A 72,089-nucleotide genomic window follows, 5' to 3' on the forward strand; every position below is an offset into this window, starting at 1 on the left:
CAGGCATACAGCTATTTGAAAGGATCATTATCCTACATGTTCTAATCTAGTCGAGGAAGAAAATGATTGCTTCTCCTATCGGACTTATCTATCATGACTAGCGTTTGAATGAGTTATGAGGAGATTATCAGATGGAGTCAATTGACTCCGGTATCCTTTTCTGATCTTAAAGATAGTAAAAAGGGTGATGATTAAGTAGGTTTTGCTACAATATGGTAATGAATCAAGCAATATCACTATAGATACTACCATTAAAATCAAGACTGTAAAAGCTGTAGTGTCACAAGGATAAATCTTTTAAAGTAAAATATGAAAAGGCAGTTGTTCAAGGCCAAACAATCTTAGGATGGATTGCTCGCTATAAAGTTCAGACAGAAATTGTTTGATCAAGAAATGCAATCTGATCCAAGTTCTGATCATTGATAAATTTTCAATGTTCAATTTTGTGATTCTTTCAATCAATGATTTTATCAAAAAATAGACTCTATTAATCTTATTTCTTAAAACCGAAACTGTCTATATTTAATTTGATACCATTAATAGAATTAGAAAAAATTCATTCAAATCAACGAATATTATTTCCTTTTATTGAAATATAATGTTATTCCAAGAAATATTATCATAGAAAGGAGGTGTTTGATAAGAAATGATTAGATTCTCAAAAACAAGATATTTTTAACTAACACTTATATATATATATATATATATATATATATATATATATATATATATATATATATATATATATATATATATATCAAAAAGCAGTAAACAACATGATTAGTCACACTTAATAATTCATATGTGGTGTGTGCAACATTCCAATCCATTGTCCTTTTCCAAAATTCTAAGAAAACCTTTGTCTCGAGTGTGTTATCGCTCTTCAACCTGCCTAACTCTGTTTATGGAAACATCAAATTTCATTAGTAACATTCATATCAAAACATTATAATTGGTAAAAAAAATTCTTGCATTTCTAGTTAAGATCAATAAGCATTATTTAAATTTTCTTGCAAAATAAATTTGACAATAATTAAAAATCACTATTTAATTTTTCCTTTCATTTTGATAATCAATAATTGAATCACAAAGAAATAATCACTTGCTTAATTCAAAATCGCTTTCCATTTTTCTCACAACTTAAAATTTTATTATTTTTTCATAGTTTATTCAAGCCAAAAATTTGGGATGTTACAATGTAGATCCTCCTCCTCTTCATCTATCTCCTCCTCATGCATTGTTCTAGCCCAAGGCATTAGATTTCTAGTAGGATGGTCCTTAAGAAATATTGGGGTAGGATAGAAAGTGCTCCACCATTTCATGAAAGCTCATTGAACTTTGACCATATCAACATCAAAGACTAGGTGTAGATGTCATTCCTCATCCCCCAAATCGCTAAGTTCAACATCCAATGGTGTCAATCTAGGTTGAGCTCCAAGTCTCATAGCACTACGAGTTGGTCACATGTAAGTCAATACTCCTGAGGGAACACCCTATATCTGACCAAATTGATGCATCACTCAATTATAATAGAATGGCACGATGATGGACTCATGGTGACTCTAGAAATTTTGGTTTTGTTGCATTTGTGTTGACTACCTATTCAGCCTTGGTCACTACATAATAGTCCTATATGATCTCCATGTGACGTCTTTGGGCTTTAGTCGGTCAAATATCGCTCTCCAATACAACAAGTCTCCTCTTTTCCACAGTCTATGGTATGGATAATCATGTGCTCATGCAAGATTAGGCATAATATCAATAGGAAATCCCATTGGCCTAGTACATGTGATGTGCTAAAAAAGCCTATAAGTGGAGAAGTGTGCTACTCATCAAGATCTATTCCTGATAATGTACATGCCAACCAAGGTCATGGTAGATATTCACTAACATGGTCCATCACCATGCATAGATGGTATGGCCCTCCTTCATCTGATATAATAGTATGGACTAGGCCCCACGAAAGGTGTGTATCTTGCATGTCAAGTGCTACAACTACAGCAATCATAAAAATGAATATCCTTCGAAGAAGAGGGATGTCTTTGGTTATATGTAGCAGCCACTATATGATATTACATCCCCTCATTTATCTAGGTGTTGCCCAACATGTGCAATATATTTGGTCCTTAGCTAAAATGGTAGGAATCTATGGTCCCACATATGTCATAGTGACACCTTGTACTAGAAGATACAAAATGTGATACACATCCTCTAATGTGATTGTCGCCTCTCCCATTGGAAGTTGGAAGGTAGACATGTCCACGCCCCATCGCTCCATCAAATCCATCAACATCACATCATTGTATCTCATAGTAGCTATGTGATATACCCAATTTAGGCCTACATCTCAAACGATTATATATGTGTCATATGAAAGATCTCTCGCCTCACCCCAAAGATATGTGTAAATATGGCCATCTATATTCTCTCACATCTCAAGAAAATCCGATGAACAGAAAGACAATATTTTATCAATACCTCTTGCATTAAATTTTATCTTTCTTTCATCAATTCTATGTTATATCCTGTGTGAGCCTCATGGTGCCCACCTAGGATCATGGTGCCCATATGGGACCAAGGCACATAAATGGGATCATGGCGCCTAATCTAGAGGGCCCACAGGTTAACCTAAGAATGCATTCAAAAATTAAGTCAAAATCAAAAACTTGAGTGCAAAGAAAAGTTCGGATGTCCTATCTCGTGAGTTTGGCTACCCTCCTCGACAAATTGCCTTAAGGCCTCCATCCTCATCAACTGAAGTTCTCATCTATGTGGGATCTTGACTCTAGTAGTAGTGGATACCCCTTTGCACAAGAGACAAAAACTGAATAAGACAAGTAAATAGTGGACTTTTCACTAGGTATGTTTCTCTAAAACCCTAATTTAGTATAGTTCATTCATCCTTCCATAACTTGATCTAGAGAACTCTCATTCGTATGTTATTTGTTGTTTTGGAATCATGATTCAGTTCTCTTTCTTACCAAATACTCTTTAGGTATTTTTTACTTCATTTAGGACCTCATTGAAATAATTTTTCATCGTTTATATTTCACAATTTGACATAGCAAACATGATAACCTATTTCTACATCCTAATAAGCAAGCAGGAATAGGATGGCAAATAGCTACCCTCAAATTTTATCAATCTTAGTAAGCATTCTAGGTGATTTTTGATTTGTACTAACAAAGTGATTTTGAATAATGAAGTTCCTAACATTGCATTGCAGGTATTGCTACACTAGGGGCTTGATTCAACACCTTTGAGAATATCCTTTTTACATGAATGTTTAGTTTTATGTACTTTATCTTGCATATGCACGTAGTGTCATACAACCACTAAAGTGGGCTAAATTTAGTGTCAAATTATACTCCCTTGATTATGCAGCTCAATTGCATACTCTCCAAGCTCTTATTTAGTGTTTCTCACTCCTATATGCATTATAGGACCTTATCTAATGTTAAATTAATTTTTAACTCAAAAATGTGACTCCTTTCCTATTTTGAATCTTATCACACTCTTATTTGGGACCTTATTTTAAGGTGTTACATTTATCCTTATTATTTTAATTCATTATGAGTCTTGCCCATTTTAAATTTCAACACACTTTTATACCCACTTAAATAACATAAATTTTAATATAAAATATAGATCCAATATCAAAGATTATTATCTCGCAACCCTAAAAATTTGGGCCTATTTTGTTGGGACACTAGCAATTAGCAAACAATGTCCAATGTTTTTTGGCTAAAATTTTAGGAAGATAATATGTCAATCTTGTCACTTCCAAATCTATATTTGATGCAGAAAATGGTTATTTTAAGTTGGCCTTTTATCATTGTTTAAAATTAGAATCACATATATAAGCAAGTTACCTTCCTCATTTGTGATATCAATGAAGAGTGCAACCTTATGATATCCTTATGATGTGAAATCTTTGTCTTATGTGAAGTTTTAGATCTGCAAATTCAAGGAATAAACAGAATATTCAAGTCTTCATCAACATTCATTCATCCTAATGGGAGCTTCAATAGATGTTGGAGGATGATAGGAAGTCACAAACTAATGATTGGAAGGGGTTTGGTATGATTTCATTTTATTCTCACATTTCTACAATCAAGCTTTGGATCTGAGTTTTATCAATAAGTTGTATGATTCATGCATTCTTGAGTTAATTCATGTTTCACATTTGATCATTTCATGTAGGGCTTACTCTAACACACTTGAGTGGGACTCTAGTTTACATTTATGCATCTTATCTTGTTACAATCTTAAACACACTTAAAATTCAAAGAACACACACTATTTTCATATGGCTATTTGTGGATGTGGAAATCACCAAAATGGTGGCTTAACTAAGGAAAAAACCCTATAGAGCTACAACCCCACCTTTTTATATTTTGTAGGTTCAACTATAAATATTTGATAGTCTAAAGACAGAAAATTGCTCAAAATTTAGAGATATAAAACCACTATAGATTTGATCAAAAAACATGTGGACCAGGGTGCCTAAAACCTCTATCCACTAGGACTAAGGCATCTAGCACCAAATTCCTAATCCTCCCAGTCTAGCCTAAAATTTTACAGGAAGAAAGTACATAGTCCAAGAGTTCCAGATCCAGTCTCAATGCTTAGTGATTCATTAATCAGGACTATGGTGTCTAGCTACAACGTCCACCTAGTTTCAGATCTATTTTCAGGCACAAGTGTATTTCTGAGTCTCTATTTTACTTTTGTATCTATTCTATAGTTTCATTTTCTATATGAGATAGTTTAATCAATTTGTATGCTCATTTATTCATGCTTAGCACCTATTTAGTTGTATGTTTTAATCAAACAAACAATCTTTCAAAGTGAAAAAGGAATTAGAGCCTAGAGGGATTGCTTGACTCTCTTTGACAAGAGTTAGTCAAGCATATAACCCTTTAGTGGCTTGTATTTCAATGTTTAGTTGAAAGAGGGTTTGGTCCTAATTAATTTGACAACTAGTTTACCCCATCCCTTTTTCACCCCTAAATAGTTTGCTAATCTTTGTGTGTGATTTTTATAGATTATTGAGCAAACAAGAACTTTTTCTTTGCAATATTTCTCAAGATGAGTTAACTAGCATAACACACCTTCCTAGCCTAATTTCACTCTCCTTTCTTTAAGACAAAACACGCAATATAACACACTTTCTGGTCTAGTGAATTTGTGCTTCTCTCTCTTTTTTCCATGGATCACCTAGCATAACACAACTTGTAAGCTAGTGGAATTGATGTTTCTTTCAATCTTTCCTATGAACTCATAGCATAACATGCCTTGCTAGTTGTTGGATCATGATTTATTGTCTCGTCAATTTTATGTATGCTCTTTCTCTTTTTATAAGATTACTTGTGCTCTTGTAATAGCATTCCAATAATTTGTTAGGATGAGGTCATGCCCCTCACGACTACTATTGCCCGCGTGGCTCCTTCTATGGCCTCATTTCCTGAGGTCCCCACTACAGCTTCTCCTATTTCGCAACCATCTTCTACTTCTAAAACTGCTTCCGGTGTTTTCTCGTCTCAACCTATTGTTTCTCTTCAGCAACCTCCTGTTGCTCTATTGCAACACCCTATTGACTCTTCTGATTGTAACCGTGCAGGGTCCCTTCTGATTGATCTCTCATTTTATGGTCCCAATGACAACATCACTTGGACTATGGTTGCTCGCATGCAGAAGGGGAATTCTTCTCCCCTACCCCCCCCCCTCCTTTCGGGGTTTGGGTGGCTCTTCCCCCCCTTGATTGGGGGTTTTAGTTGTTTCTGGTTGGAATGGTTTTCCTTTGCCTATCTGGCTGGGTTTGGTTCTTACTGCCACTTGGTTATTATTTTTTTCCAACATCATTTTTGGTGTTGTTGTTTTCAATTGCTAGTTTTTTACTATGTTAAGGGTCAGCGCCCTAGTTAACATTGCTTTACTAATCAAAAACATTCTAATAATGATATTAATGATTGAGATATTTTGATTATCGAAGTCTCTTCAACTAGTTGAAATGGAGCCTTTGTTTTTAGTACTAACCCCTTTTGTATGTATTTTTGTTTTCATTTGTAATTTTTCCCTTTTTTTCTATCCTCCTTGTATGTGATTGTGTGAGTTAAGATCCTAATCTTGGGGGTTTATTCTCTCCAAATTAGTGATGTCTTACCTCTTGTAATATTGCTCTTGATTTCTCTCTCTCTCTCTCTCTCTCTCTCTCTCTCTCTCTCTCTCTCCTCTCTCTCTCTCTCTCTCTCTCTCTCTCTCTCTCTCTCTCTCTCTCTCTCTCTCTCTCTCTCTCTCTCTCTCTCTCCACCTTTATCGTATGAGCGTATTCCATACTATCACTAAAGTGGGGGCTAAATCTAGTGTCATAAATTATAATCCCTTATAACATCACACTCATTTTTTGTTCCATTTTCTTAGTGTGTCTAGCTCTTTTCCAATCATATTTTTTGTTTTGCATTGCAAAAATGATCTCATATGATGATATGGTGATTTGAATCCCTATCATGTTCCTTTGTACACTAGCACCACCTTTTTTTCACCCCTTTCAAAGTGGAGTAGGACACTAGGCACCATAATCCTCCCAGATTGGGCCCAATTTTGAATATATCAATGTACCAATTCACACATGTTGATTTTTTATCCCAATATTTTAATATGACCATTGGAGGTAACCTAAGTATTATGGATCAACAAGTTGTAGCAATATTCATGCAACGGTGTTTTCGTGATTGAGTCTTTTGAGCCTTGTCATTTCATGTTATTGCATCAACATTTTTAGATCTTATTCAAAGAGAATTGCATCATCAACAACAACAACAACATCAAGCTTGAGGCATAATATTGTGGATCTAGAGTTTGGTATTTGGATAGTGGTTTCAACAACCACGTGAGTGGTAATGAAATTTTATTTTATTTTATTAATAAAAATTTTAAGTATAAAATCAAAATGAGAAAAAATGGAATAGTTCCACTTGTGGGAAAAGGGTCTGTTATGATCTACACCAAGCAAGATGAAAAGAAAGAGATACATAATCTCTATTTTGGCCCTAGTATTAAGCACAATCTCTGGAGTGTTGAACAATAGATCCAAATAGGTTACAAAGTGTTCAAAACAAGGGTGATGTTTCATTTTTACAAGAATGGGAGCAAGAATATTGTTGGATCAATACAAATGAGAAAGAAATAGATGATTTCTTTGAGGATAGAAACATGTTTTTAATCTCAATCCATAGGTGTACATCCCAAGCATGGAATTGTACATTCTAATTGATTTGAGCAGGAATATACAACAAATCATACTCTTCATTAGGGGGAAATTTGTTTGATGTGAATGATATGTCATGTGAATCTCGCTTATGACTTGCAGGATAAATAGGAGTTATGACCTAACCATATTGACATACTCAAAACTACTGGATGTAGCAGAAGAAAAGGTATAGTTATAAAATTAGAATAATGGATAGGAAAGGGATCTTTGCATATCTACAATTGACTATTAGGCTTGGCACTAGATTTATTTGAGCCCTACTTATTACCATCAAGTGGGATGGTATAGTTGTTAATGTGGTCTTGTATAATATGATCAAGACACACACAACACTCGGTGTCATAATTAGGCACTTAGTGGTATTGGTAAAACTTTTGAGCACCATACCAAATAGGGTATGGTTTCTTATCTAGGAGTAGTCTTACCTCAGGAAGAGTGATTAGATTATCTTTAAAAGTATTTTATAACACATTAAGATAGGAATGAAATAATTTTGTGAAAAATTTATTGTGTTACAATCCTAGTGTGTTCTTCTCAATTTCTTGAGGTATATATATAACATTAGCCACGACTTTATTTTTCTTAGACCCTCTAGAGGAAGATGCAACTCCATGACTATCAAGATGAGAGGATGAGGAGGAACCCCTATATTGTCATAGTCTACTAATAGTCATGTAGTATAGTACACAAATGCAAGAATGAAGGATATTTCATCAAAAGAACTTTTTCCCTCAATGTCAATTGCAGATTACCCACCTCTGGATGTCAAAACCTAACAAGACATAATAAATTTGTGAATACAGAGACTGATGTTGAAAGATGAAATCAATAACCTTCTCATGAAGTCCCTACTTACAATGGACCAGATCAATGAAGGCGATCTTAGTTCTAATATTAGCTTGGAAAAGATAAAGGAACTAGTTCATCAATTGCTCAAATGAGAAGATATAATGATTAAGTAACGAGAAAAATAATTCCAAAATGATATCCTTAAGAGACCATGGGAATAACCTTGCTAGTAGATGGTCCTAATACAGGAAGTCACTAAAAAGTGTAGTGAAGAAAGAAACATGTTCCTGCTATTCTCCTTTCCCATTATAGTTATCAAACTCGGGTATCTTGATTCCTTAGGGCATAGGTGTGTTCAAGATGTTTAAGGCTAGAGGGATTCAGTGGTAGTATGGTTGGAAGAGTTGGTTAGATTAGCTAGTGAGAACTATATCTAATCCATGCTCTATGATAGGGTATTAAGGATAGGATTAGATGGAGGCAAAGGCAGAGGTAAATTGGTAGAGGCTTGAACTATGGAAACGGGAATAGTGGAAACAAATAGAATTATGGAAACAATTGGAGGGATTTTGTGCCCTAAGGGAGGTTGGGAGACATAAATGCCTAGAATGTTAGGAGGTATAGACACATTATTGGTATTATCATTTGAATATGTATGATTCGTTGTAGGGTTAGTATTGACCATGTGCACAATTTCCTTAGGCATCAATACATTCAACTATAGACCAATGACATCTGATTAAGAATCAAGAGGTTGAGACAAGATTGATGTGTACGAGGGTACCTAAGTCTCAACTATGAAATTCAATAAACACAGAATCTCAAGGCCATTATGATCTAAGATGACTAAATCTCTCAAATTTCTAATGGCAAGGGTCACCTAAGTATACAAAGAGTCTAAATTGAGAAAGTATTGAAAATCCCTTAGATTCTCCTCCAAAGATAGAAGCTTCTCAAATGGGACCTTGAAAGTGGTGTCATGATCTATGGGAGGAGGACATCCAAGTGGATAATTTGGTTGAGAGTTTGAATTAGTAAATTTAGAGTTCAGAGAGTTGAGGTTGCCTAAAAATGTTGATCCTAATCTAGGAGGACTATGGACATGTCTTGGTTCGAATAAGTTTCAATTCCACAAACTTTTTCAGACTACATTCCTAAAAGTATTAGAGTAGGTTATGAAGCTCATAGAAAACCATCACAAATCAAAGTCCAGCAAGCTCCAAGGAAGAAGAGAAGAGAATTTGTGGAAAAATGTTTCCTAAAAGACACATCCATGTTAAGTTCACCAATATATAGAGTGGGAAAAATGAACTACTACAAAGGATAATCAATCCTCTGAGAGCTCATATTCCTACCCTCCACTCAAATAAATCTAGAGGCAACTATGACCTTTAGGTTTATCTAATTAATTAAAAAAATGACAATTTTACTAAGCACATATTGAAACTAAATTCTTGGGAATTGAAGAACTGACAATGTAGACTACAAAGATTTCTCAGACAATCTGGTTAATTTTCTATCAAGGATGTTTGTGTGGTGCATAGGTAATAACATGACACATAGACATCCCATAGAGATAGAAAATAAAGACTGTTGACAAGAAAACAATAGAAGAGCTTGCACAGGGTCTGAAGTCTAAAGAATACATAAGTGTGATGAAATAAAAAACTATGATGAATGAAGTAAAGATTTGTTGATTAAACTAAACTATGAAATGATAAAGAAAGGAAAGGAATCATCGAAAATGTTGGATAGTTTTGAGAAGCTTCATCAAATAGATTTTCTCCAACACCTACACATAGAAGACCAAAGAAAATTGTTGGGGTGATTGTATAGGAGCTTGTTGAAGTCAAAATGCCCGTTTTGGTGTTTCTACATTCATGGACAACTAAGACAAATAAATGGATAATAGTAATGTAATGAAATAAAAATAACATGCTATTGAATATTAAAAAGATAATATGCTAAGATTACCACTTCCTTGGCAAGAGAGAGAGAGAGAGAGAGAGAGAGAGAGAGAGAGAGAGAGAGAGAGAGAGAGAGAGAGAGAGAGAGAGAGAGAGAGAGAGAGAGAGAGAGAGAGAGAGAGAGAGAGAGAGAGAGAGAGAGAGAGAGAACAACCTACAAAATGAAATTGCCCTCATGCAAATATTATGATGAAGTAGCATCACTCTTCAAAGCCTGCACTAAATGATCTTCAATGTAGTAACAATGGAATCTTTTGAGAACTATGAGAGAGAGAGAGAGAGAGAGAGAGAGAGAGAGAGAGAGAGAGAGAGAGAGAGCAAAAAGTTGTAGGAAGCCAAGTGAGTATTAAAGAATGCTTTTTAGAATGAGAGAATGTTAGAATGGAGTTTGAAAATTTGAATGTTAGAAGCAAAAGGAAGGTTTTGAGCTAAGATAACAAGGACAGAAGGATTCTTGATAATGTAGGTTGGCAGAGGCATTACACTGTCGAAAACAGTAAGTGTAATCTCTCAATGGTTAGTACAACCGTGAAATTTTGCAGGACACTAATGCATCATTGGTCTACACATGGTGCATTCATCCATAGAAAAATTAGACCCAACAGGTAAGCTTAGCAAATTAAAGATGTTTTGGATTAAGATCAAGGTGCTAAACATAAGCGTCTTAAATTAAACTAAAGGGAACACATATATGATGTAAAATTGCATAGGATGCAACTTACCACATTACACTTAACCATAAGTTCGAGCTTCTTTGATTTAAAAGACCTTTTCAACAATAATTACAAACAAATATATAAATTAATGAAGAAAATATGAGATAAAATGATAACTCTTTTGTATTTTTTTAGCATACACTTTAAACTCCAAGTACTACTATTTAATATGTTGGCAATGTCAAATAGAACATCAAATAAAGATGTTGAGGTAGTTGATGAGTATAAAAGAAATATTTAAGATGCTTATAGATACTAGAATTGCAACAAAGATTTGAGATGAGTTTAAAATGTTTGCATCCTTTACTTGAATTTACACAAATATTGATGCAATGAAAAAACAATGGAACATATGAAGTGAAATGGTGTCGCAACTAAACATTTGCAAAAGATAACTATCATTTGTCACTATAAAATACATTCTCATTTTAATTATTTTTCATTATATTTAAATGTGATTTTATCCTTTTATAATTATAATATATTTTTTACAAAGTGACAAGAAATTCTTCATTTGAAGAAAGTTGGACTACATATGACTTATAAACTTATAGCTAATAAAGCAAAAAAAAAATTGTATATATCCATTTCAATCTTTATCTCATGTCACACTCCTCCACATACTACATAAAAAATCCTAAACTTTTGAATGTGCAACTTAAAATGAGTGATATTGATATATTTATAAAAGCTTTGACACATCTCAATCCAATTGTTAGAAAATTGTGACAATGAAACAATCATTTAATGCATATTCATTTGATTATAAGAATACAATTACTCAATTTCAACTGTCATAATTACAAAAAAATCAACATATTAATGACATTTTTTACATGTGATCCTATCAACGTATTGTTTTAATAATGAAATTATATTTAAATATAAGTAGTTTGGAATATGTAGCAAATAATATGTATATATTACTTTTAAAATAATGTGAAAAATCTTTTTTAATACTCATTGAATGTGTTATGTATGTGTATAGTTTTTTTTAATAAATGTGAAATCTAATCATATTCATATTAAAAATATTGAAAATGAACATATACATTTCTATTATCTCCATACATTTTTTTATTTTATTGTATTTTCTTCTTTTTCTTATATGGAGGTCTAGACTTGTGAGCATGGCAACCTAGCAGTTGAGCAAGGGCACAAAGCTCGTGAGCACACGAGTCTAGCGAGAGCCTTCACAAAGTAGTTTTTGCCATCCGATATAGGGGCACGAGCCTATAGATTGAAACCTCTTCGACTAAGAGCTCAAGACTAAAGGATATCCATTAATTGGATTTACACAAATATTAATAAAATGAAAAAACAATGGAACATATGAAGTGAAATGATGTCACAACGAAAAAAAACTATCATTTGTCACTATGAAATACATTCTAATTTTAATTATTTTTCATTATATTTTTATTTGATTTTATCCTTTTATAGTTATAATATATTTTTTTCTTAGTTACAAGAAATTCTTCATTTGAAAAAGATTGGACTACATGACTTATAAACTTATAGTTAATAAAGAAAAAAAATCATATATGTCCATTTCAAATGTACAACTTAAAATGAGTGATATTGATATATTTATAAAAGCTTTGACACGTCTCAATTCAGTTGTTGAAAATTATGACAATGAAACAATCAGTTAATACAATTTCCTAATAAGAGTACAATTGATAATTGTATTCAGTTCAGCTATCATAACTACAAAAAATCAAAACAATAATGACATTTTTTTATAACAAAAAATCAACATATACATTTCTATTACATCCATACAATTTTAAGGATATGCCTTTGTTAAATTCACCTGGAGCAAGACTTAATCCATGTGAGCTCATTGAGAGCCATTCAACTTCGTCAATAGACCAAGAGCCTATTGACATACAATGTTGTTTTAAAAGATTATCATCTTATAACAATCGCTTCTTACCTTTTTTTAAAAATTTATCCATCCAAATGATGTAGTGTATGACTCACAAATAAAAGGAAAATAAATGTGCAAAATGAGATAAAACTCTAATATTGGGAACAATAGATACACAAGAAAGACCTAGTCAAAAAACATTTAGACCTCGATAGCATATGCTTGAAATCAGACGGATAAATTTTCTGATATCCTATTAATGTAATTTAAACTCTACAAAACAAGAGTCTAAAACTTTCACAACAAATAATGATGTAAACAACTGTCAGCATAATGACCACAAAGATCTTATATAGACATATTGTGGACAATGTTTTACAACAAATAATGATGTAAACAACTGTCAGCATAATGACCACAAAGATCTTATATAGACATATTGTGGACAATGTTTTACAACAAATAATGATGTAAACAACTGTCAGCATATTGACCACAATGATTTATACAAGATAGTAAAAAATAATTATTTAGAACACCTCTGTGCACCGTTCCGAAGAACATGCTACTGAGGTGTAAATGTTTTAGTTTGTCTGACACATTTGAACACTTTACGATACGCGTATAAAACTTTTTGACTATAATTCAAAACCTGGCAAATGTGGGATGATACCATGTGATATAATCATGGCATTTTACAATACAAGTTTTTAAACCTTTAGACGGAAAAAGAGAAACTAACTAAATAAAACAAGGCACAAACGAGAATCGATTCTTTATTTTATCCTTTTGCCATTCATGGACACCTCGTTTTTATTATAAAACATTATAAATTTGGTATCATTTGCAGTTTCATATTAAGTACCAAGGAAACACTTATAGCAGCACTAGACAATAGTTTGTGCTACATTTTCCGAGAGTAGTATTATCCTTTTATAGACTAATTTGATGTTGGTTGCTTCGTTCAGGTGAAGGAACCAGTTTGTGCTACATTTTCCGAGAGTAGTATTATCCTTTTATAGACTAATTTTATGGTGGTTGCTTCGTTCAGGTGGAAGAAACAGTCATAAAGAAGCTTTTACTTATTATTTATTATCTCTTAATAGCAATTTCAGTGGGATTGCCTAGGTCCATTTTCTCTAGCATAATTAATGGGGGTTTATATGACTCCGTTTGGATAGAGTATGCATTCAAGATGTATTATTGTTTCATATTTCAATTATTAAATTCTCATTGAAAATATGAATGATGTATAGAATTTAATAAGTCGAATCACCCTCACAAACTGAAAAAACAATCCGCCAAAATTTCCATTCTGAACCCAATAGTTGGTGTCATCTTGCAAGTTTAAAAGGTTAGAATAACGAACTGATGTATTTGAAACAAGTCTATATCTTGAAGAATTTTGTAAAATAAAGCTCAGTACAACCACAAACTAGCAATGTTAATTTGATGGCTGCATTTTAGAAAGACAGATTCCAAAAACACAAATTAAATAATGATCACATGTTTTGGGCATATTGCTTGGGAGATCAATAGTGTTGGAGGTTTGATCCTGCTGTATTTGTAGCCATCATGATCAATACCTACCAATCCAGTGATACAGAATACCAAACACAGATTAAATAATAAATCAAATGTTTTGGGCATATTGCCTTGGAGATCAATAACGTTCGAGGCTTGATCGTGCTATTTTTGTAGCTCACATGATCAATACCAATCGAACCAATGATACAGGATACCAAAATACCTCTAATGTATCTGCACAATGAGCCAATGGCAATACAAATCACAAATAACAACCGCCAATTGGCAGCTTGACTTTTGGTAGGTATAATATATCGTAAGATTATAACTGACAATAATTATGGAAGCTGCCTACCTGTTCTCTAAAATGACCCAAAGGGCATACAATTCACGATGAACAATTGCCAATTGGCAGTTACAATTTGAATATAGAAAAAATAGCATATTATTAACTACATTTATAGACCTACCATGACTCCAGACTGATGATTACATAGGCTTATTACAGTATTCTGGAACCTTAAACATCCTAATATCATCAAACCAGCTTAGGATATAACTAGAATCTGATAAACTCTTTTGTTGACATGTGAACTCCTGGGAAACAACTTAGTATACAAAATAGAGATTAACAATGAACTCTCTGTACTCATGGTAACCAAAAATGAAATTGTGTCCAGACCACACAAGTTTCATTGTAAGGCCTTCAAAACTGTTTAGGCACTAGAAACCTTAACTGCCTTGATATTAGGATTCTGACTGTAAGATTACTCCTCACAATGGCAGTGGAATGTGCAATGACAATGCCAAATGTCCACAGCTTGAAAGAAATTCTTTAACAGAACTGTGAACTAAGAATCTTCATCTAAGATACTCTGCAACATTCGGTGACCAGAAATCACAGTGATCACCTAGACTTTGAATCGCTTCCTTTGCTTCTGAATGATGACAGTGAGAAGAAAGACCGGGGTGCTGTGCAAACACAGTAGTGTTACACCATTGTTATGTAATTGGCAAATAAAACAGGAAAATATTACAAAGAACTCTTATTAGCTTCCTCAACAAACTCCTAGAATACTCTGATATTAGATTCACCTTTAATGGAGCTACCTCCTGATAGGTGGTCCTCTCTTAATTTGAAATTTGCTGGGGGAGCTGGAATTGAACTTCGAAGAGATTGAACTGCAAAAAAACATAAACCTGCCTTCAGTAAAGGTTTTGATTGTGAACATTTGGATTAGCAGAATTTATCCATCAATTCCAATATTAAGCATTTATGGCTATTATTTAGGAACAAATACATACTTGAACCTTGGTCATGGAAACTATCACTTTCTACAGGCCCGCTTACACTTCCAAAATCATAATTCCTGTCATATGTGGGTTGTGTTGGTGCAAATCCCATCCTTGATTTTCGCATAAGATCATCTGCAGATCTGATAGCAAGATCCCTTGTATCTTCTGTGTCATCATCCCCTTCAGATGTAGTCGATGCAGAAACCCAATCTGTTGGGACCGTTTCCGAACCACGGCTTTTCCTGCCAAATTTCAAGAGCCTCTTAAATCCCTTGGGAACATCTTTGTGGGATTGCTGAGAAGCAAGCAAAACAGGCTTCTGAGCACTGCCCCATTTTTTGCGTGTTCTGGCTGCATCAGTGTCAGAGGTCTCCATCATCTGGGAAAGGGAATGTGAATTCCACGATGCAGGGCTTCCAATAGGCGAATCTGCAGATGCATCAACATCAGAAGCTTCCAGCATTTGAGAGAGAGAATGATGCATATGAGAGTTCCATGAGGCTGGGCTTTCCATTGGAGAGTCCAGTCCCATTGTTGCAGGGCTGAAATGGGTTGCAGAACTGGCCATGTGCATAGATGGAGACCCTGTGATATGCTTCTGCTGGAGCAATGCAGCACGACCCAACCTCATCCCAGAACTTTCAACCATTTCTTCATTGTGCACTAAATTTCTTGTAGCCGGTAAAGATGTCATATGAAAATCCAAAATACTTGTGCCATTCACTTGTGAAGGAGTTCTGGATAATGCTTCATTATCAGATATTGCATCATCTGATCTATCAGATGTTTGATTCAGACCTTCTTTTCCTTGTACCTCATTCTGAGATGTATCTGAATCAGCTTGAGCATCAGAGTTATCCGCCAAATCAACTTTATGTTTATCATTTTCATCTGCAATGCCTTCAGGACTTTCAAATGATTGCCCATTTCCAAATTCATCTATGATTTCCTCGCCATTTTGAATCTCAGCTTGACCTTCATCCTCTGTACCTTTCATATTTTCAGCAGCCAGAGTGGCTTTCATTTTGGCAACGCCTGGCCCAGCACCTGGGCCTATTCCATTTCCCTTACGCAGAAAAGGTTTAGCCTCTAAAGAAGCACCATTGTTTCTCCTTGTGCTTTTACCATAGAAGACTGGTTCAGATGCTTCTTTACTAACTTTCAGTGGAGCCAATACAACTCCCTCACAGGTTGGGTCAGATAAATCCTTTATCTCACTCATACTTGTGCAGCTTTTCCTCATTGCCTGGTTTCGACGTTGCTTCTCTTCCTTATTGTTAGTTGACCGCGAAGGAGGCAAAGACCCATTCATCTCATAAGAGAAGTCTTCATTGCCACTTTTACGGCTACCACTCTTGGGCTGCCCACGAGATGCACCACCCAAGTTTGAGCTCAAACCTGCCCGCCCAGTAGAAGGTTTTGTATTCTCTTTTCTCAGATCAGCAAAGTTAGGAACAGACTGAGCCAGAGGATTTTCATGGCCCCTGCGACGGGCTGAAGAGGCACTTCCAACACTTGGAACTTTAACAGGTATGGAAGACCTGGGTGAGGGAGATGTCAAGGAACCACGTTGTGTTGTATAAGGCGTAGCTTTATTTGAGGAAAGCTTCTTGGCAGAGCTAGATTTTGGCAATTCTTTTGATGAAAATGGAGAAAGCATATCAGAAGGACTAGGAGTGTTAAATGTAATACTTTTTTCCTGTTTGTAAAATGCCTGCTCATTCACATCATTAGAATACTCTTCATCATCACTTTGTTCTGCTTCAAACTGTTCATATAACACACAAATACATGAGAAAAACATCAGTACCCAACAAGTAAACAAATAATGGCTGATATACCACAAGATAAGAAGCTTAAACTTACTTGTTGTTTCTTGTTCTTCAATGATCGGGCATTGAAAGACCTCAATTTTTCAGCTCTTGCTCTAGCCTGGATGATGGAATCTTGCTTTTCCAAGGATTTTGCACTCCTGGCAATCATTTCAGCTTTTGTACGTTCAAGAGCTTCTTGCATAGCTTTGAGTTTGGCTTCCTTCTCAGCTCGTTTGGTGATTGACTCTTCCCGAAGCTTTGCATCTCGCTTCTCCATATATCTTTCATAAAATTTCCCTCTGAATTCCTCGGACCAGCCTCCATCACTTAAGCCTGGTTTTTTATCTGAACTGTTTAAGTAACTGTGGTCAGCTGAGTTCATCAATGTATTGTCAAAGTCTACTGCACTGCTCCATGAGCTGCCAAGTGATTCTCTTCCGATATTGTGAAGAGTTGTTGAGAAAGTTCTCTCTGACACTCCACTGGTAATTTTTGCACTTTCTAGTTTTGATTCCCTTGGTGATGTACACATCTGCTGTTGGGTAGTCGGTTTTTCAAATTTGACAGCTAGGGAGGAACTTTTCTTTCTAGTGATCTCTGTATCTTCTGGATGCTCCAAAGCAGCTTGACTCCTTAGCTTGTGAGCAGCAAAAATTGCTTCCAATTGATTAGCTTTCTCCCTTAATTCTTCATTCAGTTCCTGGTTTCCTTTAGACTGCTTGACTCTAGGTAATGGTTCCTCACCCCTAGATCTTCTCATGCTCGTTGAACCATTACTAAGTTCTAATCCTTCTCTATCAACATCAATACCAAACTTGTTTGTATTCAGGGAACTATCAGCTCTGTCTGATCCTTGTCTGCCAGACCCGGGCTGGTTTGTGTCTGTGGAGCCATATATTTTATCTGATCTTTGCCTAGAAGCCCCATGGGGTTTTGAGTCAAAAAAACCATTGTCCAAATCTGATCCTTGCCTAGTAGCCCCAATCTGACTTGCATCTGCACTACTTTCATATATTTTTGATCCATAGGGAGCAGTAGTCTGTATCATGTTCATGGAACCATGAGTTATATCTGATCCCTGCCCAGCAATTTTAGAAGGTTGTGAGTTCAAGGCTAACTGCACTTTAAATTGTGTGGCTGGTGCAGGTTGTTTAGCAATATTAGCCACCCGTTCCTCAGTAGTAATACTACCAAATTTGGTTGTTTGATTGTCACTAAAGCATTCTGAATAATCTGAAGCAGAGCTCCATGCTCTCTGGTGTCCTCTTGCTCTGGGAGGAGATGATAATTTGAACTTGGTATTTTTTCTTCCTTCTAACGTGCCTTGCTCATTAGCTGAAGACCCCAAATCACTCTCAGGAGGTAACTCCTGTATTTGCCCTTGATCCTTTTCAGAAGATAATGCATGCACACTATTTTCAGATGCAGTAACATACACTTCTGAATGACTCCTAGTCATTGATTCCTTAACCTCATTATTATTTCCACTCTTAGTTTGCTGAGCGGTAGGTGCTTCAACACTCATATCACTAGCTCCACTCCATCTCCTGAGAACAGCCTTCTCTGTTAGAGAAATAGAATTGCCACTTTCAGACGACAGCCTCCGATTTTCCACCTTTACAACTTTTTTAATAGCTTCACCTGATTCTCTTTGTTGTTCCTTCTGTTTACTTTCAAACAGATTGATGCGGTCTTGAACACTCAGCCTTCTGGCTGGCTGAGTTTTCTGAATAGACTCTGATTCTTGCTTGTCACAACCATTACTCTCAGTATCACTATCACTACTTTCCCTGTTCAAAGATCTGCCTCTACTAGACTGGTCATCCACATTGCTACTACTTCTTGTCATCCCTGGTCCAACTCTCCCTGTTTGAACTCTTTGTGGTGGGGAAGAGGATCTCCTGCCTGGGGAACAAGACCTCAGTCTGTTTGTGTCAACTTCAGCTTGTTTACGTTTATCTGGGACCATTCTAGAAGACTCGGGACTTTTCTCGGTAATGGATTTATTCAAGGCATCAGATTCTGTAGATAAATTCCTTGTGGTGTTTGGCAAGCTTCCCCGGCAGTTTGTGAGATTGACCCCACCAGCAGAACAGATGTTTTCAAAACGGTCTACTGATTGCACTCGTAAATGCAATGGCTCATTGCCTTGCTGAGTGGTAGAAGCTAAAGTTTGACTTTTATCTACAAAGTTCCCACCTGCAGCTCGGGTATCAGACCACTGGCCATAGGGTGTATCAGCTTTCTTCACTAAAAAATGTGATGAAGAATCAAGCATATGCTCACCCTCTGTACCGTTTTCAATGGACATATCAGAATCTGATGAGTGGGCATCTCCATCATCTCGCCATTGGCACACATCATGTCGTTTTTGACAGAGCATCATAAATTTGGCACAGGCATCTCTGCAAAACTGCCTTATTAAGATGCAGGGTGTAGCACATATATCACATAGCGAAAATTATAGTTTGAATACATCAAGGAGGGAAAAGATTTAAACTTACTTTAGACGATTTGCTCCAAAGCGATCTGCAAATACAATGAGATCAGCCATATGCTCTATTGCAAAACCAGCAGCAAAAGCTCGAGCAAAACCCATGCTTAATTCTTGTTGCAAAGCAATAAGCCGCACATCTATGGCTCTCAACAATTCTCTCCTAACAAAGCAAGATGTAGTTACAGATAAAATTAGCTTGAACGGAAGAGAAATGTGGAGAAGGAACAGAAAGAAATTCATTTTTCACAACACAGTGACACCTCTTGCACAGGAAAAATACTCACTTTGATGTATCAGCTGCATCTGTTTCACTTGACTGTAAGACAGACACAAAATTTATATTAAGATATCACTTCTGAAATTAGAGTAATCATTGATCTCTTCCATAGTACATCAACAGAGATCTAAACTAATATTATCTTAAGTTCTGGTAGAATAAATTGAAAACAGAATTCATTTTAGTTGGTAGCATACTGAATTGCTAACTACCTTGGGGACAGCTCCAAGTGAACTGGCATCTATTCCAATAGCACACAAAATTCCAAGTCAGTAAGGCAACCACATGATTATGAAATACCTCTAAAATAAAATTATATTTGACGGTCCATGTTAACAAACAAAAAAGAGTATAGTCAACATCAAAATCTTTGGTGCATGATGCAATAATGTTTTGGCATGTGTAATTACAGAATCCTGTATGCATATCTTGTATATTTCCAGAATCCTGTATACATATCTTGTATATTCTCTGCATAACTCACTAGCATGTCCACCACCCTTATCAAAATGAAATATTTAAATGCCACTAAGACCAGTTCAACAATTAGAGAACTTGAACCCAAAAAGAAATGCCAATTGATCGTGGCTAGGTTACCAGAAGTGCATATAGATTACTGCAGGTCTGACCAAGTCTCAAGATTTAAATTTTGGAAATCAAGCAGATTTCAATTTTTCAAGACTAAACTCAGATGTCAAGTGCAAAGGATACACTAGCTAAAACATATAAAAACCCAAGTCAAAAATGGTGGAGGTCTAATCTGAACTCAAAAGATAAACAACTTGCTAGTCAAAGATTAAAAGACCAAGACCAGCAGTTAGAAAAGAGTACATTCGTGATGTATAGCCATGCAAGTGAGACATTTTTTTAAATCTTTCATCATGAAACAAAATTCCTCCCCACTTAGTTTGCAATCAAAAAGATGTTAATAGAGGCAGGTCCTGATCCTGACTCTTGAGACTTTGTTGGAATCATCCAGGTATCTTTGTTCCAGACATCAAATGTGCTGAAAGATTTCCCAGTTCCTCAAATCTGAGAGAAAACAGGCGTAATTTGACATGTTTTCTGCCAAATCCACTAACATTGAAAGATTTTCTGTTCTTGAAAACTTTAGCATGCACACCACCACAACTACTTCTTAATGGGACTTGACCAGTAAACATAAGAACTCAGTGTTTGAGCTGATATGCTGAGTTTCAGTTAACTATATAATGTCTACAAAGATCTGTGTTCTAACTGACGACTTAAATTTGCCAAGATTTTAATTTGTGGAGCAAGGCAGTTTGGGACTCATTTGATACATTTCTGGCTGGTTAGGATCAAGAGAAAAAGCAGAAGCCATTGACAAAATAAAGTTAAAAAGTATCAAGTTTCAATATGTCCTCCATTTTCATCAAAAGTTTAAAGAGTAATATATTACTAGGGTATCTGCCAAAATCTAAGATTACACTTTTACAATAGTTTAAAATAGCTAAATTTTCCATTATAAACCTAAATTGCTTATTTACAAGAGGAGAAATTGGAGCAACTTAGCTACTTGTTCTACATAAAATATGGTTGGCTTACAGTTCCACTATCTATTCAAGTTAATCTGGGATAAACAACTAGCATACATAATGAATACAAAAGGTCCTACCTAAACTGCTGCCAATTTTATCAAGGTTGACACAAAGATTCTTTACCGATTAGATAGATGTTCCTCAATGTTTATGACTCTAGCCTGCTGGCATGATACCACCTTCCATGTTTTTGTGGTCACTTGCTAGGAACAGGCATATTCAAGAAAGTTTTCTGTTAAATTTCAGAATAGCTCAAAGTAGACCCTTGACCATGCATGTAAAGTCACACAATACACTCCACTTATAACTAAGAATTTATGAGCTTTACGAAAGCATGTCAGAAAGACTTCAAAATAAACAAATTTGAACAGATTGTCATGCAAAGAAAGTAGGGTTGTAGAATGATGGCGTTTAGACACACATGCGCATATACTGAAAAGGTTTCAAAAGAAAAGCCTTAATTTCAAGGATTCAACCATTTAAAATTATATTACGAAAAAGTGACGTATATTTCAGTATGTACATGTGATGATGATCCAAGAGAGTTAAAGATGCACAGGACAGACCACAATGTTTTTTTATTCTCCAAAAATTCTTGAGTGATGGCCTGCAGAAGCTCAAGTGTGTGCCTGAGTGTTTATCCAAACATACATACTTAAAGTTCAGTATGTACATGCGATGATGATCCAAGAGAGTTAAAGATGCACAGGACAGACCACAATGTTTTTTTGTTCTCCAAAAATTCTTGAGTGATGGCCTGCAGAAGCTCAAGTGTATGCCTGAGTGTTTATCCAAACATACATACTTAAAGTTAAGACTGACATGGTCTATCATCAACACAATATTCTTTCAAGCATGTTATCACCACAATTTCAAAGCATGCATTATTGCAACAGACTTCAAACCATGGATGGGGTAAGTTTGCTTAAGGCCTCAATGCTAATAAACTGAAAAAAGATGACATTTCTATTTGAGGTTTGACATTCTTATACCTTCAAGACTAGCAGTGATGCACACCACAAAACATTCCTCAATTTTGATGAAAAACTAGCGGATAAATTAACTAACACTTAATCATTTACAGACTTCTTTACAGTGGTTTATCCAAGAAAAACTTCTTGTCTTCCAGTATAATATGGTGGTTGAAGGTGTGACAAGAGAAAAGACTTCTACAAGCCTCAAACAGTAACTGACAGTAAATCCTTTAAATTCTACACCACCTTTTCATTCACTCTGACCTCCTATGGGTCCATTGACATTCCATCGTCCACAACAATATGCCCCAGATACCAAATATCCTTGAAGAGCTTGCACTTGCTTGACTGTGTAAATTCAATAATAGCTCAAAATATACAATGTCTTTCTTATTGATTATCCATGCTTCCTATTAGACTCGCAATATAGAAACACACTGTCCAAGAAAATGGGCACAATTTTATCGGAGTACTTTTTAAATACCGTAATCAATTTTCATCAAAGACATTGCAGTATGATAAAATGACGTCCAAGAAAGCTAACACAACCTTATCCAAGTAATTTCGGGATAAAATACTCATCAAAGACATAAATATTGTAGGGAAATGGTCAATCCAAAGAGCATAATACAAACTTGTCCTGTTCATTATATGTGTCTTTGTCTTTGATTGGGCATTTGATAATGCCCGGAACTCAAAACAATTTTGATGAATAAGTTGGGCCTGTGAATTGCTCAAACAAACAAATTTTTTTCTCTTAAAAAGCGCTCATTATTCAGTTCAGTAAAACATAGGTCCCCAAAATCTGATGTTGTAGGATCAAACCTGTTAATGTTAGTAGCTAGTTCGGATTCCTTCTAGGACCGACCTAGCATGTGGGTGACTAATTGGCTTATCAGCCTTGGTCACTTCAATATGCAAAGCAATAGCCTTGGCAGACTGAGAATCCAACTCCCAAACTTCTAGCACATACTATATTACTTGCAATGCAATAGCCGCATCAGATACAGTACAGACCTTCTACTTTTGCTGTGTTCTTCAAGCAATACCCTTCAAAGTTATAACATCCTCCTCCAGGCTTCTTTCTCTATCCTTGACTTGGAGCCCAAGCTTTCTACTACAGCAGTGTGTTGCTGATTCTTAGACATATCATGTTCTCTGGAAAACATCTTACCTTTATAGTCCCTTTATTTTCTAAATTTTTCTGTTAGCCACTTTTTTAAGATCTCATTGAAGCTTGTCCTTCCAGATGGCATCATCAAGTGCCCAGAGCTTGTGGAGTGGAATCTAATCACCATGGTTCCAATGCAACCCACAAAGAAGATAACCAAATTTCACTGTACAATCACTAGTATAATAGAACATACTTTACCATATAATCACTCCAATTATCTAATATAATTAGCATGCCAAAGGAGCTCCATATATACTAATTGTACTCTTCCATGGTCATATTTCCTCCACTAATGCATATATGCACATGCGTGCACCTAGCGTGTGGGTACAAATTCCAATTACAACTATTCCCATCTAAGATGTGGTTGGAATGCACACTGATTTTAGGGTAATTCTCACCCAAAATGACACTGACATCACATTAAAATTAAAAATAATGAATGCGTTCAAAAAAACCCATCCGCACATAATATAGAAGCATACCATCCTGCCTAAAAGAAGCTATCACAAACTCATTCCAAAGAGACTTTCCTGCATAGCAGAGACCATTTTTGCACAGTATAGATTAATTTTCATTACTGAAGAATCATTCCCAAATATATTTATTTCTTCCAACACGTGGGAATATATACCTATGGCCTATATGTATCCGCGGTACACAATTTCCCTATGCCAGTTTACCCAAGTCATGGCACTCTACATTTAGTAACTTGTATCCAAACCCTACATAGCCCTACAATGTAAGCACGTGCTAGGTTTTTTTCCTTGCTTCCACTTTTTAGTATTAACTCATAATACTTCAACAAGTATGGCCATGGAAATACCTTGTAAAGCATTCCAAGCTTAATTTGTTTTCCTGAATATGATTCATGATTAGGAAAAACTTCTCAGTTAATGGCAAATTTGATCCAAAGCTCAACGAGAATTAACATCTCACTCACTTAAAACAGCAAATTGAGTAAGTCACAAATTTGACCAAATTTTAGTCAGTTTTGCCTGTCAATGACAAGTATGTTTAAGAGAATGCAATTGCCAATTAAATTTATTAGAAACTTGAACCTTTTGATATATTACAACCCATTGAATAGCATGCAAAAAAGTACTGTGAAACCTTTCTTCTGGAGATATCCATTGAGTCGAATATTAGTTTCATTTCACTGTCTCTATAGCATTCAGATTAAAAGAAGTAATAAATATTATGATTTTTTTCTCCCACATGAGAAGAAAGTGACAATAGAAGTCCTTGATGCCTACAAAAGCCACTGTACTGTCACTAGGTAAATGAGATGAATATTAGTCCATAATGTTCATGACATCATAGCTCTTCACTAGGAATCCCACCCAGCAGAAAACACTGATAATTGCCAGTAAATGATACATGAAATGATTATGCTCTCATGGACATGGGATTTGATTGTCCCTATTCTAGGCCACTGAATGGCTTGTCAGGCCCCTCTTATTGGAGCATCCCTGTCCTAACAAATTTATAACAAAGTAGCCAGATACTCCTCTGTCCCTCTTTGGGCACACATATCCCTATGTCCGAAACAGATACCTATCCGATACAGCCCGAATACAAGTCGGATACTGTACCCACACATGCCCAAAGAAACTTGATTTTCCAAACATGCCAAATACTATGTGATTTGATTTTTTTTTAAATTTGACATAAATCTTCCTAAATTTCATTTAAAAATCTCCATTCATGCAATTTTAAAAAAAAAAATTGGTATAAACAAAACCTACACCAAATGTGAAAGACAAATGAAATGCTTTTGTATTTCAGCAACCCATTTTTTTTGTTCCAATGCAACTCTACTATTTTTGCATATTGTAAATTGATAAATCAACTTATAATTATTTACATAGCAATTATGTGACTATTGCTTTTGAAGTAATGAAAATCTCCTCTAATAGCTTAGAAAATTGTGTTAAATATATGTGTATTTGTTTTTAATGAATGTCATATCTAGCCGTATCCATATTGGAGGTCTTAAAAAATGGCCATATCCATATCCAATACCATATCTGTATTTGCATCTGTATCCATGTCCATGCAACTTTGACTTATAAGCACCATCTCACCAACTATTAGATTTTCTTATTACCAAAAAGATTTTCTTATTACCAAAATTGCCTCTAAGAAGATTTGAAGGAAAATGAAAGTCACAAAAAATTTTAAAATGGCAAGGTATCCACTAAACAATGGCTCTAAAACCTTTCATATCTGCTTAGGAAGATTCTTTCATTAAATCAGTCCCTTCATCTATGTGAAATACCATGCAGAAAACTATCCTGGTCATTTCAGAAATAAACCTGGATAGGAAAGAATGAAAACACTAAGATAAAAAACAAACAAGCCTAACATGACAACTAATAGATTTATATGCTTCATGATGTTTAGTTTCATATAATACCTGGAAGGAAAAGGATGGAGATCAAAATAAATGAACAAAATTCAGTTGACGCTAATGACTTAATGTTCTATGAATTCAGGAGCCAAAGTTGCAGGTTCAGTGTTGGTCCAAAACGCCCTACTCTTTTCTCTTGGTGAATGCTGGTATTGAAGGCCATCTGAATGGAATGGCACATGGTGCATAGTCTTCTTTCTTATACCTAAAAGTTTGATTCCATCTAGAGAAAAATTAACAGTAAACTCATAGGTTGATTTCTAAGAGGAGAATAATGAATTTTATATATAAGCAAGAAAACAAATTATTGTTCCTCTATGAAGCACAAGCATCAGCACCTTGATAATGTGTTGCACTACAAAACATGTAGAAATTAGTAATTACTCGAGATGCATTTGATTTCCTTCTGAAGCAGTTCAGATTTTTCAAGCAATGAGAGAACCATCTGAGAGATTTTAGGCTGGTAGGTCACGTATAACAAGTTAGCCAGCAGTGATACATGGGACTGTAATAAGATTTTCTCTTTGCCTAAGAGATGGCATTGGTAGAATGTTACAATTCAGGTAGCCGTTCCATTTAGTCTGTGATTGCAAGAGCAAATTAAGGAGTCACTAAGATATTGTCAAAATACTTGGGTAAAACTAGAACTTTTATCAAAAAATATGGACAATGATTTCCGAATAGATTCAAATACTATCAAGCAACAATTAAGCATGAAATGCAATTTTTCAAATCCATATACATGCAAACGATAAAATTCAGATTGTGAAAATTTTCTAAATATATAGAAGACTAACACATAGAGGATGCAACACTAAGGGCAGAACTGATTAAGAAATGTTATTGTTTTCTCATTTATAAAACTGAAAGATGTGGCGTCTTCATAAGCATGGCCAGTTACAAATATTTCATAGGCTGTAATGTGACTGCAATAACTAATAAGCCCACGTGCATCAGGGGAATAAAATAAAAAAAGAAAGAAATTATGATTACATTCTTGGATAGAAATAGATAGTTTTAGAAAGAAATTACTCAGCAAAATTTTACAGGTCTAGTTAGAGACTTACTTAAATTGGCAAATAGTTAAATATGCAGGTAGAATTTTAATTATGCATACTAACAAAAGGTGACTGGAAAATTAGTAAAGACTACTGGGAGCTGACCTCCTCTTCTCCCTTTAACTCCCTTTCTTTATAAAGTGTTGAGAATAATCATTTCGAGAGTTGGAAACCAGACATTCAGAATGTTGTAGCAGTTTGTCCTAAAGATTGATTGTCTTCACCAGTTGGGAGTGGCTCACCTCAGAGCTTGGGCTGTTCCAGTAAGTCTAGGACAGATATATACCATTCAAAATTTTCCTTTTGTACTTTTGCAAAGTGACAATGATCCAGTAAAATGGCAATCTTCTTGAAATGCATGTACTGTAAATATCTTTGTCTATTTTAGTTTAGAGTGTCAAAAGGATCATTACAGCATAGCTAAGCATACAATTCATTTATCAAATCAATCCGGAGAGTCCAATCTCTCTGCATGAATTTTCAGGAATCAAGTTACAACTTACAAGAAACTGGAATCCATGCAGAGTATATTAAGAAGGGTCATGTGTCTTCACAGTACACAAATATGTATATCAGTAAATGTATTCCAGTACTATCAAGCTGGCATATCTTGATACTTGAGAGATATGTACAGGCACATACTGCATGTGACTTGAAGAATCTAGTTAGACAGAGATGAACAGGAATTATCAGCACAACGGTATTTGTAAAGTACTTCAAACTCACTGTTGCAAGTGTTTCCCAGTAGAGAAGAGTGTCTGCGATATAATGTAAGATGTCATGATATATGTTTGTTTATGAAATGTTCTAGGCGAGTTCAACTATGAGTGTGTCAACTATAAGCCTTAAAGATACTGTATTGAGACACAAAAGGGAAAGTGAATATTTTCTTTCTTGGAATGTTCCATCCTTTGACCCTTCACACAGACTTTTCACTATATGTACATAGAAATGATCAGGCTTCAAGAGATTGATGATTTTCTTTCTCACAACCATTTTGGTATTTTTCTATTAGTTTGCTAGAGTTTTACAGACAATACGCATGTCACATATGCATGTGTTACCATTTTTTTTATTTTACCCAACTTCTAAAGACTTGTCCACCATGCATGTTAGGAGAGAGGTTTTGCGGGTAGTATCCTGCTTCCTCCTAGAATAGTTCAGCCAAGCTCTTTTAGCCCAAGCCATTCTCGTATGAACATAAGCCAAAACTGGATTGCCTCATTTTCCTTGGACATCGCTAATGCTGTTGTTCCCTCTTCAGCCCTTGACTTTGATTTAAACTACACCCATCTCGTGGTTTCAACTGGGAACCTTCCTTTCACATAGTTTCTTGGATTTGAAATTGGATCCTATGGAATGTATCATTTCCAGACTGTCTGTGACCCTCTCTCATTATGCTTTTTCCTTCATGGTAGTTGCTCTATTAGGTAGTGGAGCTATTTTGAACATAACTACTAGATACCGGAACTTATTGTACTTTCCAATCCCATTTATTTTCTTCAATCGTAGATAGGCATCAATATAATGTTCTTCTTTATTTCAAAATATGAAACATGTATAAACAACAATCTCAGATGCCGTGAATTATTTTCTCTTGGACAGGAAGTTAAAAATGAATTGCAAGGTGAGCACCAGGTAAAGCAGTGGTTTCTAAGTCAATGACACTGTCAAGGTGGAGAGATCGGAAATGTGCAGATGAGCTTCGTAAAAATTTGACAAACTTACATAATTGTGACTGCAAACTGTAAAGCAATCAAGATAAAGCATACAGGAAAATGATTCAATTACTGGAATAATAGCATATTGCACAACAATGATTTGTGAATAGCGCTGTAATCTGGTTCAATATACACATTGATTGAGATACTAAAACATTTGTGCCAAAAATCTTAGTGACCGCTGGATAGGAAGATCAAGATTCCAATATACCTGATCCTGAAGCCTGTTCGCTAGTGCCCTGTGTGAAACCAAACAAAAGCAGGCCTGTCATTTCTCAATATTTTAGACGCTACTACACAGATCGAACAAAAAACAGAAAGCTTCTGACTTTCCCACCTGAGAATAGAGGCTAAACTGGAAGTTTCGAGCAGCCTCCAGTTGCGACATCTCGGTGTCCACAGTGTTGACCAGCTCCAACACTTCAGGAGTGCTAACAAACCGGACAAACCTGGCCAAAACATCACGATCGACCCCAAAAATTAGTAAAATGAATAGCATTTCCAGAACGCAATGCTACGTTTCTATCCATTTTAATCCAGCCACGAATTTATCCAAATTGTCCTAAAATTAGGGATTCTATAACAAGTATACTAATATTTGGCTTGTTACTAAAAGGATCCATTAGCAAGTATTTGTGTTTTGGTAAAAGTCACCTTTCCAAAGTGCCTTTAGTGAACCAGGAGGCTTCTCCATTTTCATATTCAGGAACTTCGAGCTTAATTAAATGCCCTGCTCTGCCAGCCTGTTCTTCAGCCGCCCGCAAATGAGTAGAGAATGGTTTCAAAAGCCCCGACGCAAGCTTTTCCGTTTCTCCTCCACCTGAAACGAACAGCTCGCACCTGCTCGTCACAGGTTCGAAGCTCAGCATGATTGATTCCAAAAATAGAAACTTTCCAAACACTCCAACGTCTAAGCCCTGCAATCTAAATTTAGCCAAAATACTAAATCTAAAGCATCCACATTGTCCTAATTGCAGCACTCCTTTCCAGTCTGGATCTCGCAGCTAAGATCCTCCAAAATTTCGACACGGAGCCTAACTTATCGGGAATTTTAACAACACTCACCTGGTACGCTTGGGCGAGAGCTGGAAAGCAGCATAGTCCAGGCGCGTGTCCACCTTCATTATTTCCACTTCAAATACACAACACCCCGCATAAAACTTCAAACTTCACGCCTCGTACTCGCAAATCCCACCATTAAATACGATGCAGACGCCGGAAAAGCCACTTTTCCCGTCCGCAACCAAAACACCTTCCCGATTGATATCTCCTGCGCGCAATTTGCTCCCCTTCTCACTCAAATCAATCTAACTTCTTAAACCCTCGCTGCGCTTAAAAACTACTCCCCCTGTACTTACCTGAACTATTTTACAAGCTTCCACATTACGTAACGATTCAAAAAAACAAAAAGCAGTAACTTTTGACATTATGTAAACGATCTGCCCCTTGCTAATGAGCTCTGATCCACCATTCTGCTGTTTCAGATCCCTTATTATTTCTCAGACCCACACTATTATTCTCCCATTTTCTCTCTCCTCTCTGTTAATTTTGATTTACTGCCTCTCATTTGACTCTGTCTAATCCTTACCTCCATTTTGGTCCATACAAACTTGAAATTACCTCAGTCTGAGAATTGTCTTTAATAAACAAATTCTGATAAGTTGGTAAGCGATGGGTTCAGCTGCACGTCAAGCTTTTTAATTAGTCCACGTCAAAGGGAACATGCAACATTCGCCTTTTTTTTTTTTTCTTTTCCCTCTAGATTACATTAAAAGATGAGCTTTGAAGTTGCCCCCACATCGACGACGCACGTTGCTTCCATACTTTCAGGAATAGATCTGAGCTGTCGCCCTGCAAAAGTCGGCATGGTCCGTTGGACTTTTACGTATTTAAATTGCTGGAGACTAACGATCAGTAGAACGTGATTTGGGGCATTGTCTAATGTGTATCCATCCATCCATCTTCGCCTTTGCATCACAACATAAGAAAAGACACTTTTGTAGGATTGAAAGGGTGTATATACATTTTGTATATTCTGTTAGCACTGTTTTTTATTGTTTTAATTAGGTTGTAAGTCATGTGATTGGATAGAAATGAAATTATTAGAGAATTATGTTACGTTATATGTAGGTATAATTGATTTTCTAAATTTAAAATAAGTTTTTTTTTATTGTTTTGAATAATATTTATGAGTGAAATGATTTTTTTTTTACCAAGTTGAGGAGGATATTCAGTAGTTTAATTAGAGGAAATGGTAGATGTGAAGAAGTTTCTAGTATTATAAACTCTATGTATAACAATTTTATAAATAAAATGGAATGTTAGGTGGGAAATTAAATTTTTATATTTTGTAATTTGTTTGATTTAAAGTTTATTATTTTTTAATAGATAAAAGATTGGTTTTTAAAGAAGAAAGTAAAAGATGTAACTCAATCATATGTAATTAGAATTACATTGAATTAAAATTGTTTGTTTGAATTAATATGATTTGGGTAATTAAATTAAGTTGTGTAAATGAAAAATAGAAATATAAAATATAATGTCTTAGCAAATAAAAATGAATTAAAAATTTTAAAAATAGAGATCGGAAATTAGAAATATTGAAAAAAGATTGTCAACTTCACCCAACCCAATACTTTTAGAAGAAAAGACTTTGCCTATTCATGCACCAAACCACCAATTTTTCTCATTAATCCTCTTGTCTCCTCCCCTTATTTAGACAAAGATTTGGATTTGCAATCTTCCAAGTATTTAAATTGAATGACAAGAATTGCCTTTGATCGTTTAGAAGCACAAATAAGAATTGTCTTTGATCGATCAGAAGAACAACTAAGAACGTCCTCTATCCATATGAAAAAAGAGAATGATTTTTTAACCTTTAGTTTCTCATGTTTGTGGGAGACCACGAGTTTTTTAGCATTGTGGCTAAGTCCATGCAAAATTTGAATAACTACTTGTGTTATCTTAAAATGGCCAAGAGATCCTTGAAAACACTTGAAAGGCTTCATGTAAGCCTTTATCTAGGATTCCATAGTACCCTCAATGAATGATAGTATTATATTTGGAAAAGTGGTAGGGACTTCAAGTTTAGAAAGCATGACATGGAGCACACAATCTCTTGGCTTTTTGGCAACACTAAGCCCTTGAATTTCTAAACAAAAATTGATTGCAATAAATTATTGAGAGTAAAATGTGTTTGGTTTTCCTAACCCATTAAAACCAACACAAATTTAGTCATTTTTAGTGCCTTTATATCAACACAACTAAATGTATTGTGTACCAACCTATGTAAGAGCACACCCATGTAGAATGGGTCATGATCTTGACTTGCTATTGCAATCTAATGAAACCAAATATTGCACTTGTGTTTGTGTGTGCACGTACGCTTACATACATACATATACATATACGTGATGCTTCTTGCAAGGATAATATTGTCTTTTAGTTTTGATTTTGTTAGTTTATGATAAATGAATAAATAAACTAATTAAATGGTATAACTCATAAGCAATAATTAATTAATTATATTATATTGATTAGATCACTCCAATTAATTTATTATAAAAATATAATTAAATGTCATTAATCAAAATATTTTGGATATAAAGTTTTTTTGTCTTTTCTAAAAAATAATTGAAACAATAAAATAAATATAAACAACAAATAACATGATTTTTTTATTCTATAAAAGTAAATAGATAGGGAATCTTTTTCATACAAACATAAAATATTGTTTTTAATCAGAATTAAGTTGCTTCTTAAAGATGAATAAAAAATATTTTATTTATAGTTCTAAAGTTTTTTCTTGACTAATTAATGTTTGAAGATTCTTAATGATTTATTTGGAAGTAACTAGGTCCATTGAAAAAAATATAATGCTCCCTTATAGCTTACCCTTTAGAAATCTCATATGGTTCCAAGAAAAGAACCATAAGAATGATCTCTTCACTACAATACATTTTCATATATCTTTTTATGTATTTATTTTATGATTTTTCTAGAGAAAACTATGAAAGTATTGAATAAAGAAATTTTAAATCAATATAGAAAGCACTAAATAAAACAAAAAAATTATTTTGTTTTTATCCTTCTTATTCTAATAATTTTTATATCTACACTGAAGAAGAGATGTTTTCAAATAAAAAATTCACACTACTAAAAAAAGGGTATCTAATATAATATAATGAAACTTCTACTTTTAGAGCTAGTTTATTTTAAATATAGAGCAAGATTGATGTCATGGGCAATGGGTACTTGGAACTTCCAAGATTCATGTAGCATCTTCTTTCTTTTTATTTGATCTCCGACTAGTGGGTTAATCTCTAGAGCAAGGAAACGTGTTTGCAAACTAGAAAAGGAGATACAAGGATAGGGTTATGTTGATAAATAAATACTACCAAAATAGTGGTTGAAAATAAAGAATAGTTTCAAAAATGATGATTCATAATGGACTGTGTAAATTTGGCTCACAAAAATAAACATATGAAAAAGACTAAATCTTCCTTACTTAAGAAACCTCAATTATATAGAATGAAAAACATGATTGGGGAAGAGCTCCTTGCGAATACAAAAGTCTTTATGCAACCCTTTATTTAGGATTCCAAAGCACCCTCCATGATTAATTATGCTATATTTGGAAGAGAGGTAGGGACTTCAAGTTTAGGAAGCATGACATGGAGCACACAATCTCGTAGCTTTTTGGCCACACCGAGACCTCAAACTTTTAAACAAAATTGATTGTAATAGATTTCTAGGAGAAAAAGGTGTCTAAATTTCCTAACCCATTAGGACCAATACAAATTTAATCATTTTGAGTGCCTTTATATCAAGGCAACTAAAGATGTTGTATACCAACCTATGTAAGAGCACACCCATGTAGAATGGGTCATGAACTTGACCCACAAAAATCATCAATGTCGTTGTTGCAATCTAATGAAACCCAACAATGCACAAGAGAAGATATATATATAGAACCAAAATTAAGGATGATGCTTCTTAGCGAGGATAATATTGTCTTCGAGTTTTATTTTTGTTAGTTTATTATGAATGAATGAATAAGCTAATTAAATGATATAACTCATAAGCAATCATTAATTATTATACTATATTAATTAGATTAAATCACTCCAATTATTTTATTATAAACATATAATTAAATGATTATTAAAAATGTAATTTATAAAAAAAATTGTCTTTTATAGAAAATAATTGAAACAATAAAATAAATATAAACAAATAACATTTTTTTTAATATATAGTAAATAGATAGAGAATCTTTTCCAAACAATCTTTTGCATACAAACATAAAAAAAAATTAATTAGAATTAAATTGTTTCTTAAAGATGAATAAATTAATATGTTAATTATAGTTTTTTAAAAAAACCTTGTTTAATTCATGTTTGAATATTCTCAATTATTAATTTGGAGGTAGCTAGATCCATTGAAAAAATAAAATGCTTTCTTAGAGTTTACCTTTAAGAAATCTCATATGGTTCCCAAGAAAGCCGCTATAAGAAAGATCTCCTCAAAAAAGTACACCTTCATATATCTTTGGATGTATTTATTTTGTAATTTTTTCTAGAAAAATTATGAAAGTAGAGAATAAAGAAATTTTAAATCTAACATAGAAAGCAATAAATAAACAATGATACAATTTTCTTATTTCTATCCATCTTATTTTAACAGTTTTTATATATACTCTAAAGAAGAGAAGCTTTCAAATAAAATTCTCAAACTTTTAAACTTACGAAACTTCTACTTCTTGAGCTAGTTTTACTTTAGATGTAGAGCAATATTGGTGTCATAGGCAATGGGTCTTCAGAACTTCCAAGATCCAAGTGACATCCTCTTCCTTTTTATTTGATCTCCAACTAGTGGGTCGACTTCTAGAGCAAGCAAAGGTGTTTACAAACTAGAAAAGGGGGTACAAGGATAGGACTATTAATAAATAAATACTACCAAAATAGTGGTTAAAAGTGAAGAATAGTCTCAAAAATAATGCTTCATAGTGGACTGTGTAAATTTGGCTCTCAAAATTAAACCTATGAAAAAGACTAAATCTATCTTAGCTATAGAAACCTCAATGATATAGAATTAAAAAACATGATTGACAGATCTAAACTCAACATAATTAGATCAATATTTGGCAATCTCATGTATCTACATTAAATCGTGTGTTTAAATAAGCACAACAAATCTGCCAATTTAGCAAAATAGTCACTTTGATAGTAAAAAAATTATTGTGGTGAACATGTGTTGACTATTGAAGTCAAGTGGAATATTCAAAACTAAGGCTATAAAACATAGTTTTGGGTTTGGATGAACATATAAAACTTTATGAATAAGTAATTACAAGAAATTACAGACAATTGAACATTGTTCCTTACCTTGGATACTTCAATCAAATATTCTCACATTATGCTTTATGCCTTATAAGCTTCTTTTTTTCATCTTTGGTCATCACATGATTCGACATGTAGGCCTATTAATTTTAGGCACTTACGCATTGACCCTTTGATAAAGTTATTCCACAATACTTGATGGTTGTGGCCTCTCAAAATGTGGCATGGTTTGTCGGTCATTCTTACTTAATGTGATGTTAAATATATGGTAAATAGAATAGGCATACACATATAATGAGACAACATAAATGGAATTACAAAGCAAATTGAAAGCTAAACAAAAGCAAACCATAAGCTCCTTTGAGATGTTCCATTTTCCTCTATTCTTGAGGACCTTGAAGGTGTTGGATTGTTTGGTTCTCAGCGGAGCAATGACCTCCAAAGTGGGAAGTCAAGAGTTGAGTAGCTATTTCATGATTGATTGTGCAAATGATATGAAATGCATGATCTAAGAAACTATATTAACATGCTATGATTAATCCAAAATGCTAATTACTAGATGATTGAAATGAAAATGCCTATAGTAATGATGCTTAAACTATGAATGCAAGGGATCCTTATTGCTCCAAAATGGGGGGTATTTATAGGAATTCCAAGGCCAAAGTTGAGGTGGCAGGAATCAACGGTCCAAATTTGATCTGAAGATATCAAGGGCCAAGATTGAGGAATTTGGAGAAGAGGTTGGAGGAAGGGACAATCGTCATCTCTATGGTGACAAGTGTCAAGGAGCATTGCTCATGAGTGGGCAAGTGTCCAAGGGAGGAGACATGTGGCAAAAGTGCCATGTGTCTCAAGGGGAGAATATCCAACTCATAAGAGGTTAGGATGTGCAAGAGGATAGGGTTAGTTAGACCCTAGGATTAGATAGAATGGGTTAGGTTAGGGGATGGTTAGGTTAGGTGGTTAAAAGTTAGGAGCCATATGCTCATTTGAATTTAAAAATTCAAATAATTGGAAAATGGTAATTAATCTCAAACAAACTTGAGTTTGTTAATTTTAATTAGGGATTAGAAGCATTGATTTTAAATTGGGGGGGATTAATTAATTTTGATTGATTAATCAAAAAGGGATATGAAATAAATTATATAAATAAATCATGTGGATTTATTTACTAGTAGATGAATAGGGAAATTAATCAAATTGCTTATGAATTCAACTAATTGGGAAGGGGATTAATTAAATAACTATGTATTTAATTAATTATCTTCAGACCATTTTTAGGTGTATACACTTATACTTCCTTTAGCTTGATGTCTTGCACTTGAATTTCTAAATATGATAAAAAAGGATCATGTATAATTTAAGAATTTTAGAAGAAATTTTCAACTGAAGAACAAAAGCCTTATCATTGTGGGATTTAGAAATACTACCTATCCCATGTGCTTTATAATGTATATACAAGACCTAGAAAATAAAAAATAACAAAGGCTAAAGTGAAGCTTAAAGGCATTGGTGATAAATTAAAAAAATATTTGCAAAGGTAGGGACAAGAGGACACACCCTTGGTGAAATGTTTAGATACATATTTTGTCACTTATATTGATCACTACTATGAAAAATGGCACTTGAAGAAGAATTGGGTCAATGTATGTGTGTATGTATGTATGTATGTATGTATAAATAAATAAAAATAGGTTTTCTAAAAATAATCTCTCATACAAGTAGAAGAAATTAAGCTATGAATGAATGATAACCATTTTGAGCATGAAAATAGTTGATTGAGAGAGTGTGATATATGAGAGGCGCGACTATAGTTAGTGCATAGGGTGGCATGAGATGATAGGTGCACATTTCTTGAAAAGTTCTCTTTGTTGTAAAACCTTAGTTTTGTTAGATTGATCACTTATGAATGATAAAAATTGGGATGGTTTGTATTAAAATATTAATTTCAAGGTGTAAAATAGGTATCTTCTTTTGGATTTGTATTTCTCAAGAATATTTGCCTGCATTTTGAGTCATTTTGAAGTTTTAGGGTTGTGATAAGAAAATCCATTAATTACTTTAATATAAAAATTTGTGTCAGATAAAACTTGTGATAGGTATGACAATATACATTCACCACAATGAACATGGTTTCATCAATGGTAAATAAGCATTCGTTATTGTGAACATGTGTGTCTTTCTCTTGGAAGTGACAAACATGTTGTAAGAGCTAGAAGCTAGGTTTTATTATATCTTTTTCTATTTTTATATCAAGTTGAGTATAGTTTATTCATGAGTGCTAGTTCTTGTAAGTGAGTATGTTTGCTAGAGAAAACCTCATGACTAATGTTAATTGATTAGAGCCCTTGACCCACCAAGGAATGTTGAGAGTACCCAACTACGTAGAGTGAGATTGTTGTATTTTTTAATATCCTTGTTGTGCCTCCCTGTAGTTGTATTCTACATGGAATTTTTACTTATTGGGAAGTGGATCAAAAAAACTTAAGGATTCCACAAGTGGATGTAAAATGAGATTTTACTCTATATGACATGCATAGGATATTTTGAATCCCAACCTTGAAGACTAGGATCATTTTGAATGACCCTTAGGAGTTTATAGGAAGAGGACAATATATGCAACCTACATCACATACATCCAATTACACATGGGCACTCTCAAGGTTATGGAGCTACACTTAATAGTAGAAGTGAGCATTTTATATCATATTGATATTGGAGAATTTAGGTTGCATGTGTTGATTCAACAATGGAAAATATCAACAATAAAAAATGATATTTTCTACATTTTAGTAAAGCACATTTTTAAAGGGCTTCAGAGTGAAATTTGGCCTCAAGACTATCATTTGTCTCTTGGAATTGATGATAAAAGATATGGTTTTCAAGGGATTGAAACTAGATCTCGTGGAGATATTTCCAACATGTAAAGAAGTCTATAGATTAGCTAATGGGCTAGAAGTTATGACCCGGCCAAGTTGGGATACCAAAATAAACTTCTTTTTTTATTTTTCCTATTTTGTTGGTTATGTTTATACATATAACTATTCATTTCAAATTCCAAAGGATGTGTGACTATTGGCATTCTATATAAATGTATTGAATTCTGAACTAGAATACGGTGAATCAATTTTGTAGAAACCTACATCTCTTTTTGAGTTTTTTGTTTTATATTTTTTTTGAAAATATACATTACTATAGGTTGTATGCCAAGTATTATCCTCTAGATTCTTATTTCAGATCACCATTATGGTTCATAGAGGGTCATTATGGTGTTCCTTGCCATTATGTTACTATGAAGGGTGTTTGAGCTAGAGATAACACAATGATAGATAAATACAAAGGGGTCAATGTTTTAACCAATAGGTGAGGACAAAGGGAAAAATGCCTTATAGATGTGGATGATCAATAATTTAGTGAAGTGGTGTGTACATGCTTGTCACTGTTAGGGATAGTATATAGGGGCACGTAAGAGGCCAAACTAAGACTCATGAGAAGAGCATGATGGAACCCCCTAAACACCTAGGTCACACATTATTGGATAAAGTGGTGAGGAGTAAGTTACCTAGAGGAATCTATTTTAGGTTAGGTTGGGGCAATAGGTAATGCTACATGTGTATATAGGCTAAGGATATGAGGGAGGATGTTATAGGATGGAAATTCATAGTGGATGTAGATAGTGTAAATGATAAGCACTATGAACCTATTAGGGAGAGATTAAAGGGTGATTAATTAATTAATTTTATAGTTTCATCCAAGTATCCACTATCAAATTTTGTCACCTACCATAGAGGGATAGAGCATAGATAAAGAGATACAAGGCAATGAACTAGAAATTACAACCTCTTGGAGCCTGCCAAAAGTAACAAAGACCCCTCTTGGTGCAAGTGAGAGCCTCATGAGTATCCTTTAATTTATTATTTTATGGTTTTCATGTTTATTTTTTACTTGTTTCTTTATCATATATTTTTTATAATATTTGTAATGCTTATTATGGGATTTATAACTTTATTTATTTCATGCATTATAGTAGACACAATTAATGAGTGGAGGAATTTTATTAGGAATATAGAGTTGGATAATTTTGAGCAAGTTTTCCCCTATACTAGAGATGAGCTCCTAGTAGCTCATGGATATCCTATCTATGTCAATCATCACATATATATTTTTGCATTTGTGAAGTGGAAAATTGGATCCTAGTGACTCCCCACCTAGGAGAGAGAAAGGAAGCCACTGGGATGATTTTCACTTGGGAAGAACTTTACATTCAAAAGAGGGGCTTGAATCCACTATATCCAAATCTGAGGGAAACAAGGATGTGAATTATGGGTGGATTGCAAGGGTTGAAGTGTGATTTACCCTCTTTTGTAAATGAGAAAGTTGACTTGTTGACTATGTGGAAAAGAGAGGAAATGAGTGAAATGAGAAGCTCCACTTTGTGATCACGTTGTAACTTCGGATTTGAGATAATTAGACTGATACAGATCTAAGATAATTAGACTCATACGGATTTGCCCTGCAAATTTGGAGAAAAGTCGTCAAGACCATGGCGGGAATATATATGGTCCTCCACAAAATATGTGAAACGAGAAGGGTTCTTCCGTCTCTGCAAATGAAGCCCAAACCTGCAATTACAGTTGCACACCTACAACCTACACACAAAAAAGAGAGGGAGAATGGTTGTGGATAGGGGTTTGCCTCAGTCAAGCCTCGGTTGAGGAATCAACCTTGAAAGAAAGTAATTTCAAATGCTTGAATGTAAACAATGAAAATGTATACTTTATAGATCTGCAACTTGTTGATGATGATTTATTTGCTTCTTGAATGTAACCACAAATGTTGTATGAAATGGCATGTAACATGACAAAACCCTAACACACACACATGCTTGCAAATGAATGTTGTAATTTTGCTCCAATAGATGAATGAAGAAGACTTGAATGCTTAATGATGACCTTGAAATCTCCTATCTTATCCTTATGCCTCTTATCCCTATCATCCCCCATTAAATGAAGGAATTTAATTTCTTTTCATACATGCCTCAAGGATTAATTTTCAACCATCGAAGGCGACAAAGAGGAATTTCAAACTCCAAAGACAAATTATGCATAGGAGACCGGGCAAACCGAACTTAGGGCCACCCTAAGGGGTGGGGACAAGGGCACCACGCCCCTATCCTAGGGAGACAGGGGTGCCACGCCCCTATCCTACCCTATTTTGGGGCCCGGACAGGGTCTAGAGAAACCATAGGTCTTGAAGGAGGAAGTGTGAAGGGATGAAAATGCATAAATAGGTCTTGGTTAGGAAGGAGATGTCGTCGCCAAGGTGAGGACCCAAAATATCGTTAAAATTGCAGGGGTCACAATTTTATGACACTACATTTAACCCCCACTTTAGTGGGAGTATGGCTTATGCCACTATTGCCAGTAAAGTAGAAGAAAAGAGAGATAAAGATGAGAGATGCAGAGCAATACCACAAGGAGTGCAAGACACCATTAATATTGAGGAGCAAAAAGCTCCCAATCTTAGGGTCTCAACTCATGCCAACATACGCAAGAGAACACAAAAGAAAAGGCACAAGACACACAAAAACAAAGACAAAGCGCAAAAAGACACACGACAAGAACAAGACATAAGATGACAAACTAACTAGCCAAAGAGACCTCAATAAACATATATCTCAACAACTAATCGAGACACAAATACCAATGCCATCACATAAACACGAGCAGTCACATAAAAGAGCAAAGCTGACATCATCCATGAACTATCAATAGTAAAACTATGAGTTCATGGGAGGAAGAAGAGAGAGAACATGAATACACACTTTGGTGATCCATGAGAAGAAAGGCAAATAAGAAAGAAATCATGGACATCTTGCCCCTAAAACTAGGTGATCCATGGAGAGAAGGACATGGAAAATCTCGCCCCTAGAGCCTGTCTAGGTGATCCATGTAAAGAGAGAGAGTGAGAACACCATTAGTTCCACTCAATCTCATGAGCATGTGTGCAAGTGAGGTTTGAAGCGCCTCATAGGAGTCCATGCTCGAGTACGCTACAACTTGTATAGAATGTATAATACAAGTGTCAGAAAAGGTGTGATATCTCGCTCTAAGAGTCTATGCTCTGGTTCCGAGAATAATTACCTCGCATAAAAGAAAAGTGGTGTCATCTCGCTCTAAGAGACTGTGCTCTGGTTCCAAGAATGACCCACTGTACAAGAGAAAAGTGATGACATCTTGCTCTAAGAGGTTTCCTTCTGGTTCCAAGAATATCCCACTGTACAAGAAAAGTGACGATATATTGCTTTAAGAGGCTTCCCTCTAGTTTCAAGAATGTCTCACTGTACAAGAAAAGAAGAAGTGAAGACATCTCACTCTAACAGACCGTGCTCTAGTTCTGAGAATGACCCACTGTACAAAAAGTGACGATATCTTGCTCTAAGAGGTTTCCCTCTAGTTCCAAGAATGTCCCATTGTACAATAAAGTGATGACATCTGTCTCTAAGAGGTTTCCCTCTTGTTTCAAGAATGTCTCACTGTACAATGCATGAGAGAAGTATAGTACAAAGGAGCAGTGTGGGTGCCCCCCCCCCCCTTAAGATGTCAACATAGGTTGATGTTGATATCTTAAGGAAAGTAGAACAAGGATACCTACCTTCATCACAAAGAAGATATCCACTATGCAACAATGTCATAAATCCAAGCAAGAGGGAATACTCTTCAAGCAAGGATAAGATAGTTGACAAGAGATATCTTGTTGTAAGTGCAAAGGTGATCCTTGGAGGAGAATAGATCTTCGTTCAAAAGACATCTACCCCCAAGAGGAGTTGTCGTAGACAAATATAACATCTTCTAGAACAAGAAAATGAAAGAACAAGAATGCAATCCTTCATCCTATTTCTAGGTGAAAGGGATTCTTGAAGAGGGATGACTCACTTTTAGCCCCTGGAGGGATGGGTGAACTTATCATAGATGTACATTAACAAGTATAAAAGATGTCGTAGTCAAGAACTAACACCTCTTGTATAAGAGAGAATCCTTTAGTGAACAACAACAATTCAACACAAGGAATGACATCAAGTAATAGAACTCACGCCATCCACGTAATAGGAAAAAGTGGATCCCTAGAGAAAGAGAGAGAGAAGGATCATTGCCCCCTAATCTAAGGGACAACGAGAAGAGATTACATAATATACTAGAGAGAGATTAAACATAAGCAAATGTGCAATGATCTTACATGAACACATGCAAGAAAAGACATTAGTAAATGTAAAATACACATCGCAAGAAGTGGTAATCTTCGAAAGGAAGAGAGAAAAAAACATCATATATTCCCCAAGGGGGATTAATCACAAAATCATATCATTGTAAGAAATGATCATTACATATGAAAAGTGCAGCCCCTACAAGAAATAATGATAAGAAAGAAAAGGGAAAGGAGCGAAAATAATTGCCCCCCAAGTGAGGAGAAAAAGGAGAAATATTACGCATTTTATTATGGTGATTAGTTTCAATTGATATGACGTCCTAGTGTAACAAATCCTTTCAAGGAAGGGATACATACTTCTCAAGAGATCATTCCTTGCTAAGGGGCATATCATACTTGTAAATAATCGAAATCATAGAAGAGATAAGATTTCCAAGAGAATGAAGGAAAAAGAAGAAGTGCAGTATTCATTAAAGATGTCCCTCTCCAAGCAAAGAGTGAAACCAAAGAACAATTATATGCTCACATAAGAATAACCCTATGCAAGAAAAGAGATCTAATAATGAATATTGCACAAAGATAAAGATGATGTATAGAAAGAATAAATTAATAGACTTCATGTTACTGCCCCAAAGTATGTTAAAGTGAAGCAATACCACCACTAATGATAAAGAGCTCCTGTTAAATGGGATAATTATGCCATAGGGTGAAGAGCAACATGAAGGGAAAAGAAGTGCTAAGGCACGATGTTTTTACCAAGAAATACAACTAGATCTGTTGTGAGACAAATGTGTGCAAGATCATATTGTAGTTGAACAAATTTCTTAAATGCATAACATTTTCCAAGAGAATGTGAATATGAATCATGAAAAATGCAATATTCAATACCTTTCACTTGCTTAAGATTTTTGTTTTCGTTTTGAGGAGGAAAGGAAACGTTCTTGTCATATTTCAACCTCCAATAGATTCTTGCATCTAATCTGGAAGATGGTACATATCATCTCGCCATGAAGAAGAGGGTTTATTAGGAGAAGTTTCATTATCCACAATTCTTATTTTGCCACTATCTATGACATCTTGAATAGATTTTTGAAAATCGGGGAAATCATCAGCATTATGGCCATGGGTTTGATAAAATGAACAAAAAAGACACTTTGAATAAGAAGCATTTTTGTGGGCTCTCTTGATTTTTTGTTTTTGAAGTTAATCTTGAAAGTTTTGAAGCCTAAGGAATTCATCCATAGAAAGAGGGGTACCACTTTCTAGGCCTCTTGTAGTAGTTTGTGTAGGAGGATTTATAGGGACACGAATTCCATGCTCAAATTTCCCAATTCCTTGTCTTTTAAAACCTTGTTTTGTAATATATGAAAGCCACGACTATAAGAATGTTGCAATTGACTAGATGGAGGAATAGGCTCATGAATTTCTTTGAAATCTGATGTGTAAGGAGGCAAAAAAGGATTTGTAGATGAAGGAGGAGTATCATGTGAAATGACAATCTATTTGCCTATATCAAGCTTATCCTTTGTGGAATATTGGGGAAGAACATCTTCATCATCTAAAAGCTCATTTTTAGTGATTCCTATGCGAGGAGAAAGGTCATGAATAAAATGCATGACATCATCCTCCCTACATAGACTTTGATGTTGAAGATAGGTCTTAGGAGAATAAGGAGGACCTAAAGATATAAGAATGTTGATGTTTTCATATTGCCCCCTTTTCTCAAGGGTGTGTGTATGAGAAGAAGATGGATCTATGTTACTTTCCAATGCTTGCTCTTTTTTAGAAAGATCATTGGGTAAAGCATTAGATCTCATTTCATCTACACAAGATACCCTAGGAGAGGTACAAGGGTTAGGATCTACAAAAGCTTCAAGGTGATTAACATAGGAAATGCATTTTGTTAACAACATCACCATAATGCAACACAAATGATACATGAAAGCTTTGAGATCTAATTGACAAGAAAATAATTTGGAAATCCTAACAACATAATATTACCAAGTGCTATGAAGAAAGAGAAGCAATAGGAAATGGAAGAAACTCTTATCCGACACATGATAAATATATGCAAAAATTAATGTAATCACATGTGAAAGAGCAAGTAAATCTAATTTATTAATTGTCATTAAAAGTCTCTTAAGTGAAATTTGAATTTGCTGGAAAAGCAGATCTAAAATTAGGACCTTTTTATGAAAATTAATTTTAAGATGTGAATTTGATGAATTTTCAATTTATGTTTGACCTTAGAGAGTGTTAAAATTGATAAAGTACGCTTATTTCTGGATTTGAGCAAAAAAATATAGTCAATTTCGTCTTCCAAAATTTTGAGAAAAAAGTCGAGGATTGTGTCGGGAATGCACACGGTCTGACCAACTTTTTTTGAAATTTTCAGGGATGATAGAGATTCTGGTTTTAATGCGGAATCCAAAAAAACAGTCGATTTGGAGATGTCTAGATCGGTCAAACTTGCAGTCAAAGGTTGAAAACATAAGAATGTTAAAAAATAGGGTTTTATGATTTAACCACTAAATTTTCAAAATAAAAAGATAGATTTTAATTGCAATTTTGAAATAGAAATCAAATTTGAAACAAGTAATTAAAATTTTAAACCTCACAAGCTTAATTTTCTCAAAATGAAAAATTAGGGTTTTTATGCAATTAAACTCTAAATATTGCAAATAGATCAAACTTGAAAATAAAAATTTGAATTTCAAATTGCAATTAATCAAATCTAAGAATGAGAGATCAGAATTAATGTGTAAGACGTCGGGTTCACCAAAATATAAAGTGGAAAATTGGATCCTAGTGACTCCCCACCTAGGAGAGAGAAAGGAAGCCACTGGGATGATTTTTACTTGGGAGGAATTTTACATTCAAAAGAGGGGCTTGAATCCACTAGATCCAAATCCGAGGGAAACAAGGATGTGAATTTTAAGTGGATTGCAAGGGTTGAAGTGTGATTTACCCTCTTTTGTAGATGAGAAAGTTGACTTGTTGACTATGCGGAAAAGAGAGAGGAAATGAGTGAAATGAGGAGCTACCAGTTCAAGATCGCGTTGTAACTTTGAATCTGAGCTAATTAGACTAATACTGATTTGCCCTACAAATTTGGAGAAAATTTGTTGGGACCATGGTGGGAATGTACATGGTCCTCCATAAAATCCATGAAACGTAAAAGGGTTCTTTTGTCTCTACAAATGAATCCCAAACCTGCAATTATAGTTGCACACCTATAACCTACACACAAAAAAGAGAGGGAGAATGGTTGTGGATAGGGGTTTGCCTCAGTCAAACCCCAGTTGAGGAATCAACCTTGAAAGAAAGTAATTGCAAATGCTTGAATGTAAACAATGGAAATGTATACCCTGTAGATCTACAACTTTTTGATGATGATTGCTTTGCTTCTTGAATGTAACCATAAATGTTGTATGAAATGGTATGTAACATGACAAACCCTAACACACACATTCTTGCAAAGGAATGTTGTAATGTTTCTCCAATGAATGAATGAAGAAGAGTTGAATGCTTGAATGCTTGATGATGACCTTCAAATCCCATATCTTATCCTTATGCCTCTTATCCCCATCATCCCCCTTGAATGAGGAAATTGAATTCCTTTTTATACATGCCTCAAGGATTAGTTTTCAACCACCGAAGGCCGATAAAGAGGAATTTCAAACCCCGAAGATAAATTATGCATAGGAGACTGGGCAGACCGAACTTAGGGCCACCCTAAGGGGTGGGGACAAGGGTGCCATGCCCCTATCCTAGGGGGACAGGGGCGCCACACCCATGTCCTGCCCTATTTTGGGGCCCATGCAGGGTCTAGAGCAGCCACAAGTCTTGAAGGAGGAAGGGTGAAGGGATGAAAATGCAAAAATAGGTCTTCATTAGGAAGGAGATGTCGTTGCCAAGGTGAGGACCCAAAATATGGTTAAAATTGCAGGGGTTACAATTTTATGACACTACAACATTGTCCTAGTATTTATTATGAGCTATATTCTTGTACTTTGAACAAAGAAAATTAGACCATAAGCTTAGAAAAGTCTTTTATTGAACCTTGAGAGAGAGGAAATGAGATTTATGTAGGTAGGTGTCAGTTGACATATTCAAACCCATTCTCAAGATAGCTCCAACTAGAAAGCATATTCTCACTACCATAGATGTTTTTATTACACTTGGAATGGAAAGTGTGAGTCGTGTGGTAGATTAATACATTCAAGGACTTAGGGTTCTCATAAAAAAAAAAAATTATGCTCTCCTTATACTTATGATTTTGACTACCACCATTAGGAAAGACCTTGTTTTATTTAGACATTTTAATGTGTCATATTTTAGCTATCATCTGAATTAAATATATCATTATGTTTATCATTTTTAGAATACAAGAATTGAGTATCCCCCCTATAAACTATAGTGTACCAAGTAAACATTTTAATGTGAGCGGTAGCACCAATGCGACATGCCTTCCAATATCATGTGGGTTGGGGGGAGACTGGACCTTGTGCCTACCATAGGAAGCTCTCGCCAATCAAGCTATGCCCCCATCCCTAACCTTGTTATATTTATTAGTTAACATATATGTACATAGAGAGTTTTTTAGACTAACTCACATTGTTATTAGTAGAAATGATTACAAACCTAAATATTTCATTACAATTGTCTTAGCAATCAATCTCAATTTTTCCCATTGTCAGGTGGATCCTTATTATATTCTTATTATCCATTATTCATTATTTCATCCTTCATATCATAATATACTATTCATTATTATTCTTCATTATCTTGTAATATTATTATATTTCATCATTATTCATTAAATCCATATATTCGATTATCCTCAATTAGTTCATTTAATCAATTACTATATTCTATTACTAATTCTTTTTTTCCAAATCTCCTACATATCAACTACATCCTCTATTTATCATCTCTCACTCTTAGTCATTTCATCTTCCTAATGAATGTGGGATAAACATTTACATTTCTACACTATTCTTTTATCCCACATTCATCTTGAAACTTGGATTCCACCTCGAGGACATTTGTAAATACCTTGATCATCCTCATTTCTAAGCCTAGCAAAAAATCTCTCTACCATTTGCATACTTGCATTTTCAAATCTACGACTCTTGCATTCTTCTCTTGGATTTTGATAGTTTGATCTTGCTTTCTTGCATTTCTCATTTTCACGTTTATTTGCAATAATCTTGAATCTCCAATAAATCATAGCTTCTTGTGTGTGCTTCTAAGAGCCATGTTACTTACATAAGATCTTGATTTCAGGAGTGCAATGGAGTAGGTTTTATAGCATGCATGTGTGTGTTTTAGTTTAGATTTTGGTTTGCATGTATGTTGCTCGCAAGTACTTCATTGTGGAAGTTGCAAGTCTAAATCTTTGATTCGACCCATTTCCTACATCTTCAAGGTTTAATAGTTTATTTTTTATATGTTTATTGATGGATGTGCATGTATATATGGATAAATAGGTATAGATGCATGGATGGTTTTATAGATGCATGATTAAAGAATGGTTTTTTATTTTCATGTGTTTCTTATAATAATACTATTCTCTCTTTTAATTTGTTGGCATTACTAATATTGACATAACCGATTAATCCAGTGAGTCAGGTATATTAGCTGAGATTTGTCAATGATGACTAACACTGACCGGTGGAGTGGTGTATCTCAGTAGAATAGGTGATGGCTTGGAAACAACATGGAAGCAACATCAAAGACAGATGATCAAGGTTCAATCGGTTCACGGGAAGACAGAATAAGCCAACCGGTCTATCATTCAAAGAAGATCGGTGTTAAGGTCAGATCTTCAAGTTGGTGATTCTAATGATAATGTAGTCATAAAAGGTGACTTGGGCAAGAAAGATTGAGGTCCTATGCAAACCAGAACCTCATTGGCAAATAGGAAAAGAGGCTTGATTGAAATACTACAAATCGATAGCAAAGGATGAACCGGGAGTGAAGAGTGCAGTGGTATACTGGTAGGACAGTGAAGCAGAAGGAAGATAGGTGGTCACCATAAATCTAGGAGCGGTGATCGGTTACAAAGTTGCGATGGCAAAAGGTGAGTTGGTTAGTTTGTGATAATGCCAAACTAAAGGTTGGTGAAGTCAACCTCAGTCATCATGTAGTTAAGCCATGATTTCTTGCGGATTTTTTGGTTCGCATTTAAAGGATTGAACTCGACCCAGAAGTCGCTATTTTTGGGGGATGCAGTGGCAGATTTGGATGAGTAGATGGTGGAATTGTTGCAGGGTGCACATAGAAAGAGTGGTAAGATTTGAATTTTAAATCTATTGAGATCTGTGATTGCATTGATTAAGGAAGCACCTGAAGGTGACGACAGAGGGAGTATAAAGTGTTTTGAGTTCATGCAAAACGTTTTGATCGAAAAAATTGCAAAGTGCAAATCCTTTGAGAGGTGATCCAAAGTGCAGAGTGAAGAGTGAGGAAGTGCTAAGTGATTTAGCAGAGTAGAGTGTGTGTGAAGTAGACCGGCAGAGTGCAGAGCTAAGGGTATGAGCAAAGGACCGACAGAGTGCAGAGCCAAGAGTATGAGCAGAGAATCGGTGTAGTGCAGAGCAGACACAACCGATGCAGATAGAGTATGAGTTTCATTGTGATCTGATCAAGCTATCAGTAGCTATTCCAGCAAATCAACTTCGTGTTTCTTTCTAACCATTGCAACTCAAAATCCCTTAACTAGGTGGACTTTAACAAGTCCCTTTGTAAAATCCCTTAACCGGGTGACATCTTAATTGATGATCCTAAGTCCTTTAACAAGGCTACCTATAACAGGGTAAAGGCACTAACATGCCTTAAATAAAATACCTTAACCGGGTGGCACCTAACAGTGTCTTTGTAATCTCCTAATAGGGATGGCTCTTCACTGGGCATACTCCAAAAGAGTGAAAATTTTGTGAGTTTCTACTCACACCATGGTTTTCTCCAATTCGAGATTCCACGAGATAAATCTTGGTGTTATTGTGTATCTTTTCATGCATGCATGTTCTCCTGCAATAACTATTTGTATTGATGAATATTAAGTTAGTGCAAACTTGAGTAAAAAGGTTTTAATTTTGTAAAAGTAGTAAAGTGTTGATTCACCCCTCCCCTCTCAGCACTGGTTGGGACTAACAATTGGTATCAGAGCCTTGGTCCTTATATTCAAAAGAGATTAACAACTTAAGGAAAGAACCAAGATTATGTGAAAGGAGGGCCCTAAGTTCTCTAAGGAGAATTACACTTTATGGTGCGGTAGAATGAAGCTCTACCTAAAAACCCTAGGAGATCAATACTAGAATCATGTAAGCATAGAGTACAATGAACCTACAAGGGTTCTCACTGCATATTAGATTAAAGAAAGGCAAGACAACATTATAGCTATGAATATGATTACTAGCACTCTATCTGATAATGATTATGTTGAGGTTCAAGATCTGAAAAGAGCCTATGAGATGTGGAATAAGTTGAAGACTATTTATGGAGGAGATCCTTGTGTACAAAAGGATAAGGTGGATAGCTTAAGAGACAAATTTGATGAGATGAGGATGCAAGAAGGAGAAAATATAGAACATTATAGCAAAATAATAAAGGATGTGGTAAATTCCATCAGAAGTGTTGGAGGAAAGCATGAAGAAGATGATGTGGTTAGCAAAATCTTGAGAACCTTGCTACCACAATATGCCATAAGGGTTTGTGCAATTCGGGAACTCAAATCTTTGGGAACAGTTAGTGTTTCACTTGCCTCACTGGTTGGTGAGTTGAATGCCTTTGAACTGAGCAACTATGATAACAATGTGCCAAAGATTGATGTTGCCTTCAAAGCTTCCATGATACATGCACCAATAAGGAGAAGAAAATAAATTGAAAACAATTCTACTACAAGAACCGGTCATTCTCATGAATGTGATAACCTATTATTTGAAGAACTGAAACAAGATGAGATTGAAGCTCTATTAACAAGAAGGCTGCCAAGAGGAAAAGGAAAGTATAAAGGTAAACTTCCCTTGAAGCGTTTCTCTTGCAATAGAATAGGTCATATTGCATCTAGATGTCCTGACAATGATAGGAAGGATAATTTTAGAAGTTGCAAAGACAAGAGAAAGAAGGAGTGCTACCTTGCAGAAGAAGGAGTTACCGATGAAGAATCAAAAGGATCTGATGGAGATGGAATTACATTTGTAGTGGTAAAGGAAGATAACACAAAGGAAAGTGATATGGCACCGATCTCTAGTTCAAACCGGTGTAGAGACTAGGTAATTGAAAGTGGTTGCACTCACCATATGATCAGTGACAGAAACAAATTCCTCGGCATGGAGGACTGTAATGGAGGAACGGTGAGATTCGGCAATGATGATCCTTGTGCTGTAAAAGGTAAGGGATCTATAGCCCTAAATGATAAAAAAATTGCGAAGATGTTTATTGGGTAGAAAGGATAAAATATAGTCTATTGAGTGTTGCACAACTTAACAATAAGGAATATGCAAAATAAATGACAAATCAGGAAGTCTGATTGCTACCAGTAAACAAACTAGAGGAAATTTGTTCTGCCTAGACTCCATTGTAGGAAGTTGCCTAATGGAAAAGGTAGAAGATAGTTGGTTGTGGCACAAAAGATCGTGTCATGTAAATTTTGATAGTATAGAAAAGGTCAGTAAAATGAAGCTTGTCAGAGGTATGCCTGACATTTTGAAACTTGAGAATGCTATGTGTAAAGAATGTCAACTAGGAAAGTTGATTGGATCTAGCTTCAACAACAACTCTTATTCTTCTGAGAATGTGCTAGGCTTAGTGCATATAGATTTGTGTGGTCCTATGAGAACTAAGAGTTTCTATGGGGACTGATACTTTATGTTGTTTGTAGATGATTTCTCAAGAATGATGTGGGTTGTGTTCTTGAAAGAAAAATCTGAAGCCTTTCACTTGTTTAAAGTCTTCAAGGCTTGAGTGGAGAGAGGAACCGGTAAGAGTCTGAAATGTTTGAGATCAGACAAGGGAGAAGAGTTCACCTCTCAAGAGTTCATAAATTACTATGAATAACAGGGGATTATGAGACAGATGTCTGCACCCAGAAGACCTCAGCAGAATGGGGTTGTTGAAAGAAGAAACAGAACTCTGATTGATTGTGCGAGGACTCTGATTATAGAAAAGGATATTCCACATGTCTTCTGGAGAGAAGTAGTAAGTACTATTGTGTATACCTTGAACAAGATATAGGTGAAGAAGGGGACAAATAAGACTCCCTATGAATTATTGTGTGGATACTCACCCAATGTGAGCTATTTCAAAGTATTTGGAAGCAGGTGCTATATCAAGAGGGATGAGTACTCTGGAAAGTTCGATCCCAAGAGTGATGAAGGAACCTTCTTAGATTACTCCACAAAGAGTAAATCATATCAATGTTTGAACAAAAGGATCGGTAAGATTATGGAGAGTGCCAATGTCAGAGTGGATGAGTTCTCTGAGAAAAATGAATAGGATAGCAAGAGTGAACTAGAGGATTATCAAGGATTCAAGTATACTGTACCGGTCGAACCTGCTAAAGAGAATCCTGTTGTAGCGGCAAATGAAGAAGTATGTGAAGTAGAACCTGTACAACCGATAGAAGAAGCTCTAAGAAATGAACCGGTACTAGCAATGTATGTCAGAAACAATCACTCTGTTGACAATATCATTGGTGACAAAGATGTTGAAGTTTTGACTAGAAGAAGAGCAAGAGAGAATACATGTTTTCTCTCCAAAATTGAGCCCAAAACAACAAAGGAGGCTCTAAAAGATGAAGTCTGGATCAAAGCCATGGAGGAGGAACTGGAGCAGATTGAGAAAAATGAAAGTTGGACTCTTGTGCTCAGACCGAAGAACAAAAATGTGATAGGCACCAAATGGGTGTTTAGAAACAAAATGGATGAAACTGGCCAAGTAGTAAGAAACAAAGCAAGGTTAGTCTGCAAAGGGTATGCACATTAAGATGGTTTGGATTATGAAAAGACCTTTGTATTGGTGGCCAGATTGGAAGGGGTCAAAACTCTACTTGCTTATGTTGCTTACAAGAAGTTCAAAGTATACCAAACGGATGTCAAATCGACATTCTTGAATGTTGTTCTAGAAGAAGACGTGTACATAGAGCAACCAGAAGGGTTTGCTTCAGAAGATGGAAAAGATATGGTGTGTAAACTAAAGAATGCTTTGTATGGTATAAAATAAGCACCAAGAGCTTGGTATGAGAGGATGCACTCATATTTGATGAGTATAGGGTTCATAAGAATTAGTGACAACAACTTATATTTGAAAACCAGAGAAAAAGAAAAACATCTGATTGCAGAGATTTTTGTAGATGACATCATCTTTGGGGGACATGATGAGATGAGCAAAGGTTTTGCAGATGAAATGAAGTGAGAATTTAAAATGTCCATGATCGGTGAAATAAAATTCTTCATCGATTTGCAAGTATCTCAGCTAAAGAATGGTATTTCATTAGCCAGACCAAGTACATAAGGGAAATATTGAAGACTTTTTGAATGGAAGATTCCAAACCTGTTGGAACTCCAATGGTTATAGGTTGCAAGCTCTCCAAAAATGATGAGGCTAATGAAGCGAATGAGACACTTTACTGATCCATGATTGGTAAGTTGCAATATGTAGTACATAGTAGATCGGATATAGCACAAGCAGTTGGCTTGGTTGCTAGATTTGCTACAAATCCAAAAGAGACTCATATGGTGGCAGTTAAGAGAATATTTAGATACCTTAAGGGGACTGATGAGTATGGTCTCTGGTATCCACATAAGGGAGATTTCAACTTAAGTGTCTTCACCGATGCAGATTGGGTAGGGAATATTGATGACAGAAAGAGAACTAATGGAGGTGCATTCTTTCTTGGAGATAGGATTGTGTCATGGACTAGAAAGAAACAAAATTGCATCTCTCAATCCACAATTGAGGCAGAGTATGTGGCTGTTGCAATCAACTGTACACATGTAGTATGGATCAAGCAGATATTGGAAGGTATCCAAGAAAAGGTGACTGAACCTGTGGTGATTCACTGTGACAACACCAATGCTATCAACATATCCAAGAATCTGGTGATGCATTCCAAGACAAAGCATATAGCTATCAAATACCACTACCTCAAGGAACAGGTTCAAGACAAGGAAGTGAGGTTGGAGTATATATCGACAAAAGAACAGGTGGTTGATATCTTCACCAAGCCACTATAGAAGGACACCTTTGAATACCTCAGAGATAAGCTAGGGGTGATACCCCTACCTGCATTAACATAAGCAAAGAAGGGCTCTACATCAATCTGGTATGCTTTTGTTATGAAGAATTTATAAGACTAGATTGATAAGTGTAGACTACTTCGGTTAGGGGGAGCAATCTTGTCAGTGTATTGAAATACATCTTTGGCATTATTGTCAAAGGGGGAGATTTATTACAGTGTTTGAGTATTGCTGAAGTAGAGGGTTTCTAGAAGTGGTTAGAGTGGTCTAATGAAAATAGAGTATTGCCAGTGTTAGGGGGAGATACTCTTTACTCAGAGCAGAAGTAATGACCACTACAGAAATAAAGAAAGAAATGATTAAAGTAGCAACTGATAAGATAGATTCTGAAGTGTTGCCATCAATACCAAAGGGGGAGATTGTTGGTATTACTGATATTGACATAATCGGTTAATCCAATGAATCGGTATATTAGCTAAGATTTGTCATTGATGACTACCACTGATCGATGGAGTGGTACCAGTGGAGTGGTGTATCTTAGTAGAAAAGGTGATGGCTTGCAAACAAGATGGAAGAAGCATCAAAGATAGATGATCAAGGTTCAATCAGTTCAAGGGAAGACAGAATAAGCCAATTGGTTTGTCATTCAAAGAATATTGGCGTTAAGGTTAGATCTTCAAGTTGGTGATTCTGATGATAATATAGTCACGGAAGGTGACCTAGGCAAGAAGTCTTGAGGTCCTATGCAAATTGGAACCTCATTGGAAAACATGAAAAGAGGCTTGATTGAAATACTACAAACTGGTAGCAAAGGATGAACTAGTAGTGAAGAGTGTAGTGGTATACCGGTAGGACAATGAAGAAGAAGGAAGATAGGTGGTCACCGTAAATCTAGCAACGGTGATCGGTTACAAAGTTATGATGGCAAAAGGTGAGTTGGTTAGTTTGTGATAATGCCAAACTAAAGGTTTGTGAAGTGAACCTCAGTCATGATGCAATTAAGCCATGATTTCTTGCGGATTTTCTCATTTGCATTTAAAGGACTGAACTCGACCCAAAAGTCATTATTTTTTGGGGATGCAATGGCATATTTGGATGAGTAGTTGGTGGAATTATTGTAGGGAGTGCAGAGAAAGAGTGGGAAGATTTAAATTTGAAATCTATCGAGATATGTAATTACATTGATTAAGGAAACACTTGAAGGTGACGACAGAGGGAGTATAAAGTGTTTTGAGTTCATGCAAAACATTTTGATCAAAAAATTTGCAAAGTGCAAACCCTGTGAGAGGAAAGACAAAGTGCAAAGTGAAGAGTGAGGAAGTGCTAAGTGATTTAGCAGAGTAGAGTGTGTGTGAAGTAGACCGATAGAGTGCAGAGCTGAGGGTATGAGCAAAGGATCGACAGAGTGCAGAGCTGAGAGTATGAGCAGAGAACGGGTGTAGTGCAAAGTAGACACAACCGGTGCAGATAGAGTATGATTTTCATTGTAATCTGATCAAGCTATCAATAGCTATTCCAGCAGATCAACTTCATGTTCCTTTCTAACCATTGCAACTCAAAATCCCTTAACCGGATGGACTTTAACAGGTCCCTTTGTAAAATCCCTTAACGAGATGACATATTAATTTATGATCCTAAGTCCTTTAACAAGGCTACCTCTAATAGGGTAAAGGCACTAACAAGCCTTAAAGAAAATCCCTTAACTAGGTGACACCTAATAGTGTCTTTGTAATCTCCTAACAAGGATGGGTCCTCACCGGGCATACTCCAGAAGAGTGCAAATTTTGTGAGTTTCTACTCACACCTTGGTTTTCTCCCATTTGGGTTTCCATGAGATAAATCTTGGTGTTATTGTGTATCTTTTCATGCATGCATGTTCTCCTGCAATAATTGTTTGTATTGATGAATATTAAGTTAGTGCAAACTTGAGTAAAAAGGTTTTAATTCTGTAAAACCGGTAAAGTGTTGATTCATCTCTCCCCTCTCAGCACCAGTTGGGACTAACATAATTTTTGATGTGTTAGAGTTATAGGTTAATTGTGAGCCTATCTTATACATTAGGATTATAAGACATATGATGTAAAAGGGGAATCATGGAAACAATAGACATGAAATGAAATATTTGAAGTGAGCCTACAATGGGGAAGAGATTTATTATAGTATGAATTTAATACAAATTAAAATATGATAGACCAAGTAATTTTGAATTTATAGGTGCTTCCATAGACTTAAATCTTAGATGGATAGTAGGTAAACCTAGGGAAATTAGAAAATTTACCAACAAGAGGAATCTTTTTACTAAGTAGGATACTTTTGATTGTATATTTTTAACTTTTTTTGTTTTCTCTTTTTGTATTTTGAATATAGACCTCTTATACCTAGTCTCACACTATTAGGGAGAATTGAGATCTCACTATTGAAGGTTAGGGGAAAATAACCAAGGGATATCCTTGTCTTATATTCTTGATCCCACATGACCAAGAAGAAGTGAGGGCTCACTGTTAAGACCAAGGATTGAGGGAAGAAGTGTAATAGATTAACTGCAATCAATGGACACTACTTATTTTTTGAGACTTTATTGATAATTATAAATAATGGAGATGAATTTATTGTTAGATTATAAGTAATATTGAATGCACAGATACTTAATACAAGGGAAATATGGAATTTATATTAGCATGCATAAAAATTAATCCAACGGTTCTAATAAACGTGTTCAAACTTATTAGGATGCAAGGGTGAGTATATTATGAGAGTGAGAATCTCATGAGCCAATATAATTAGATACACATAGAAACTGTTGATCTTACTCAAGTATAAATTAGAGGAGAGCATGATTGGCACAAAATGATGGACTAAAAAAATGGATGTAAGTGAATTATTATTATTATTTTTTTAATACAATACTTTTTTCAAGTGAAACTCATTAATGGTTTTGCCAAATTTTTTACTATGCATGATTCACAATAAGAAGCATAATTACCTAAGTCACATTTTATTAGATAGGGATCAATCCAAACATATCTAACATTTTGGCCCTCACTAGTTCTTTTAGCAATTAGATTGTTTATTCTAAGTGTTATGCCTTGCATACTCATCATTACATTTTGTTTGACAAAATAGGGTCCCCTTTCTTTTCTTTTCTTTTCCTTCATCCCTTATTTTATCTCTCTTCCCTATCTTTCACTTTATTTATTTGGTTTTTCGGTTTTTTCCATTAGGGTTTTGGGCCCCAAAGGAACCTGAGGATTTTGTCCTAAGGCAGCTTTAGGTCCTACATCCCTAGTTTTATCCCTTTCCTTTGTTTTTTTTGGTGTTGTTTGGGACTTTAGACTCATAGGGAACCTTAAAACTTAGTTCCAAGGTCTCCTTCTTCCATGAACCCCAACCCCCATGATTATCTATGTGTCTATCTTTGAGGATTTTAGATCCCCACTCCTAGTTTTTTGTGCTTTTCCTTTGAAACCCTAGACTCTAAGGGACTACATAATTTGAATTAATATGGTCACATTAATGACACCCAAAAGTTAATATTTAACCTCAAAGTTGGCTCATTCAAATTCATCTTTTGTTTCGAGAGCCCATTGTGAACCCTAAGTAACAGGAGTCTTTTGGCAATCAGATAGTTGTGTGATCTTAGCTCGATTATACATTTGATCTTTGCAGAGTCTATGTTCCTTGAGTGCTTGTCTTCCCTTTTTTGCCTTGATTGTTGCTCTTGTGATTATGAAGGTTGGTTCTCTACCCCTCTTTCCATTTTTGTCTTGTCTTTCTTGATTTTTGGTCATGTTCTTGATCTTGGTTTATTCCTTATGGTTTTTGTATAGTTGATATTTGCTTTTCTTAGATTAGGGATTCAAAGTATAGACCCTCATTTTTTGGTCATGTCCTAGATATCAGTTTGACTCAATCCACATAGGTTAAATCCTCAAAAATCATAATTCTCAATTGATAATCTAAATTCTCACATTGCATATGCATTATCTAGCCCTATTGCATTGATAAATCCATCATTGGGGTTTGTAGTTTGTCCTAATTGAATGTCATATCCACAAAACCCTAATGATCTTGCTTAAGTTCCTAAAACCCTAACTCAACCTGATCAAAATTGACTAAATGTAAAAAATAATCCTTATTTTAAGACCTTGGGACCCAAGGTTCTCAACGAACCTCACCCTTCAAGGCTAGAAAATTTTTGAATCCTAGACAAAGTGCCAAAAGACATGCCTCAAGACTGTAGGCACCTAAATTTGATTAATCTAATTATTTGAATTTAGATATCCTAAAAAAATTTAAATTAAATAATTACACATTATTTAATTAATAAGTGTTCCCTCCTTCTAGATAATTAATTTTATTAAGTATGCTAAAGTCCCCTTTTAATTAATTATGTGACAATCATAAATTATTTAATTGATTAAATGAGCCCCCTTCTTCTATTAAATAAATCAAATGCATAATTTGACTATTTAATTCACCCTTTGTCCTTTTCCTAATATTCTAAGTATTTGGAAACTAATCTTATTTGGGTGTTTCCCTCCCAAATAGACATGTGTCCTTGGGGACACTTGTCATTTATCTCCATGGCACTTTCCCTTCTCAAGGACGCGTGTCATCTTTGGCTTAGCCACTTTGAGGACAGTTGAGGAATCTCATTCCACTTGGCATTTTGAGGATTGCCACTTGTCTTCTTTGAGGACAACTATCTTCTTTTCAAGCCTCCTCTCCTCTCATCCTTGTCTATTTAATCCCTCCCTTTTCTTCACAAATTATCCACTTTAATGCAATCATACCATTACCATGTCAATTTAATTACTCACATCAATCCATCATTTACATCCATCTTAACCTAATTTGCACATTCATCATCATGGATCACATCAACACCCTTAGAAGCACAAGATCGAGTACACATCAAATCAAAGGATAACCAAATCAAGGATTTTGGAGAGAGTTTTCTACCTTGTTATCATTTTATTTCTTGATTTCCTTTTAGCGTCCTTATCTTGAATGTTGTTTGAATTTTGTGTTTGCTTAGGTTGTTAGTTTAAATCCTTTCAATCATTTAATTTGCACTCACAATTTTTTGCATACATTTTTGGCATGCCCAGTGGGACCCACTTCACAAGTCAATCTCACGTTTTTTGTTGTTTTAATATGTTATATTGCATATTTTAGACACTTGTAGGCAAGAACGCGATAATGCAAGTGGATTTCTGCCTTGGCAAAATTTTGTTTTACCTCCAGCTCAATTTCGAGAAACAATAGGTTTGCAACCTAAAATAGTAGGATTGACATCACAAACAACAGGAACACATTCCCGTTGTCGTATGATAGGTATAATTTTGGATTTTTACTCTCAGGTTTCTTTTAATTTCTGTCAAATTTTCATAGTCAAACAATAGGTTTGCTAGGAAAAATAGTGAGATTGAGGGTAGAAATAACGGGTTTGCATAGAGTGGCCACAAGTTCATTTCTCTATCTGTGTTTTTTTCCTCGTTGTTTTCTGTTAAATTTAATTTTTACCAGTAAAGTTGTTGGTTTGCTAAGAGAAAAAATAGGTTTGCGAGTAGCTAGTGAAAACAATGGGTTTTCTCTATCAGATGGTGAGAATGCACTGTGTTTCATTTTACCGTCATTTTTTCTAAATTTTATCAGTTTATTACTAACCTACTAATTTGTTGTTATTTTCAAGTGTTTTTTGCTAACATTTGTGTAGATTTGATTGTAGAAGACCACACACTTTTAAAAAACACTAACTTGTTTGTTGTAGGACCACCAAAGAGGGATACACTTGAAGACAAAATATTTAAGATAAAATAAACAATGTGTCTTCTTTCTAGTTAGAAAACACTTAAATTGCTTAAGGGAGAATGAACATTGTTTACCATTTTTTGAGCACTTTCTCGATCTATAGGGTGGACCCATAGTTGTACTAAGTATCCTCTCCCCTTGCCTTCAAGATCTTGGGTGTAAGAGAAAGGTGACGACGACACCCATTTTTCTTTTATTGGCGAAATATTTTGTGGGGATTTTTTCACCCCATTCAGGAATTTCAAAACAGTAATAGCTTTGGGGATTTCATCACCTCATAGTGATTTTTTAGTGGTATTTCTCTTTGTGTCACTATATAAAAGGCTTTGCCAAGGGGTCCCTATGACCAAAGTGCAAATTGTGTTAAGGCTTTGCCCCGTAGGAGTTTTCAGAGCTTTTAGTAGCTTGTAATCTTGTTCCTCAAAGAATTACTACGAACTAGTGTTTTAGCAGCCCAAAAACCTTTTTTCTTGTTGGTACAGGAGGTCAAACCTCTAAATCCATCCCAATTCATACTATTCATTATGAAGACGAAAAATTCCTTGATTCATAGGATCTTCGAATTTTCGAGGTATGAGATTTGGTGTGCTCGTGTCATGGTGGGGGAGCCAGTGTCGCCAATATCTGTAGATGTCCATGTTGTTTCAAGATTTAGATTTATCCAAGTGGGGACTCAATAAGTAATATCCTCTTTCCAGCCTAGGTCATATATACTTACAACTTCTTTTTGTTCATTCATGCCAGTAAAATGTTATCACTTGGGCTAATCTAGGCCCTCATCTTTCAATTAAGTTAGACACTTTGTTTGTATGTTTGTCGTGTTTTTTGTGTTACAATATTTTGCCAAAAGCCAAGTCTCAAAACTATCCAAAAATAGCGAGTTTGCAAACATCAACATTGTCACTTCACTTAAGTTAGAAACCATGGGTTCACTATCTCAAAATCACAAGATTGCATCCCAAAATGACGAGAATGTCATTTTACCTAAGTTTGTCTACCCAGTTCACAAAATAGTGGGTTTGCACTTTGAAGAGGCTAGAACACCATTCACCTAAGTTAGTTTACTAGGTCTCCTTAAACAACGGAAACATTAATGTTTTACTAAGTCAGTTTACCAAGTTCTTTGCAATAGCAAAAATGTCATTCCTTCACTCGGTTAGTTTACCAAATTTCCACAATAGCGAGTTTGCACCCAAACTTGCAAGGGCAGTTTACCAAGATTCCAAATAGCGGGAATGCTTTTATTTTTCTATGGTCAATTATCTAGTCTTGAAGTAGCGGGATCACATCCATAAACGATGGGAACACTGTTCTTAGTTTTTAGTTTACTATTTTGTCAAAACCGCAGGTTCATTGTCATAATCATGGAATCACACTTTGGAACAATAGGTTTGCACCATAAGTGGCAGGAATGCCTTTTTCCTCGTTATTCTACCCAAATTTTCTTATTTTTCAGGTTTGCTTATCTGTTTCAATGAGCTTTCTATTTACCAAAACCTAGTTTTGGTTCATTTGCGTCATCATTAATGCCTACCAAGGTCTCAATTTGCACCATCACTTTGATCATCCTAGCTTTTGAGTAATTATCTTGGTCATCATTTTGATCTTGCTTTATCATTATCATCAATTTTTCGCCCTTCATCATCCTGCATCCTCGTAATTCCATCATCATTGCATTTTTCCTAAGTCAGGGATCAGTCTTTCAGTCAAATCAATCTTTTAATCCAATCAATTGTGTTATCAATCAATTTATCTAATATTAATTGAGTCTTGAAGTGGTCACCCATTATAACTAAGTTGATTCAATCAATCCTTCATTTCTAGTCCTTTTGGTTGGTCATATTATTTAATTGGTTATCATTTTTATCAAATTGATCGGTCAATCATTCAATTCTTTCATTCAATTTATCATTCGGTTCATCAAGTTCATCGAATAAAAAATCAACCCTTATTTCCATACTTTGGTCTCATATTCCAAAATTGAATATAGTCTACATCCTTTTATCGATTGTTATCACTAGCTTTTTGACTATATCGTGTCTATGGTTACATCATTGTGGCCTTATCACCTCAAGCCAAAGGTTTGGTTCACATTGGTCCATCTTTTTGCTTGAGTAACTTCAATGTCATATTGCTCAATTAGACTTATCCATTTGCAACTTGAGTACCAATCTCCTAATCAATCTCTCTTTGGTTCAGTTGTCTCCTTCACCTCGCATATCATTTCATTAATTTAATCAATCAATCAAAAAATTCTAATCCTTGACTTTAGCATTCCATTTTCATTATCACCTCTTTTCATTTTGTGGTTCATGGTCATCACCACTCGGTCCCAATCTAGACAAGAAATGGAACAACCTTCTCACTTCGAAGTAGGGTTTTCTGATTCACAATTGAATCCTGATTTGGGTGTCAATCCCATTATGTCAAAAAGTGTTCCTATCAGTTATGATCTTCTCAATCTAATTGTCTCCGATGAGACTTTGGTCAACCGGCCTAATGAGACAGATGTCCAAGTTAATCCCATCAACTTGTTCCTCTCGAATCCAGATAATGCTCAAATGGTGTATGAAATCATCGAAAGTCATAAGAATCTCATCTTTGTAAATATGGTTGCCAAAGGTATGACTATTGCATCAACTGATACACTATGATTGTACTCCATAGGAACCTCCTCAATAACAAGTACCTCCACAACAAGTCCAGACTTCAATATCACGACCACAACAGAGTACCCAATTTGCATCAATGGGATTACCACATATGGGCATGCTGGGAAGGAATTTTCAATTTTTTTAATGCCAACTTGTCAGGGCTTGTGCCACCTCCATCTTTAGGGGGAGTTATTTACAATGCACAAACTAGTGCACCATCTAAACAGTTTATAACTTTGATCCCCATGATGGCTCAAATGACCATGACTTCCAATGTAGTACATGTTACCCCTTTCATCAATCCGTTCATGTGACCATTGAACTTACCTCCTGTTCAAACATCAACTTGGACTAAGGGAATGCCTAGCTATCCGCCACCACCCATTACATAGGCTATGACTAGGGGCATGAGTTACACAGTTCCAACATCATTCGTGCTCCCACCTGTATAGTCCATGCCACAAGTTGTCAGCACACCTTATTATCAACCGTAAGTGACTTTACAACCTATCGTCTCATAGTTTTGTGATTTAGTTACTTGCAAGCGCCACCTTTATCTTATGTTGTTATAAATACTCATCAAATGTTAGGTGGTGCTAATCAAAATCCACTGTTGTATAATGCAAAGTCAAACATACCTTATCATAATTATACTGGGGCTGTTATGTACAGGGTGATACTCATCAAGTCCAACAACTTTAAAATGTGCAGTATCAGTAGCAACACATTACTCAAAAATTGAATGTTGTGACTTACTCATGACCACCCTAGTATAAACAATTATCGTTTGTCCAACAAGATGTTCATGTCTATCAGAGCAAGACAAGATATCAATACCCACCATAATAATGAAAACTAAATTCATTCACATCAAGTGGCATATCAAATACCACATTATCAGTCTGCCACATTGTCTCCTAATTCGTTTTTGGTTAATACAAAATGGGAGGAAATGAAGGCAATTCTCAAAACTTTACAAGATAGCAACTCTGAGTGAGTTTTCAAATTTGATGAGCTTTTCCCTTACCCATTCGATAAGTCAATAACAATATGCCATTCCCCAAGCACTTTGAAATTCCAAAGTTTGACAAATATAAGGGGAAAGGTGATCCACATCATCACATCAAGGAGATCTATATGGCCTGTCAAGAGGTAGCATATTGTGATAACTCCCAAAATTCTTGGTAGACCATCTCTAGAATGCTTTTTCAAGTTTCCATTTGGCACTATCACTACTTTTGTGGACTTATCAGAGAGGTTTGTAACTCATTACCATTACAATGTGAAAAATGGCATTTCCATGCTTAACCTCTGTCAGACCAAATAGAAAGGAGGTGAAAGTCTCTTAGACTACATTCAAAGATGGAGAGCCCTCATCAGTCTCCTCCCTTGCACAATTCCCGATACACAATTAGTCTTGGTATTCATCAGTAATCTCCACCCAAAGCTTGCATATCAAATATGATTAAACTACACAAGCACATTCTGTAATATCATGTCCAAAGGATTGTCTGTAGAAAGGGCTTTGATTGACAACGAAATCATGAAACTCTACAAGGAGTATTCCAACAAGCCAAATAATGATAAACAAAGATATTGGAATAAGAAAAAGAATGTTGTGGGAGATGGGGGAACCAACTCTAAGATGGTTTAAATGATTGTGGTTGCAAAGCTACCACCCTTGCACACATATGTTAATCCCTCATAGCAATCATACGCCAATCCCTCATCAATGATACATGTTAATCTGCCACCTTGGGCTTACCATAATCCTCAAATGCAAACACCAAGTTCACAAGCTAATCAAACAAATGCAATCACTATTTCTCAAGCTCCTCCTCGCAAGATAGGTCACAACAACCCGAGACATCAATTTACACCCATGGGGGAACCATTAGATGTGATTTTCAAATGTATGGAATAACATAATATGGTGGTATATCTAGAGACACAATGATTTGATGAGTCCAAACCTAAGCTCGATTGGTATAAAGATAATGAGTATTATGCCTATCATTGCATTAAGGGTGATGCTATGAACAAGTGCATGAAACTCAAACACTTGGTCCAAGACCTCATTGAATAGGAGAAGATCAATGTGACTCCATCATAGGAAATTCACCCAACACTAATCTAGGAATGCATAAAGATGCTCTTCCCAAGCATCAAGGAGAGACTAGTACATCTAACGTTGGTCATTCTCATACTACTAATAATATCAATTACAATAATATTTACTTTGATTAAGGTATCATGATAGATTTCATTTATCATACAGAGGACCTTGTAAACATGATTCATGTCAAAGGGACTGATACTCAATGTGTAGCAACTACCTTAAGAGCTTGCATGATAGTTCTTGGGGCTACAACCCCAACTCCCGCTCAAGCATATGTGCCCATACACTATAAAATTCTTGAGCACTTAAGAAAACCCCCACACAAATCTCTATCCTAGATTTTCTTAAAGCTTCACCTACTCATAAGAAGATTCTTACCCATACAATGCAAGAGGCTCATGTTCCCAGCAACATAGACCCTACACAATTCCAAGCCCTGGTAGCGCACTTGTCTTTCACATACCGCCTTGTCTTCACTCAATGTTATGGTTCTAAATCCTAATCATATTTGCCCCCTTAATATTGAGCTCATTGTCAAATGCTACAAGGTAAAGTGAGTCCTAATTGATAATGGTTCAAGTGGGATATGCTATCATGAATATGCACAATCAATGCATCACCATCAACGCATATGATAGTGTTGAGAGAAGCTCAATGGGGATGATAAATTATCTCCTTATTAAGGTAGGCCTAGTAACACAAAGCATGCTATGACACGTAATTGATCTTGACCTACCATTCAATATACTCCTTGATCACCCATGGATCCATGCCATGCATGCCATCTTATCCAGTTACCATCAATGCCTCAAATTTCTATATCAAGGTTGCGAAATCACTATTTTTGATGATGCTCAACCATTCGTGTATTGTCATTCTCTTGAGGCTTCCTCACCATATTCACACCACTACCCAGGTATCAACATTTGAACCCATCATGTCACCTCATCATCTTCATATGTTGACCCTAATTCCATACTTATCACAGCTAAAGAGAAAACTTTTGTCTCGTATGTGTTTTCCCAACTTAAGATCAATGACATCGACTGTGGTGAATATGCTCTACAAGGAACCTTCACAGTGGGTGCTCTACCCCTAGTTCCTCATGCTCATGGAAAACCCACCAAAGAATAGAAGAAGAAAGAACATGTGGTCAAAAAGTGTTGCTCCACCACATTCCAATCTCATGATGATCTCGATCATGAAGTTATAGAATGATATATCAACCTAAGGCTTTTCAAAGATGTCTCTATGGATAATGATACCTACCTTAATCATTCCAAAGAGATATATTCGGTAATCCACAAGTGGACTACCAAGAAATGGGATTATTAAGGCAGAGGATTGGGAAAAGAAGAACATGGAATTGGAAGACCTATTGATCCATCTCTTAATGTTCACCATCAAGGGCTTGGTTTTGAGCATCCCTCCCATCAAGCCTCAACTTTGGTAGGAACTTCTGAAAATAATGAAAATGTTTTAGTAATATCAAAGACATGCTTAAGGAGGTTATCAAACAAGTGCACAATGATATAGGTAACTCCTCAACCTTTGGCACATCCACCCTCTTTGACCCATCCATTCTCCTAATTGACCTCCCACCATCCCGAACTCATTGATTGGGGCCAAAATGTTTCTCACCTTGACACGTTCCAAAATGACATAGTGCTCCTTCAATTCCTAGGGGCAGTTGAGCATGCACTATACTATCATCCAACTCAGAATATGGTATATAAGCTATATCCTCAAGGCTACTTTGGGGAAGAGGGGATCCTTAACCGCAAAAGTGAAAAAGAATTAAAATATCAATAGTGTACTAGTGAAAACCTTTCTAAGGCACCTATAGACCGTGAAATAGTAAAAACAAAGGGTGTAACCTCTTTGAGGTGCTAGAAGATTAGGACTCCCCTCTTCCTCTCATTGACATGCAAGTTCCCAATAGATCAACAATTCCCCTAAATGAGACGAGAAATAAAATTGGGTACCACAGACAATCCACATATCAATTGGGTATACAAGGCTTGTTAGATATTTGTTGAAGCAAGGATTTCAAAAAGGTACTACTAACAATAATATTTATTTTAAGGTTGTAGAAAATGACATTTTGATTGTAGTTGTTTATGTAGATAATATAATCTTTGGAGGAAATGATGGTATGTGCAAGAAGTTTTATGATGATATATATAAAGAGTTTGAAATGTTTATGATTGGAGAGATGAATTTATTTCTTTGTTTACATGTTAATCAAAAGGATGGTGGTATATTTATTTCACAATTTAAGTATGTTAAGGAATTGTTGAAGAAGTTTGGAATGGAGAATGCTAAACATGTATGTACTCCTATGGATACTGGTTGTAAGTTGAGAAAAGATGTTGAATCGTCGAAGATTGATTAGAGCACATATATATCTATGATTGGAGGTTTATTGTATCTAACTGCTACTAGACTAGATATCATGAATATTATTTATCTCGTGGCTAGATTTCAAAAAGACCCTAGAGAGACACATGTTGTTGCTATGAAAAGATTTTTTAGATACCTGAAAGGAACTAAAGACTATGGTATATGGTACCCTAAAAGATCCAATTTCACTCTAATTGTCTACACAGATGCAGATTGGGCTAGCTATGTATATGACAAGAAAAGTATCATTAGGGGTGCATTTTTCTTTGGACCCCGGTTTGTTGCTTGGTCAAATAAGAAACATGATTCACTATCTCTATCTACTGTTGAAGCTGAGTATATTGATGTTGCTACTTGTTGTACTCAAGTATCATGGATGAAACAAACCTTGAAGGACATTGGAATATTGTTTGATGAACCTATTTATATCTTTTGTGACAATACTAGTGCAATAAACATTTCTAAGAATCTGGTACTGCATTAAAAAATGAAACATATTTCAATTCGATATAACTTCTTGAGAGGGAAAGTTTTCGAGAATGAAGTAAAGATTGATTATGTGCCTACAAAGGAACAAATTACTAACATATTTACTAAAGCACTTGCTAAAGATACTTTTGAATATCTCCAAGAGAAATTAAGGGTTATTGCTCCTCATTTTTTGAACTAAATACATATAGAGATGCATTGGTCTAGTGAACTTCATGAATACTATTATTCTGGACTAATGACTTGGTGCTACCTCTTAGGGTGAGCTTGGTGTAGTTGTAAGTTTTTGAAGAGTTGAATTAAATGAACTAATAGTTTTTGTATCTGAGATTTTGTCCTTGATGGAAAAGGGGGGTAGAATGAGAAGATGAGCTGTTTGGTAAAGGGAGAAAATATGAAATGGATTGATTTTTTGTTTATGAGAATTTTGGTATGACAGCTATTGTTGTTGTCATTTATGTGTTTTCATCAATGATAAAGGGGGATATTATTGAAATATTGATCAGAATGAGTTGTTTATGTGTTGTGATTGATGTCAACATGCTTTGGTTGTCATGGGTGACTGATTGGTATAAGTGATGTTGAGTTCTCTGTGTAGTTGTGTTGAATGATTTTCTTTGCATATCTTCGGTGTTTCATATCTATTATAGTGGTTTAAATATGTTGATAAGCTATGTTTGGAGATGATATATTCTGGATTTGGTGCTCTAGATTGTTGTGATGAGGAAGTTGTGTTTATTAGAATGTTCGATGGTATTTGACAGTGTTTATGTACAATTCGCATTATGGTTTTTGGTGTTACATTTTTGGAGTTACATTATTAATGTCCTTAAATTTATTCTATTCAATCAACACATGTTCTTGGGCTTTAGAAGCATGATTTTCAAGTTCGATGGTGTTTTACTCTATGTTTGGCCAACCTCGGGTGTTTGCATTTCATATTGTTGCTCTGATGATTATGAACTATTGTATAACGTGTTTGATGATTATCTTGATCTTGGTTAAGATGTGTTGTGGTCCACTTTACATTATTTTCCACCACGGGAATGTTTAGTGCTGACCTAATTTGAATTGTGTTTGGTTAAGTTGCTTAGCTGACCTTGGGAGAGTTTGCATATAAAAATATGGTATATATAGTGATGTTTGAGTATTGTGTGTAGGTGTGTGTGTGTGTGGAAGAAAGTGAAATGCAATGAAGGTGTATGAAAGAGGATCTATCTTCTTGTATGTTTGATGGTTGATGTTGAGTTGGTGAAAAGTTTTGAGTAATGTGATCTTTCATGTGTTAGCTACCAGAAGTAGTGAGTTGAAGGTATCTATAGTTCTTGCAGTTGTAGAAGTGCATTTGTGGTGGATTCTTTATCTTTTATTCTTCTTCATTATGGAATTACACCCTCCAATAGTTAGCCTCTCTTTCTTTCTCTTGGGTAGTGAACCCTCTGGTAGTGAGCCTTTCTTTGTAAAAATCATGTTAACCAGTGTCACCCTAATAGGTGTTCATAGCTTGAGAATAGCTTCTCTGAGATTTTTCCCCTAATAGAGTTTTACACATAAAATTTGGTGTCTCATTGTGTATGGTGTGTTTTGATGTTTCATGCTCCTATCTTTATGTGGATTATGTGTTAAGGTTAAGTTGTTGTAGATCTGATTTAAGAAATAAATTTAAGTTTTTACACAACCGATTCACCCCCACTTGTTGGATATTGTTGTTTCTAGGATATGTTGTTGTCATTGATGTCAACATATTCCTATGTTTTGGTGTTGCAGAGAATTGTTTTGGTGTTTCAGTGTTTGCAGTGAGTTGATTTGGTTGGTTTATCTATTTTCTATGATGAATCAACTAGAGATACTTCATTCTTTATTCATCTCATGATACTATGTGATGATTTGATTGAGTTGAGGATTCCGATATGGAGATTGGTTTTCAATGTTCAGTGTTGTAGTGTTTGATCTGGTGTGCTCCGATATGATTATATCTTCTATTGTGGATTTGGGAGTGTTTGGGATGTTTGTGCGTATCTTCATTTCACATGGTTCATGATTTGATGCTCTGTAAGCTATCTTTCTTATCCGAGTTGTTGTTAATAAGTGTTCTTGTGTGTTAGCATGTTGATCGATGATGATTTGAATAAGTGGTGTTGGTGAAACTATTGCAGATGGTTCTAACATTCTTGTTGGTGTTTCATAATCATTTCCTATTTGTTTTTGTGGTCTGCATTGATCCTTGTGTGAGATATTGAAGATCTTCTGGGTCTTGTGATATTCTTCGTGTTATGCGGTATTTTTGGTGGTGTAGCATGTTGCAGTTGATCTTGGCAAAATTTCCGGTGGTGTTTCATATTCAAAGAGTTTATTTGGTTCCATGATATGTTGTCTATGGCTCTGTATTGGTCTGGTGGTTAATTTATGTATTGTGTGATGTAATTTTGTAATTAGGTGTTAAGGGTTTGGCCGACCTTGTAGTCAACACTGATGATTTGTATAAATTGGTGAAATATTCAAGTAATTTGGGTGTCAATGTTGAGTTTGCATTATCAAAGAGTGGTGTATGTGTCAACAAGTGAATTTATATTTTGGTGTGGTATATTGAGCAGATATTGTTGCAGGGCAGACAAATGTGCTTAATCAGAACTACCATTAGGAATTAGTAGATGTTATCTTTGCAGTTCATCTTAACTAGATTGTAGTCTGAATTTTATTCTAAGGTAGTGAACCTTCCCTGAGGGTTGTAGCCTTCTGGGTCATTGTAATTTGAGAAGTGAGCTTTAGGCAGTGTGCTTGAATGCATGTGCATTCCCCATTGTAATATTTACACATACTACTGCAGAGTATCATCTTATTGTAGGTAGGTTCCCACTATGGTTTTTCCATTAATCAAATTTTCTATGTCAAAATATTGGTGTTATGTGTGTTGATGTTATTGTGTTTATCTTTGTTCTTGTTGTAGTTGATCAGATCCGAGTTTGTGCATAAATTGTTTAATCTGATGAAAACTGATTCACCCCCCTCTCAGTTTTCCTTCCTTGTTGTTGCCAACAAGTAGTATCAGAGCTAGATCCTCCGAAAGAAGCTTAATTGCTTCTGGAGATCCAGGATGGAAACCTATGTATTCAAGAAGGAGAGTCCTAGATTTGATGGAAATAATTATACTTTTTAGATGGATTGGATAGAATTTCATTTGAAGTGCCTTGGAGAAGATTATTGGAAGATTACAAAGAATGTCTACAATATTCCTATGAATGGACTGGTTACTACTGATGAAATCAAGGAATCTGAACATAACATAAGAGATAAGGAAGAATTGTTGAGTGCCTTTACCAATTCAGAGATGAATAATGTGATGGGTTTGAAGACTGCACCTGAGATCTGGAAAAATATAGATACCTTGTATGAAGGAGATGCACAAGTTAAAGTTGCTATGTTGCAGAGTTTGAAAGGGAAATATTAGACATTAAAGATGGGAGAAGATGAAAATATAATATCTTTTATGGCTAAGGTGAATGAACTTGTTATGAATATCAGATGTATTGGTGGAACTCTTGAAGAAGATGAGATTGTTGCTAAGGTGCTGAGATCCTTGCCTCCTGCCTACAAAGCTAAAGTTGCTTCTATTGATGATATCTGAAGTTTGACTACTGTGACAAGAGATATGTTGGTTGGGAAGCTTGCTACATTTGAGTTGAGTTAATTTGGAGAATCACATGGTAAATTTGAAACTGTATTTAAAGCCTTTGTATCCGGGAAGCAGAAGTATGATATGAGAGAGAGTTCATCTAGGGTTTCTAGATATGAAAGAGAGATGAGAGAGATGGAAGAAAGAGAGAGGGAGTTGGATGATCTTGAAGCACTTATTGCTCAGAAATATTGTCTAAAAAGGAGCTAGTAAGTATGATGAAAAGTCACCTTCGAAATGTTTCTCTTGTAATAAGATAGGACATTTTGCTTCTAGGTGTCTTGAAAGAATGTCTAGATATGATAAGCATGACAAGTATGATAATCCCTATAAGACTAACCAGAAGTACAAATATCAAAAGAGATGTTATTATGCTACTAATGAAGGTGTAACAGATGAAGAATCAGATAATGAGAATTTAGAAGAAGAATTTGTATTCATTGCTATCAAGGAAGATGATTTGGTACTAGTGAATTCTACAAGCTACATTGTTGAGGAGAAATCTTTGGCTGCTAAGATTGAAGATAAAGATGAATGGGTAATAGATAATGGTTTTTCATATCATATGACAGGTGATAAAAGCAAATTTGTGAGTATGGAGAGGTATGATGGTGGTATAGTGAGATTTGGAGATGATAAAGCTTGTGTGATACATGGTAGAGGTTCTATTTCCTTTTATGGTAAGAATAATACTGATGATGTCTTATATGTTGAAGGTCTGCAACATAACCTTTTGAATGTTGGACAGATGGTTGACAAGGGATATGATTTTCAATTCAAGAATGGTAAATGCAAGATACTGAATCCCTCCAGAATAGAGATTGCATTAGGGACAAAAACTAAAGGTAATATGTTTCACTTGAATACCAGTGAGAAAAGTTGTTTGATTGCTCAAGTTGACGAAAGTTGGCTGTGGCATAGGAGGAAGTGTCATGTTAATTTTGATTGCATGATAAGGATAAGTTCTACACAAGCTGTTAGAGATTTTCCTAAGATTGTAAAGCCTTCTAATCCGATATGCGATGAATGTAGGTTGGGAAAGCAAACAAGAACTTCATTTAAGAGTAAGATATATAGATCTAAGGGTATATTAGATCTTTATGCATACTAAATTATGTGGTCCTACAAGAGCGAGAAACATGTAGGGTGACAAGTATTTCATTTTGTTGATTGATTACTACTCTAGAATGATGTGGGTGACCTCTCTAAGGGAGAAATT

At 35.3% G+C, this 72,089-nt stretch overlaps 1 protein-coding gene across 2 annotated transcripts; it reads right to left on the bottom strand.

Moving 5' to 3' along the window:
* Nucleotides 1-14,092: 14,092 nt before the first annotated feature.
* On the bottom strand, nt 14,093-30,551 carry LOC131034530 (uncharacterized). Of its 2 annotated transcripts, XM_057966032.2 has the most exons (12): nt 29,994-30,551; nt 29,583-29,768; nt 29,266-29,377; nt 29,140-29,167; nt 20,242-20,270; nt 20,037-20,068; nt 19,760-19,912; nt 19,542-19,660; nt 17,308-19,454; nt 15,451-17,209; nt 15,241-15,327; nt 14,093-15,117 (listed from the first exon to the last, which is right to left on the bottom strand). In XM_057966032.2, exons 1-12 carry the CDS (start codon nt 30,050-30,052, stop codon nt 15,053-15,055), a joined length of 4,776 nt encoding a protein of 1,591 aa, XP_057822015.1. In that variant the 5' UTR covers nt 30,053-30,551; the 3' UTR covers nt 14,093-15,052. The 2 variants fall into 2 exon arrangements, with proteins under 2 accessions (XP_057822015.1, XP_057822014.1); XM_057966031.2 differs by having other exon boundaries at nt 17,308-19,660.
* Nucleotides 30,552-72,089: the final 41,538 nt, after the last annotated feature.

This window comes from Cryptomeria japonica, chromosome 2 (genome assembly GCF_030272615.1).
Source record: "Cryptomeria japonica chromosome 2, Sugi_1.0, whole genome shotgun sequence".
In the NCBI taxonomy this organism is placed as follows: Eukaryota; Viridiplantae; Streptophyta; class Pinopsida; order Cupressales; family Cupressaceae; genus Cryptomeria; species Cryptomeria japonica.

What these genes read in the sequence shown, in the direction of transcription:
- LOC131034530 (XM_057966031.2), bottom strand. Translation starts at nt 30,052, where the DNA reads ATGAAGGTGGACACGCGCCTGGACTATGCTGCTTTCCAGCTCTCGCCC. An exon ending in ACTAAAGGCACTTTGGAAAG is followed by an intron (nt 29,378 to 29,582) that starts GTGACTTTTACC and finishes TGTTTTGGCCAG; the next exon opens with GTTTGTCCGGTTTGTTAGCA. An exon ending in AGGAGGTAGCTCCATTAAAG is followed by an intron (nt 15,118 to 15,240) that starts GTGAATCTAATA and finishes GTGTTTGCACAG; the next exon opens with CACCCCGGTCTTTCTTCTCA.